General features: G+C 37.1%; 4 protein-coding genes and 2 long non-coding RNA genes across 7 annotated transcripts; 4 read left to right on the top strand and 2 right to left on the bottom strand.

Moving 5' to 3' along the window:
• The first annotated feature begins 23,407 nt into the window (after positions 1–23,407).
• Positions 23,408–24,515, top strand: LOC145004331 (uncharacterized). Its single transcript, XR_013662350.1, has 2 exons — positions 23,408–23,455; positions 24,198–24,515. It is a non-coding gene; the product is annotated as an uncharacterized LOC145004331 (long non-coding RNA).
• A 569-nt stretch (positions 24,516–25,084) lies between these two features.
• Positions 25,085–28,247, top strand: LOC145006142 (GTP-binding protein-like protein). The gene is made up of 11 exons (XM_078965239.1): positions 25,085–25,391; positions 25,760–25,948; positions 26,052–26,105; positions 26,309–26,419; positions 26,599–26,661; positions 26,734–26,988; positions 27,069–27,215; positions 27,585–27,612; positions 27,744–27,814; positions 27,910–27,969; positions 28,098–28,247. Exons 1-11 carry the CDS (start codon positions 25,185–25,187, stop codon positions 28,164–28,166), a joined length of 1,254 nt encoding a protein of 417 aa, XP_078821365.1. The 5' UTR covers positions 25,085–25,184; the 3' UTR covers positions 28,167–28,247.
• Positions 28,248–28,821: 574 nt separating this feature from the next.
• On the bottom strand, positions 28,822–30,174 carry LOC145007150 (uncharacterized). The gene is made up of 2 exons (XM_078966134.1): positions 29,435–30,174; positions 28,822–28,843 (listed from the first exon to the last, which is right to left on the bottom strand). The coding sequence occupies exons 1-2, from the start codon at positions 30,172–30,174 to the stop codon at positions 28,822–28,824; spliced, it is 762 nt and encodes a 253-aa protein (XP_078822260.1).
• Positions 30,174–33,302, bottom strand: LOC145007149 (uncharacterized). Its single transcript, XM_078966133.1, has 3 exons — positions 32,949–33,302; positions 32,590–32,830; positions 30,174–32,506 (listed from the first exon to the last, which is right to left on the bottom strand). Exons 1-3 carry the CDS (start codon positions 33,300–33,302, stop codon positions 30,174–30,176), a joined length of 2,928 nt encoding a protein of 975 aa, XP_078822259.1.
• Positions 33,303–35,292: 1,990 nt separating this feature from the next.
• LOC145003927 (uncharacterized) lies at positions 35,293–36,783 on the top strand. The gene is made up of 3 exons (XR_013662205.1): positions 35,293–35,338; positions 35,423–35,487; positions 36,683–36,783. It is a non-coding gene; the product is annotated as an uncharacterized LOC145003927 (long non-coding RNA).
• Positions 36,784–37,859: 1,076 nt separating this feature from the next.
• LOC145006267 (uncharacterized) lies at positions 37,860–38,838 on the top strand. Of its 2 annotated transcripts, XM_078965359.1 has the most exons (3): positions 37,860–38,129; positions 38,203–38,535; positions 38,646–38,838. In XM_078965359.1, exons 2-3 carry the CDS (start codon positions 38,216–38,218, stop codon positions 38,716–38,718), a joined length of 393 nt encoding a protein of 130 aa, XP_078821485.1. In that variant the 5' UTR covers positions 37,860–38,129; positions 38,203–38,215; the 3' UTR covers positions 38,719–38,838. The 2 variants fall into 2 exon arrangements, with proteins under 2 accessions (XP_078821485.1, XP_078821484.1); XM_078965358.1 differs by having other exon boundaries at positions 38,062–38,535.
• Positions 38,839–72,089: the final 33,251 nt, after the last annotated feature.

The raw sequence follows: 72,089 nt of genomic DNA, 5'->3' as shown, positions 1-72,089 counted from the left end.
CAAAGGAAGATATATACCCGAACCTTTGAATAAGCCAAACAACTTCAGTGAGCCGAGCACTAGTGGTACAAAAGATACTCCTCAGAAGGATGTTCACTCACCAACAGAAACCATTCCTTCGGCTTCTTCAGCTCAAAGTAATTCCACCGCAGTTCAAATGGAACCGATCAAGGGGTCAGCAAAAACAAAAGCAAATGTTCATCATCAACCATCTCAGATGCGGAACAGGAAGATAGAAAGGAACATCAGATACCGAAAGAACCTTTCGGAAAGGAAACAATTTTGGCGTTCCCAGAATGCATACTTCACTCATCAAGACAAGAATCTAAAGTATGAAGACATTCCTGAAGAAAAGCTTGAAAGTCCCAAAAACCGAAAGCCGAGGTTCGGTTCACAAAAGGACAACAACCGAAAGCAGAAGTTCGGTTCTGAAAAGGATATCAACCAGAACCAAAGGTTCTGTTCTGAAGACAAAAGAGTTCAAAACTCTAAGGTCGGTCCCTCCAATGATCAAAAACAAAAGGGTCACCTAAAGTCTCCTTCTAAGTCTGATTCTTTTCATTCTTCTAATTCTTCTTCATCCTCGGTTTCATATCAATCTCGTTCTAAATCTCATTCATCAACTGAGCAAAAGTGGAAGCAGAAAGTCGATAAATCCACATCAAAGACCGAATCTAACTATACTAATCTTAACAAAATAAAAGTGTACACCATTAAAAGGAAAGATAAAACAACTCTAGTAAAAAGAACTTATCTTGTTGATATCTCTATTATTGCTCCTGTTTTCATGCAAAGCTCACGTGGACCCAAGAAACTTTGGGTTCCTAAATCTCTCTAAATTTTGCAGATTATATGTGACGAGCAGTTCGACGAAGAATGGTACATTGATAGTGGCTGCTCACGTCACATGACAGGAAGGAAAGAAGAGCTTAGGGAGTACAGATCGCTTGCAAATGGTGGCAACGTCAAGTTCGGAAACAATTCTTTCGGCACCATAAAGGGATACGGAATGATAACCAATGGGGATTTCTCAATAAGGAAGGTGGCATATGTGGAAGGACTCCAACACAACCTCATTAGTGTATCTCAACTGGTTGGAGGCACAGGTCTCAAAGTCTCATTCGATGATGAAGGTTCAGAGATTATAGAGAAAAAGTCAAATAAAATAATTCTCAAGTCAGAGCGAAAGGGTGAAATGTTTCCCTTAAACATGAAACCCATCAAAGGAAATCCAGTTGTATGCTTATTGTCAAAAGTGCAATCCAATGAAAGCTGGTTGTGGCACCGAAGATTATCTCATCTTAACTTCAAAGATATCAATCGTCTTGTTACAGGAGGTCATGTAAGGGGACTTCCATTACTCAAGTTCGACAGGGATCATCTATGTGCTGCATGCGAAATGGGAAAGCAGAGTCGTCAAAGTCATCCATCTATTATCAATACAAAAGTTGTTGAACCACTCGAATTAATTCATATTGATTTGTGTGGTCCTTCATCTATCGAAAGCATCGGTGGTAGCAAGTATATTCTTGTTATCGTTGATGACTTTTCTCGATTTACATGGGTGTTCTTTCTAAAGCTCAAATCTGAAGCGACTCAAAAGCTGAAAACGTTTATTACGCAAATTGAAGTATAGCTCAAAAAGGTTGTCCGCAACATCCGAAGCGACAATGGTCTCGAATTCAAGAACAGGGAGTTTGAAGAGTTTCTTGCAGAGAAGGGAATTAGTCATAATTTCTCAGCTCCCTACACACCACAACAGAACGGAATAGTCGAAAGACAAAACCGATCCTTGTGTGAAGCTGCCCGAACTATGCTAAGTTTTGCTTCTTTACCTCTTTATTTTTGGGTTGATGCTATTTGCGCTGCTTGTTTTACACAGAACAGGTCATATCTCAACAAAAGGTTCGCACTCACCCCATATGAGATATTGAACAACAGGAAGCCAAATGTGAAATTTTTTCATGTGTTCGGCTCAAGGTGTTTCATCTTCAACTCCAAAGAACACCGCAACAAGTTTGATGTCAAAGCCGACGAAGGAATTTTCCTGGGTTACTCTCTCACATCCAAGGCATACAGGGTCCTAAATAAGCGTTCAAGAAAAATTGAAGAGACGTATTATGTGACCTTTGACGACAACTATGTCAAGAAGCTACAGGCTAAAGAAAATATCACTGGGGAAATCTTTCCTCCAAATGGCATGACTACAGTCTCGGTCCCTAATCTATTTGAGACATTTCTGGAGCTCTTTGACGAACCAGAGAATGCTTCACTCTCTGAAGCTGGTGCAGCAGATAACAAAGTTGATCATATGGAGCAGATTGTTGAAGATGCAGCAAGGAGAATGTATGGAGAAGAATCAATCAGTAACGACTCTCCTTCCAACGAAGCTCAAGTCGAGGGGGAGCCATGTACTCAAATCGAGGGGGAGCCAAATGCTCAAGTCCCGGGGGAGCCAAATTCCACAACTTCAACCGAAGAGGTCTCAACACCAGCAAGCTCAGGTCCACTAGAATCACACGAACCTCATATCTTCCAAAGTACACCAACTGAGGTAGAACATGACGATGTGACACTCGGTTATGATAGCCAATCTGAACTAGAAGAAATAATCAATGCCGACTTAGACCCAACCGTTGATCCAAATTACCCTCCTCTTATCAAATGGACCAGAGATCATCCTGTCTCTCAAGTAGTTGGGGATGTATCTGAAAAGGTTCTGACCCGATCACAACTGAAGGCAAAACAGACTTCCTTATTTTCAAAGGTAGAGTTTTGCATGTTCAATTCATTCGTATCAAAAGTTGAACCAAAGACAGTTAACACTGCTCTCGACCACTCTGATTGGGTTCAAGCAATGCAAGACGAGTTGAACGAATTTGAAAGAAACAAAGTCTGGCGCCTAATTCCAACTCCTCCAGATGCTTCGGTTGTTGGTCTCAAATGGGTCTTTAGGAACAAAATGGACAAGGAAGGTAATGTTATACGGAACAAGGCTCGTCTGGTGGTCAAGGGATATTGTCAAGAGGAAGGGATAGACTACGAAGAGACTTTCGCTCCAGTAGCTCGGCTAGAATCTGTTAGAATATTCCTAGCTTATGCTGCTCACAAGAACTTTGAAGTTTTCCAAATGGACGTCAAGTGTGCATTTCTCAATGGAGAACTTGAAGAGACGGTGTACGTAGAGCAACCTCCTGGATTCGTGAACGAAAAGCATCCAAATCATTGCTATATTCTGGATAAAGCTGTGTACGGCCTTAAACAAGCTCCGAGAGCCTGGTATGAAACGCTTACAAAATTTTTAAAGATGTCTAAATTCAAACAAGGTTCGGTTGACCCAACCTTCTTTCGCAAAAAGGAAGGTAACCACCTTATGATAGTTCAAATTTATGTCGATGATATCATCTTTGGCTCCACAAATCCAAGCTTAACGGCTGAATTCAGAAAGCTGATGGAGACTAAGTTTGAAATGAGCTCAATGGGTCCTATTAACTTTTTCCTTGGTTTAAACATAAGACAGGGACCCGAAGGCATCTTTATTAATCAGGAAGCTTACACGAAGACTCTCCTAGCAAAGTTCGGTATGATGGGAGACTCAAAAGTCAAAGTCCCAATGGCATTCGGCACTAAGCTTACCCCATCTCTAGACAAACCAGCTGTTGATATCACGCTCTATCGTCAAATGATTGGATCGTTAATGTATCTTACTGCTAGCAGACCTGATATCATGTTTTCTGTGTGTTATTGTGCTCGATTTCAGGCAAACCCCCGTGAACCTCACATGCTTGCAGTGAAGAACATCCTCCGATATCTCAAGCGAACCACCTCCTTAGGTCTTTGGTATCCATCCAACTCAGGCTTCTTCGTTCAAGCCTATTCTGATGCTGACCTTGGAGGATGTGGACTCGACCGAAAAAGCACAACCGGTGGATGTCAATTTCTTGACGGGAAGTTAGTTAGCTGGCAATCCAAGAAACAGACATGCGTGTCGCTATCTACAGCCGAAGCAGAATACATTGCAGCCGCATCATGCACATCACAAGTGATTTGGATCCAAAAATCAACTTCGAGACTATGGACTCAATATGAAGAAGATCCCACTATATTGTGACTCCGAAAGTGCAATTAGGATTTGTCATAACCCAGTGCAACACTCCAAAACCAAACACATAGCACTAAGGTATCACTTCATCAAAGATCATGTGGAAGATGGAAATGTCGAAGTTCACTTCGTAAGAACCACTGATCAGCTGGCTGACATCTTTACAAAAGCTCTTCCTGAAGCATCATTCAATCAGATATTGCAAGGCTTAGGCATGATGGTTGCAGAATCGGTCCCAAATCCTCATGTCTCTATTTAAAAAAATAAATAAATAAAAAAAAAAATTCAAGAACCGAACCTAACAGACCGCTCGGTCACTCTCTGTTCTGGTCAAATTCAAGAACCGAACCTAACAGACCGCTCGGTCACTCTCTGTTCTGGTCAAATTCAAGAACCGAACCTAACAGACCGCTCGGTCACTCTCTGTTCTGGTCAAATTCAAGAACCGAACCTAACAGACCGCTCGGTCACTCTCTGTTCTGGTAAAATTCAAGAACCGAACCTAACAGACCGCTCGGTCACTCTCTGTTCTGGTAAAATTCAAGAACCGAACCTAACAGACCGCTCTGTTACTCTCTGCTCTGGTACAATCAAGGAACCGAATCAACCAGACCGCTCGGTTACTCTCTGCTCTGGCAAAATCAAAGAACCGAACCTAGCAGAACGCTCTGTTGCTCTCTGCTCTAGTACAATCAAGGAACCGAATCCACCAGACCGCTCGGTTACTCTCTGCTCTGGCAAAATCAAAGAACCGAACCTAGCAGAACGCTCTGTTGCTCTCTGCTCTAGTAACATAAAGGAACCAAATCAACCAGATCGCTCGGTCTCTCTCTGTCTCTACAAGATAGGCACTCATTCAATCAAACCGCTCGGTTCTTCCTAATCTCTACTACTTTTCCTTGTCTAAATTTTGTCTTTCTGTTTTTTATTTCTTTTTCAGAAACTTCAAATTTAACAAAAATATTTTATCTTTCTGTTTTTATTCCTTTTTCAGAAAATTAAAAATTAACAAAAATATTTTGTCTTTCAGTATTTATTTATCTCTAAGTAAATTTCAAAATTTCAAAAATATTTTATATGTACTTCTTGCTCAAGTGAATACAAGTATGGCCTTATGGAACGTTCATCCAGGTATGTTTTTCTCTTATAAGACTAGTTAGACGTTCCTAGAAGCATGCTGCTGTATGTTGTCCCAAGCCTCTATGACCTCGAGCATGCCTTAATGATTCGATCAATACCTATCGTTTCTTCCCAATCAGGCCATTTTCTCATATTCGGTCTAGAGCTACCTTCTTTTACTCATCTGAAACATGAGTTGCTCTGCTTTGTCCCATTTATGTAGCAGAAGGTACTTTCGGTCTCTTAACCATCTCTTCAACTTCTTCACTTACATTCGCTCCCCAAAGTAACCCTTGATGCTCTCAGTCTTTACCACTGAGGCTTATGGTTGCACAACATCTGAGTTCATGATCTTAGATTCGATTACCACGTTCTGAGTGAAACCCAAAATCCAACACCTAAATAGAATTGACGGTGAGTAATTAACTCAAGCTTTTACTTGGAAATCTTCTTTATGAGTGATCTTTTATGAAACTGTCTCGTCCTAAGACATTTCTTCCCAAAGAGATCCAGTTTAATTTATTTTGAGATTTCTGTCTATATCATTCCCATCACAGAATACTTCCCACCTACCTGTTCAACAGATCACATCGGTCTCACAGGTAACTCTACCAACACTTAAGTTTTATGTCAAGACTTAATGTTTGGATTGCGTTCAGCCACCTCTTAGCCATCATCAGAAGACGCCTTTCATTGTTTCTCTAAAAACAACTGATCGTATTTCTCGGGAAACCACACAAACACTTCAGGTCTCTCTTGACTCTGAAGGAAGCGATTCTTGCCCGGAATCTTCTGCCTTCTGTCTTTTATTTAGACAACACGCACTACCAAACACATTAGATTTATTTCCTTGTCTTTCACACTCTTATGCACGGAATTATTTTCCCACATTCTAATTACTGTTTGGCACATGGTTCTAAGTCTCAACTGTAACCAAACAAGGGCACAAGGGATTTCAAACGGTACGAAAAAGATTTGGGCGCGTGCAAAGGATTCGTCTCAGCCCCACGTGTGCTGACGTCTTCATTGAATACACCATAACTTCTAATCGCGCTTTTTCAGGCGACGTTTTGGGTTCCTAATCATCACGATTTTCTCTCTCCTGAGAATGGTATAAATTAGACGTTATCGTGTTCTTTGGCAGTTACCTCTCAAAGCATTATCTCTCTGAAAAAGTTGCCCCTGTTCATCTTCTTCCAAAAACTCAACAATGGCGACTTCTTCTTCCACTCACGATCAGTCTGCTTCTTCTTCTTTTCTTGCAATCAAACCAAATCAGAACATGATCATAGAGTTGTCTCCATACGTCTATGACTCATATATGCTCTACGTGGTGGAATGCCTCACATATTCCCCATTGGTATTGGCATTAACGCAGGTGGAGGCAGTTCCTATGTCCCTACTATCTCAAGTCTACTCCACAGCAAGCTATGACAAACACAAAGACCGTATCTACTTCTCTATTCACGACAAGAAGACTTCCGTTTCCAAAGCACGGTTTTGCTCTCTTCTAGGGCTTGCCGTAGATGCTTCTGTTATTTCACCAGACTTCATCACAACCTCCCAAATCTTTAAGATGATGTACGAGATGGGGTATACAGATGTTCTAACATCTGTTGGCAAAGTCAAGAAATCATGTCTTCCATCTCAGTGGAATGGATTGCTTACCCTTTTAATTAAGGGTTTAGCGGAGCGATGTGGTGGTTCCGACACCACTAGCAAAGGATTTCTCACAATGCTGTATGGGCTTTACAACGGGATCAATCTGGACTATGGGTCGATTCTCTGGTCTCAAGTGGTTCAGAGTCTCAACTCTACCGCAAGGCACTCAGAAATTTCATGCGCCAGGTTTTGGACCCTCATCACCAGGAGAGCCATTGATTCTCTCGACATCCCTGTCATGAAGGATGTTCTTATGGCTTCAATTGCCACATACCACACCAAGAAAATCATTCTCTCAGATCCAAGTAAGTTCCTCCACTATGGACTAATCCCTGAGTCCATGTACAGATGTGTCACGCCCCACAGCAAGATTATGGCGGACTACAGCTCCAGAACCCCCCTGCCTCCTAGGGTTCTTTCCGAGGAACAACGTGCAGCTCTTGAGGCTCTGGATCAGCCTGCTAACCGGGGCAAAAGAGCGAGCAAAAAGGAGAAGGCTGAGATGAAGGAACCCGCACCCCAAAAGGAGAAAAAGAGAAGGTCCTCCAAACGCAAATCCGAGGCAGAGGCACCTTCTCAGCCGAGATCGAAAAAGGTCAAGAAGATGGCTAAAAGAGCCAAAGGATCTCCTTCTGAATCAAAACAGAATGCACCATCCGAAACAGAGGATGTTGATCCTCAACCCGAAACTGCACCCGTTTCGTCTCCACAAAACTCACCTACCCCACCAGACGTTAATCCTCCACCCGAAACTACACCCGTTTCGTCTCCACAAAACTCACCTACCCCACCTAAATCTCCCCAAATTACCAAATCTCCTTCTCCTCCTACTTCCCCAAAATTTTCAACCCCAACCCAATCACCCAAACAGAACATCTCAAGTTCTGTTCCAACATCAATTTCCCAAACCACAACCGAAACCACTATTCCTTTCATCATTTCTCAACCTTTATCTTCTATCTCCCAACCTATTATCACAGAATCTATCACCATAACCACAACCCAACCACTAGTAACGGTCAACGTATCTGATACGGGGGCTGCTTCTGTGGTTGAAACCCCGGTCATCAACCTTCAACCTTCTCCATCTTCCAACTCCGGTGCTACCCTAGGGGGTGATGATGATGAATTTGATTCCATCTATTACAGCCCTTACCGGATCCCTACCAACATCGATACAGATACCCCTGTGTCAAGTCAGCAACTTCAAGAGATTCACGCAAAACTCGACAGTCTGCTGGCTGACAGTAAAGCATATGGGGGTGCTGTGCTGAAGGCTTTCATCGAGTCAGCAATCCAGACTTACACCGAAGCCTTGGATCGCTCTACTGACGCTGTAGACAATTCAGCAGCCTCATGCTCCAAAGCTACTAAGGAAGTTTCTGAGGTTGTTCATACAACTCAGATCTTTCTTGATTCTCTCAAGGCTCATGCTGATTCAAATGCTTCCAAATTTCAAGCGTCAGTAGACTCGTTCGCAGCCACCCTTCAGGGAGAAACCAGGAAATTTGAGGCTCTGCGTGCTGACCTCAAAACTGAATCCACTTCAATTCTCAAATCTTTGGATTCACGTTTTGCCTCTTTAGCAGCCGAGAGCACCCTGAAGGAAGAAGTTATCAAGCACCAGGCAACTATTGACTTACAGAAAGTTCAACTGGCTCAGGCACAACAAGAAATCACTTTACTTCAAACTCAACGGGCAGTTCTTCAGAGTTGCACTGGTGACGTTAAAAATATGTTAACCGGTGTTCTTGACTCCCATGATCCCTTCCTAACCCTCACTATTCGTCAGCATCTCCAGGCGAAACTCCTTCCGGCGATCACTATCCTAAGTGAAATGAAGGGTGTCTCGGAGAAGCATGTTCTTCCGAGACAAGGGGGAGAGGAAGGTATGTCCAAACAAGAACCGAAGGGTAATGTAGCTTCGGGTTCTGGTAAACATGTCCTAGTTGAGAGCGAATCAGAATCAGATGAAACCATTACTGAAGCTCTTCAACGCAAGAAACGGGACAGAGAGCTTGATGAAACATTGAAGATAGCTCGTGAGGCAGAAGCCAGAGAAAGGAAAATCCGGGAGGATGAGGAGACAATTCAAGCTAAAAAGACTCTGTTCCCAGATTGGGACAGAGACACACTCATCACTCAAGCAATTGAGTTTCCTTCTATTTATTGGTTGGAACCGATTGCATCTTTTGAGTGTGAAAACTCCAAAGACTCGCAGTTCGACATGCCCATTACGCGTAAAGCCTTCACTTTTCACTGCTTTGATGTCACTGCAAACGTCCCTCATCCGAACCCGAAGGTTGACAGGGAGCTTATCGATTTCTATCTGAAATTCGGTCAACCTCAGTACTTGACTTGGAGTGCCCAGAAAATTATAAGAGTCAAGGTACTGAAACCAACCCAGGCTGGGAAATTTGTAAACGTCAATTTCAAAATCAACAGAGGAACTGCCAACACCGAACATCTTATTTATCTGGCAGATCTTCCCAGTCTGAACCCCCACGATTGGATCTTGCTATACAACATTCTTCTCTCCAACCAGAGAGAATATGAACCAATTCTTTCTCATCTTAAAAGAATGTTGGCTTCCTATGTCCATGAGCTAGCCACTATGGATCAGGAAATAGCAAAGGTGATGAATAAGAAACCGACTGTCAAGCCCACTTCCAAAACCGGAGATGTCCATAAAATGAAGTTGGGGCAGATTGATTCTTCCAATCTGAAAGTTATGTTCACAAGGGGGGATAAGCACAAATTTCTGTTTGCGTTGGTAGACAAGCATCTGTTCTCTACAGAGTGTCTGGAGCACATCATCAATATCATTCACCGATGCAAACAGAACTCAACAACAGATAAGAAGAACTTTACAGATATGCTTCGTTGGTATATTACCTTCAGGCATCATATTCTAGCTTTGATACTGAAAATTTTTCAAACAGTAAAGAAGCCATCTGCTTTGAAGACAGACTGAACATCTCGCCCCAAATTGACGCAAAGGGGGAGATTGTTGGGCTTAGAAGATTGCGTCTTTTGGGCTCGTTTGTTTTTATTTCTTTGTATTACGGTTTGGGCCTGTCCAACCCTATGTCTTTTATGCTTTGTATATAAGCTTATGCTTGCATGCATATTAGGTTAAGGTTTTGAGAGATCTGAGAATACGATATTTTCCAGACGACTAAAGGTTTATTTGATAATACTTGTAACCTTCCAATCCTCTACAGTTGATGTTCTTGATCGAGCTCTTCTGAGGATTTTGTTTTAATCATTCGACTCGTTTGATTCAATCTTGTTCTATTATTTTACTGTGTTTGAACCGTCATTGTTTATTTACTTGTTCAAGATCTAATCGATCTCTATAGATTAAAAGACTCTATAATCTCATCACTCTCCAATATACCGAAGAGGTTAAATGCCAATACAAGAATGCACATCATCTACACCAATCATCTTGAAAACGCTCATGAGAGATCTGAGAGAGACCATGAGACCAAGCTGCAAGCATTAGCTAAAACACGAGCCGAAGTCATAGAGATACAAGTATGCCAGAGAATGTACGAAAGACACCTTCTTGATAATGGAACGTCAATTGGCTGAACTAAGAGTTCACCAGAAGGATGATCGCCACCAGTAAGAAATGCTTTATTTCCCTTCCTTGTTTAAAGGAATCGTTTTCCTATGTATGTCCTATATAGCATTTGTTTTATGCAACTATCATGTACTGTAAGTACTGTTAGTTAGGCCTTTATGCGGCCAAAACCTTTCTACTCATGATATGATGTAAGACCTTCTTCAAGATGAAATTTTCCTAAACTTATTAAACATCAATGATATTGACAGTCGGCTAACTTCCGTGTCGATCTTTGTTCAAAAACCCTCATCACACCTTCGTTGGAGTCTATCCGAAACATGCTTTAGTCAAGTCATTGGACTATAGTAATTTAATTCCGGAGACATTCCCAAGTCTCTTTTAGTGGTAAGATCATGTTAATCACCAACCAACGATACCTCGGCTTGAACGACAAACGTCTTAAGACCATTCTACAAACATACTTCTACACTATACTAGGACTTCATCATAGGGATATAGGTCAAACTTTCGAGAACATACTCTTACTCTTTACCTAAAGCAATCGAAGTACATCTAGAGTCAACCAGAATCCCTCACAAAAATCTTTATCTTTCATGTTACAGAATCATGTCATCATCCGGAAACGATCAGCCGAACAACGAAACCCTTATCCTCCATATCGATGCCGCTTCATTACAAGTTGCAGTAGCAGCTGCGGTGACAACTTTCCTTACGCACATCAACTCAGGCAACACAAGCAAGATCGACAAAGGAGTCGAGAGTGCCGATGGTAGTACCAAACCGGGAAAACAACAAATGGAAACAATCATAGACTTGCGAAGCCGTAAGATCGAAAGGAAGAGACGATATCATCAAGCCCTAAAGGAGCGCAAGAGATCCCAAAGACTTGCCATGCCACAGCAACAAATGGCAACCCCTGCAGAACGCTTTAGGAAGCAATTTCCAAGGTGGTGTAATGAGGAAGGCACTCGTGTCCACATAACACTTGCTAAACACCTCACTCCCGCCACCAAGGCTAGTACTAGCCAGTCATGCCACCAATGCGGGGAAATAGGGCACATCAAGAAGGATTTCCCTATAACAAAGAACTCTAGCGCAGACGGTAGGATTCTCAGGATCACAGCTGCAGGAGAATGTACTCCGAACCCACGTTAATGTAATTTAGGCGTTTCGTTGTAACAGACTTATAAACCATCCAAAACTAGTGTAACCAAAGTCTTATCTTTTGCGGGATCCCATCGGTATAGGGATGCACGTGCTATATATACTTGCCTTTTGTAGTGTACCTTGTTCGCAATAATAGTCGTGTAGTAGTCTAAAGTACTGTAACTCTGTTGATGGTTGCACGATTGTGTTTTGTCTGTAAACGTTTTATATTCAAATCTAATGTCTTTAAGTTTCTTTATGATTCCAACATTATCTTACGACTTGATTCAATTTGATCCTCACAAAAACAGCTTCATACGTACATCCCTTTCTTCGAAATCGCCTTTCCAGCGAAGCCGTCATTCCAAAACACCGAAGTACCCATGTATAGAATACCTCATAGTTCTTTTCCTTTCCAAAGAAATCCCCGAAGTACCACTTGTACAGTACGTCAAGTTCAAATCCAAAGGTCCATATGGTTGATCTTCGCTGATGAATGTATACATAGGGGTGATATATAATCAAGGTTCTACAAGTTTGAAATTGACAATTCCACTTTAAACTTCTTTTTCCTCGATGGAATTGAGGTTAAAGAAGAATCATCTATTCGACTACCTTCTCAACCTTATTTATATACGACTCGTATACCCGAGATTGTGATCGTTGAACCATGTATGAATTCTAATATGAACTTCAGGACGAAGACTGCTCAAGACTACGAGTGATCGTGCTTCCGTAAGAATAAACTTAGAAATATCTATCCTTTTTCCTAATTCACGAGTAGTCATACTTTCTTTTAGATCTTCACGACAGCTAATCCACCCCAAGGTTTTGACATCATAATCAGTAGGAACTGATTTAGTCTACATCGAGCCAACATCAGGTGCTTTGATAAAGCAGTTCGTCCTAACCTCCCTAACAACGAAGCCTTAGTTATTTACAGCCACGAACCAAGTACGAACCCTCGCATCATTTCTTGTATGCAAGCTCAGAAATGCTTACAAAAGGAATATCATGCATTCCTTGCACACATCATTGAGACGTGTTGAGAAGTGAAGGACATTCATAAACATCCAAGAAGTACGCAGTTTTCCCTACACCTTTCCAGAAGGACTACCGAGAGTACAAACACAGCGTCAAGTTAAATTCATAATCGAATTAGTTCCAGGGGCTACCCAAGTAGCCAAATCACCTTATTGTCTAGCTCCAACCGAGATGCGAGAACTTCCTAGCGAGCTTAACAAACTCCTCAGAAGGGGATTCTTTAAGACAAGTTTCTCACTTGGAAGAGCACCGTAATTGTCTATAAACAAGAAAGAGCGTTCCAAACGCTAAAGTAAGCCTGATGCATCACACCAATATTACCCCTCCCAAATGGGGATAGAATATTTTTGTGGTGTAATGCGATACATCCAACCAAGGGCTTGGTTGTAAGCAAGAGGAAAAGTCATTGCCCATACCTCAAGACAACCTAAGACACAGGAAATTAACTATTCAACATGTGATCTTGAATCATGAGCAGCAGTAATTGCTCTAAAGATCTGGAGACATTACTTGTGGGGTACAAGGTGTAATACTCTCACAGACCACAGAAACACTCAAACACACATTCGACAAGAAAAAGATATCATACCAGTGAAGTCAAACGAAAGAAGCAAAGTCGTATCCCAATAGTGAAAGGTTCGCTGGAATGCCAGGCGAAGACAAATGTTTACTTAAGAACACGAGTAGCAAATAAAATTTATGTCCGTAGCATGATTATTAATACTGCTTAAACTCGAATTTCGGGACGAAATTCCCTCTAACAGGGGGATGATGTGACAACCCGACATTTTGAGACAATATAATGTAACACCTGTTAAACTTAGGCCAAAATATAACTTTCCTAAAATATTATTTTGGTTAAATAAAGTGGTAGGAATTGTATCAAGGTTTTCGTACATATAAAGAACACTAAAATCCGAGTTATAATGGAGAAGTTAGGACCAACCACAGATCCTCGGCAAAACCAAGCAACACCGATTAAGCGAAAAACGTGAAGTTTCAATACAATAACATTTAGCCTTAGGTATCTAAATGATAGTCGTAGATTTCATTAAACCATGATCATGCATAAAAAGAACGCCCAAAACGGACATCGTATGAAGAAGTTACAAATTTTCTAAGTTTTGTAATAGCGGTACACAGCTAAAAACTCGAAATAAAGATCGAGCGATTTTTAGCCGACACAAATTAAACGAGAGTTGAAGGTCTCGACAATAGTAGTTCGGTGGTAAAAAGACAAACGAAAACGAACGTCGGATAAAGAAGTTATCGTGTCCCGGCCTATTAATTAAAATATAATTAAAAATAAATTCAAAATTTGCTGACGGGGTCTAAATGAAAATTGTAGAGTATTTTCTCACCTTCGCGTGGATATAAAGAACGTCAAAAAAGGAGCCCGTATGCGAAAGTTACAGATTTTACAAGTTTGTGGCACACACACCGAAACGATTTACGCCCAGCGTACTCGGATGCTAGGCTCCGGATTGTCCACGTCGCTTTGACACTTCTTCCAAGGATGTGGTAAGTGCTGATGTCGCGTACGCCCAACGTACTCCGAAGTTACGCCCAACGTAACGAGTGCGCCCAGCGTACTCCGAAGTTACGCCCAGCGTACTCCGAATTTACGCCCACGTAATCCCTCTTCCAGCACCCTATAAATAGAATGTGAGGGTGCCGGCTGCCTTTGCTAAAAATCTTCATTTCTCTCATATTTTCACCTCGTTTTTCGTGTCGACAACATCCCGACTTCCCGGTTTCATATCTAAGCCCCGACGAAGTCCCGAAGCCCCGAGATTCCCGAGAATCTCGTCACTTTCCGGTCAAGGTGCCGCCCGGGAAAATCTCATTTTCTTCAAATCACGCACTTTCTTCGGTGAGTTCATACCCCTATAAACTACATTTTTAAATGTGTTATCAATACTTTTTATATACACTTTTAACGGGGGGAATACAAGTCAACACACGATTATTATCGTGTGTAACCCAAAGTTTCACTAAATACTCATTTTTACCAAGTAAATCATATGTGATTCATAACCACTACATGGAACCTTTCGTACGCAAAATATATCACGATATCATCTTGTCTGTTGAAATTAAATATGTTGTTATACATATACAAATCAAACACTTTATTTATACTTTGAGTATATGTGTTCATTTATGTCACCATAAAAGTTACACATTACATAACAAGTGAGCATCTCACTAGGGTTTACTATACAAACGAAACAAACTTTTGGAAAAATTATAATAGTTTACGACAAATATTTTTACATGTTAAAAACTCTTTATCAAACTGTGTTACATACTTTATGTTTCCTTTCAAACGCTGTTAGAATCGTATTTCAAACAAAGGTCATCTTATACTTAAAATTGTTCTTATCAAATAAACTACTTTCAAATCGATTTATAAACTGACATCAAGTCATCATTTCTTATTTATTAAACTTCTCAAAGGTTTTACAAAACTTATTTTAAATTTTTATTGTCAGAAGCACGCCTATATATGTGTAGTTATATATATATATATATATATATATATATATATATATATATATATATATATATATATATCATGTATACATATATAGACATAAAAGTTTTCCATCAGTTGGTTCAGTACCTTTGGGTAGCACATGCATATTTTGGTTATACACACACTATTAGTAACTATAATAGGTATAGTTAAGATATACTACTTACAATTCCAAGTACAAGGAATCACACAAGAGTTAGTTTATTTATGAGTCTATACTAATACATCACATACTATATGAAGAGATACGATTACATACAATTATAAGGCATACAAATTTCAAGACATACAATTACAAGAGATACGATTACATAAGATAGGGTACTAGATATTCATGAAATTTTACATACTACAAAATACCATATCAAAGAGATATGTTCATATACAAGAAACAAATGGACATTTTCATGCGTAAATCTGTTTTATACTAGGTTTTGTGAGACATTTCACGTACTTTCGAGTATGCATTATTAAGTCCTGTATTATATACCATAATCCCTTGTAGGGGGAGCGTGATACTTGTGTATAGATCTATACGGGATTGACAATCCCGCACCTAAACTGTTAGCTACAGTTAGACCGGCAGTTCTGGGGTGACAAATGTCATAACATTCCAACACCTGAAGAACGTTGTTACAGGCAGTCTGGGTCATTAGCATGGTTATAAAACTCACACGGAGTATTAAAAACACATTGATTTACGGGGTTATCATATACCTTAGCGATTATATATGTACACAAATCTACTATTTTAGACATGACAAACATCATGGTAATTCATTTTTGGGACTTTTAAACTACTACCCACTTATAAACAAATATTGGATTTCTGAAGCAAACATTCAAAACAATCGGATCTTGATAGAATGCTACATTTTATACTAGTAGAAAATATGGGATTTTCTAGGGTTTTCAAACGTTTACAATTACTTACAAACATGTTCGTTGGTACGAACTTTCCTTCAAACATTTACAGGTCTTTCTTTACAGCTTTACAAATCAAAGTCACATAAATACTTATGAATTCACCAGCATTATTGCTGATACTCGCTTTCAAAATAACTTGTATTCCCAGGACACGGATAGTCAAGTACGACTACCAGGTTCTGTGAAGACGGAGCGATCAAGACTCGTCTTTCATTTTTGAATATTCATTTTTGTAGAATTATACTATGAAAGAACTCAAATGTAATTAAAATTATACTATTAATGCAATGGATAATGTTGTTGCTTGTTTACTACTTTGCATTGTTGTGATACATTGCATGACGTCCTCCGCCCCAGAACGTTTCCGCCGTTCTCGGTTTTGGGGTGTGACAGTTGAGCCTGAATCTTTGGGCTTGTAAATTAGATACTATGAGTAGAGAAATATTATAATTTTGCCTTGGGACCTTGTGTTGGGCTTTCCATTTAGTTTTGAGAGTGGGCCTCGGGTGAGCCCATTTATTATTAGGCCTTGGTAGGCCCAATGTGTTTTAGGCTTTTAATGGGCTGGTTAGTGGTCTACCCTTAGACCTAATGAGTGAGAGTATGGACTTAGTTTATAAATGGGTTAATTGTGGTTTTGGCTCAGAGTTAGAGGCCGGTGCGTAGCAGCAACGTTATAGGGGATGCTCATCATCCGAGATGGGTCTTTTCACTATACTTTACCTAGAGTGGTACTTATGTGTGACCGGAGGGTCTTATGTGTTTACATTGAGTATTACCTTATCCTGCTTTATGTTGTATGCTATGTATTATGTCTTTGTGATTTATGCTATACGGAGCTTTACTGAACGGACCAGAGGGTCCAACGAACCGTGGGACTAGAGGGTCCCATTGAGACACATCGACTAGAGGGTTTTATTGAGTTATAGCCTCGAGTGGCTAATGTGTTGTGTGCGGTATTTTGGGGAACTCACTAAGCTTCGCGCTTACCATGTTATCTGTTATGTGTTTTTACTTTATTCGGTGGGTGGTCTTTTCCTACTTTATGTAAAGTCATGTTTTGTCTGTTAATTATTTATGTGTAAATATTACGCAACCCTTTCCTATATAAAGGATTGTAATCGATTGTAAAAATTATCAAATTTTCATATGAATAAAAAATTATGTTGTTATTTCCCTGGTGTCTCTCTAAACACTCTCTTTCCGATTCTCTTAGCCTATCCTTAAAGTTCCTAGTTCTTTCAAGCACTTCATATTATATCCCTTATATATATATATATATATATATATATATATATATATATATATATATATATATGTATATATATATACATATATATATACATATATATATATATATACATATATATATATACATATATATATATATACATACATATATATATATATATATATATATATATATATATATATATAAAGAAGCTGCTGCTGCACATACGACTCTGGTTGCTTCCCTTCTCGTAGCCTTCCTTGTAAGTTTACTCTTCTTGATTTTAATTTTAGTTCATATTGTTTTTATGGTTTAACGGTAAACCCGGAAAAAACCGCCATACCCCCTTATTGTAATTAAAGAAGCAGTTAAAAATATTAAGTCATTAGAATTACCATTAGTTACTGATTACATAATAATAGAAGTTGATGGATGCAAAGAAGGATAGGGAGCCGTTCTCCTTTGCAAATCCGATAAATATAGCCCAAAAGATACAGAAAAATATGCTCATATGCTAGTGGAAGCTTTAACAAGACAGGAATGAATTGGACTTCTATAGACTACAAAATACAAGCTTTAATAAATGCTTTAGAAAAATTTAAAATATTTTTACATAAAGAATTTACAGTTAGAACAGATTGTGAAGCTATAGTTCGTTTTATTAAAAATGATCAAAGTAGGAAAATAAATAGGACACGATGGATTAATTTACAAAATACAATACAAGGAAGTGGATATAAGATAAATTTTGAGCACATAAAAGGAGAAAATAATGGAATAGCTGATATGCTATCCCGAAATATTAACAAATTATTTTCTGCAGATGGATAGTCAAAACAAAGGAAAGAGCAAACTAATACAGCCTACACAGCAAAAAAAGAGTTCCCCTTCTATGAGTATTTCCTCAGAAGAAGATAGAAACACAACATCAACAGAAAAATTATTGGATTCGGCAATAAAAACAGAATATCTGCATAAACCCACACAACAGAACTCGATTCCTTATATGGAAGTAGCGAGTATTACACATAATAATAATAACCTTATGCAAGGATCTAGACCACAATCTCAAAACATTCAACATTTACATTATTGGACACGATCTTCAAAAAATACACAATATACACAGAACAGAAAAGCCGTTATAGCATTTGGTAACTGCACTTTACCAATTTGCTTCGATGAACGTAAAAGGTTTAGGCCCATGATCGGGGTAAACTTGACAGAAGACCAACAATGTTTGCTAGACAACTTATGGCATATTCAGACAGTTCCACAGGCTTCATCATTTAAAGTTCAAATTCTCAATGCTTTAAGTTTTTACTTTCATAAACAATCACCATTGACTCATGAAAAACAAATAAAAAAGTTTACACATTATGTTGTCATCAGGGGCATTAAAGTTGGGATTTTTAATAATTGGGCAACAGTCATAAAATATATACAGTGTCAAAATCCTCTTTATAAGGGATGTTATAGCTTTCAAGAAGCTATGAATATTGCTCGAGAACATTTTGGGTTAAACAGTTTTTTCATAGAACCTGAACAGGTGAAAACATTTTCAGAAATAGCAAAAACTAATCCAGAGCAAATGATCAAAGCTCAGGAGGAAATTATTGCAAAGTTACAACAACAACTTATCCAATCTGGAAAAGAAACACAGCATATACAAAGCCAGATTGAAAACAATATTTTGAGACAAAAAATAAAAATTCTTGAAGCAAAAAATATACAGCTTATACAAAGGAATGAGAAAAAAGATGAGAAATTAAAAACAACAATATACAGAAATTATGAATGCTTTAAAGATCGCATTTTAGATCTCCCTTGGAGAAAAACGCTGAGACCAGTACTTGATCAGTTCAAAGAATTTGAGCAAATGGTGTCTCAAATAATTTGTATAGAATTTCCAACAATTCTATATAAATTACAGCAGAAGATTGTACAGATTGCTTTTCAAGAAATCAATTATAAAGGAGTTATAGTAATCCAAAGATTGAATGATGAAGGAGAAGATACTCCCATACTCCTGTTACAGATAAACCTAAAGACTACAGATATACCAGAAGAACAGATAATTAATTTTTATCACAATGAAATGATAGATTACTTAGAATTCTGCCTCAATAGTAGCACAGAAAGTCTTCTTAATAAATTAGGAGAAAATTTTATTTTAACAGCCAAAAACATCGCCTCTCATAGCATCAGTCCAATTATTGGGTGCAAAATTTTTTCTTCTTTTCCAGCAGCAGATGAACATACATACAGACCTGCTAGAAAAAGGATCTTCATCACCCAAAGAACAGTACAACATGGCTATCTTAAAAAGTTATCATGCAAACACGAAATAGATTTTGGTACTCTACAAAATCTTTCGAACGAAGATATATGCACAGCTCAAAAAACACCTTTACTACCTGCAAGTTTTCGTTGGGAAAATTATAAACTCCTAGCAGAAGGACACTAATTACAGATTTGGTCTCATCAAAACTGGCATATGCTCTTGCCATTCAGCGGCGAAGGAGATACACTATTGAGACTAGAAGATATCATAAACAGTGAAGAACAGGTTGACACGGAACCAGGATCACCGGTTTCTATTGATAGTACTCATCGGGATTTATAGCAAATGATGTTTTTTCAACAAGGGATACAAAGTGATAAATTAGAACAAATTTAGGCGCCATTTGAGAAAAATGACAAGACATAACAAGTTCAAGGGCCATTTATGAAATTATAAGTTGTCGTATAGAATTATTATTTTCGATTTTTAGAAATGTGCTTTTACTTTATTCGGTGTGAGGTCTTTTCCTACTTTATGTAAAGTCATGTTTTGTCTGTTAATTATTTATGTGTAAATATTACGCAACCCTTTCCTATATAAAGGATGGTAATCGATTGTAAAAATTATCAAATTTTCATACGAATAAAAAATTTTGTTGTTATTTCCCTCGTGTCTCTCTAAACACTCTCTTTCCAATTCTCTTAGCCTATCTCTTAAAGTTCTTAGTTCTTTCAAGGACTTCATATTATATCCCTTATATATATATATATATATATATATATATATATATATATATATATACATATATATATATATATATATATATATATATATATATAAAGAAGCTGCTGCTGCACATACGACTCTGGTTGCTTCCCTTCTCGTAGCCTTCCTTGTAAGTTTACTCTTCTTGATTTTAATTTTTGTTCATATTGTTTTTATGGTTTAACAGTAAACCCGGAAAAAACCGTCATACCCCCTTATTGTAATTAAAGAAGCAGTTAAAAATATTAAGTCATTAGAATTACCATTAGTTACTGATTACATAATAATAAAAGTTGATGGATGCAAAGAAGGATGGGGATCCGTTGTCCTTTGCAAATCCGATAAATATAGCCCAAAAGATACAGAAAAACTATGCTCATATGCTAGTGGAAGCTTTAACAAGACAGGAATGAATTGGACTTCTATAGACTACGAAATACAAGCTTTAATAAATGCTTTAGAAAAATTTAAAATATTTTTACATAAAGAATTTACAGTTAGAACAGATTGTGAAGCTATAGTTCGTTTTATTAAAAATGATCAAAGTAAGAAAATAAATAGGACACGATGGATTAATTTACAAAATACAATACAAGGAAGTGGATATAAGATAAATTTTGAGCACATAAAAGGAGAAAATAATGGAATAGCTGATATGCTATCCCGAAATATTAACAAATTATTTTTTGCAGAAGGATAGTCGAAACAAAGGAAAGAGCAAACTAATACAGCCTACACAGCAAAAAAGGAGTTCCTCTTCTATGAGTATTTCCTCAGAAGAAGATAGAAACACAACATCAACAAAAAAATTATTGAATTCAGTAATAAAAACAGAATATCTGCATAAACCCACACAACAGAACTCGATTCCTTATATGGAAGTAGCGAGTATTACACATAATAATAATAACCTTATGCAAGGATCTAGACCACAATCTCAAAACATTCAACATTTACATTATTGGACACGATCTTCAAAAAATACACAATATACACAGAACAGAAAAGCCGTTATAGCATTTGGTAACTGCACTTTACCAATTTGCTTCGATTAACGTAAAAGGTTTAGGCCCATGATCGGGGTAAACTTGACAGAAGACCAACAATGTTTGCTAGACAACTTATGGCATATTCAGACAGTTCCACAGGCTTCATCATTTAAAGTTCAAATTCTCAATGCTTTAAGTTTTTACTTTCATAAACAATCACCATTGACTCATGAAAAACAAATAAAAAAGTTTACACATTATGTTGTCATCAGGGGCATTAAAGTTGGGATTTTTAATAATTGGGCAACAGTCATAAAATATATACAGTGTCAAAATCCCCTTTACAAGGGATGTTATAGCTTTCAAGAAGCTATGAATATTGCTCGAGAACATTTTGGGTTAAACAGTTTTTTCATAGAACCTGAACAGGTGAAAACATTTTCAGAAATAGCAAAAACTAGTCCAGAGCAAATGATCAAAGCTCAGGAGAAAATTATTGCAAAGTTACAACAACTTATCCAATCTTGAAAAGATACACAGCATATACAAAGCCAGATTGAAAACAATATTTTGAGACAAAAAATAAAAATTCTTGAAGCAAAAAATATATAGCTTATACAAAGAAATGAGAAAAAAGACGAGAAATTAAAAACAACAATATACAGAAATTATGAATGCTTTAAAGCTCGCATTTTAGATCTCCATTGGAGACAAACGTTGAGACCAGTACTTGATCAGTTCAAAGAATTGAGCAAATGGTGTCTCAAAAAATTTGTATAGAATTTCCAGCAATTCTATATAAATTACAGTAGAAGATTGTACAGATTGCTTTTCTAGAAATCAATTATAAAGGAGTTATAGTAATCCAAAGATTGAATGAGGAAGGAGAAGATACTCCCATACTCCTGTTACAGATAAACCTAAAGACTACAGATATGCCAGAAGAACAGATAATTAATTTTTATCACAATGAAATGATAGATTACGTAGAATTCTGCCTCAATAGCAGCACAGAAAGTCTTCTTAATAAATTAGGAGAAAATTTTATTTTAACAGCCGGAAACATCGCCTCTCACAGCATCAGTCCAATTATTGGGTGCAAAATTTTTTCTTCTTTTCCAGCAGCAGATGAACATACATACAGACCTGCTAGAAAAAGGATCTTCATCACCCAAAGAACAGTACAACATGGCTATCTTAAAAAGTTATCATGTAAACACGAAATAGATTTTGGTACTCTACAAAATCTTTCGAACGAAGATATATGCACAGCTCAAAAAACACCTTTACTACCTGCAAGTTTTCGTTGGGAAAATTATAAACTCCTAGCAGAAGGACACTAATTACAGATTTGGTCTCATCAAAACTAGCATATGCTCTTGCCATTCAGCGGCGAAGGAGATACACTATTGAGACTAGAAGATATCATAAACAGTGAAGAACAGGTTGACACGGAACCAGGATCACCGGTTTCTATTGATAGTACTCATCAGGATTTATAGCAAATGATGTTTTTTCAACAAGGGATACAAAGTGATAAGTTTGAACAAATTTAGGGGCCATTTGAGAAAAATGACAAGACATAACAAGCTCAAGGGCCATTTATGAAATTATAAGTTGTCGTAGAGAATTATTATTTCAGACTTTTAGAAATGTGCTTTTACTTTATTCGGTGTGAGGTCTTTTCCTACTTTATGTAAAGTCATGTTTTGTCTGTTAATTATTTATGTGTAAATATTACGCAACCCTTTCCTATATAAAGGATTGTAATCGATTGTAAAAATTATCGAATTTTCATACGAATAAAAAATTCTGTTGTTATTTCCCTCGTGTCTCTCTAAACACTCTCTTTCCGATTCTCTTAGCCTATCTCTTAAAGTTCTTAGTTCTTTCAAGCACTTCATATTATATCCCTTATATATATATATATATATATATATATATATATATATATATATATATATATATATATATATATATATATATATATATATATATAAAGAAGCTGCTGCTGCACATACGACTCTGGTTGCTTCCCTTCTCGTAGCCTTCCTTGTAAGTTTACTCTTCTTGATTTTAATTTTTGTTCATATTGTTTTTATGGTTTAACGGTAAACCCGGAAAAAACTGCCATACCCCCTTATTGTAATTAAAGAAGCAGTTAAAAATATTAAGTCATTAGAATTACCATTAGTTATTGATTACATAATAATAGAAGTTGATGGATGCAAAGAAGGATGGGGAGCCGTTCTCCTTTGCAAAACCGATAAATATAGCCCAAAAGATACAAAAAAAGTATGCTCATATGCTAGTGGAAGCTTTAAGAAGACAGGAATGAATTGGACTTCTATAGACTACGAAATACAAGATTTAATAAATGCTTTAGAAAAGTTTAAAATTTTTTTACATAAAGAATTTACAGTTAGAACAGATTGTGAAGCTATAGTTCATTTTATTAAAAATGATCAAAGTAAGAAAATAAATAGGACACGATGGATTAATTTACAAAATAATTATTAGATTTTACATATTCTGGATTGATATTAACCTGTGGGGTATCATATTTCATACTATAGTTACATGCAAAGTCTAGAAATTGAATACCTGTTGGTTCTAAATAATGTGTGATAGTTATTAGTCTGTGTTCGATTGTTCATGTCATTAATTTATATGATAACTGTTTATGATATGATTTTGGTGCTAGATGATAAGATATAACACTTTTAGTTGCTCCTGTATCTACTAATGCTGTTAAATCCAAAAATTTATTATTATCTAACCATAATCTACATTGTAGGTTTATCATGTTTGGTGATCCATCTGTTTATATTAATATATGTTCATTTGTTATTTGAGACATTTGGTTTGCATTCAACCCACGTCTATCAAATGTGAAGTGATCTGTGAATGATAGTTTATATGAAAACAAGTGAATGATGATTATCTATTTAAATTGTTATTCAAAGTTTACTTTTTACTCTCGATAGATATGTGTAATTTGATGGTTGTTACCGAGTAATGTATGGAGGTTGAGTGGTAATTAGGTTAAAGATTATAATCAAATATCTATATGTTCAAGAATCATTGTGTAATGATATTTTCTAATAACATGTCATCATATAGTGTCATGCCTAATAGCAAGTAGACATTTATTGATTGTGTATTAATATATATTACCAAATCTTGTGTTGGTCACACATAATAAGTTAGTTCTTACTATGACACCCACAACGATACATAAAAGGAACATAAAAACTTTAAAGTGGTCAACAAACAATAAAGAAAGACATAGTCGACTATTCTATTCCTAGAAATTAGCAAAAAATGTATTTTCTTTGTTTATAATAAATTTTTTATATGTTTATAAATGATTTATTAATAATAATATCCATTAATTCAATAGTAATTTTCAGTAAAGTTCCAATATTTTGATTATCGGATAATTTTCAGAAAAATTCTAATATTTTGAGCAAATTAACGAAAAATAACATAATACTGACTAAATCTTTGAAACCGAGCATAAATAGTTTTTTCAAAGTTTTAAGCGGTATTCTGTGTTTTTCCTGTAAACAAAAATTAATTAGAAACTTTTTTTATAAATTATACTAAAATTGTAGGATTATTCAAAAGATTTCCGATTAAAAATATAGTGCATTTAACGATAGAAATGTAAAGGTTCTCCTTGTTAGTAAAACCCTATTGCAGAGGCTTTTGCAACCTCCCCCTCATAATCATATTTCCCAGATAAATCCCACTTCCTCGCATTCGCATCAACTGTGCAGAAATGGCAAGGATAGCATGCCAACATATAGTTGCACTTCCATTGAAGTCCTCCTTCTTGACCAAGTCGTCTTCTATTTGTTTCTCAGAAACCTCTCTTTCCATTGGCTTCCGTCGGCGTTTCTCTTCAAGTTCCAAGATAAGCATGAGCTTGAAAGCTGGAATTGTCGGTCTCCCTAATGTTGGAAAATCTACTCTATTCAACGCCGTTGTAAGCCTCTTCATTCAATTCACATTTTCTGCTCTATCGAATCCAACCTTGGAATTCGAAATTGATAAAAACTCGTATTTACATATGCATTTCATATTTGAAATATGTCACTGGCGATTCTCTTTAGTGGATAATAGATAAATTTAGAGTTTACGACCGAAGGTGATTGAAGCTGTATCTTCCTAAACAAGTCCTCTGATTGAATGCATCACTTGTGTTCTGGGAACACTAGCAATGCCATATCATACTCTGTCAAGTCCTAAATGGGATATAACCTATAATTTTCTGACTTTAATTTGGCTAATTCAAATTCAGTTACATGATACTGGACAAGTTCATCATTGATTTCCGTGATCTACTTTGTATAGGTTGAGAATGGAAAAGCTCAGGCTGCTAATTTTCCATTTTGTACAATTGAACCAAATGTTGGAATTGTTGCTGTTCCTGATTCACGCCTCCAAGTCCTATCGAATCTCAGCAAGTCTCAAAAATCGGTTCCAGCATCTATAGAATTTGTAGATATTGCTGGGTTGGTGAAGGGAGCTAGTCAAGGAGAGGTTTATTGATCTACAACCCTCTTACTTTCTCTCTACAGATTCAGAATTTAAACTCCTTCCATTTATTTGTTAACACGTATCCTTTCTCAATCTTTGGCCACAGGGATTGGGTAATAAATTTTTGTCACACATACGTGAAGTGGACTCCATTCTTCAGGTTTGTTGCTCATCTGAATTATCTTTAGGTCTCTCTAGCAGACAATTTCTACCTTCCTTTTTCCACTTTCATGATCATTGATGAATCAATTACTTGCATACATAATCTCTTATGAGTTATGTGATTATGTCCCTCCCAACCTAAACCTGCAAGTATCATATTTCTTGTTCTGAATCTCTGATTTACTTGTGTCAACTGTCAAGGTTGTACGTTGTTTTGAGGACAATGACATTGTTCATGTAAGTGGGCAAGTTGATCCCAAGTCAGACATTGATGTCATCAACTTAGAGCTAGCATTCTCAGATTTAGACCAGGTATTCTTTTATCACAGGTACTCATCAAAAAATTGAGTTGAATTGCAACTTTGTAAATTGTAACACACATCAAGTTGTATGATGACATGACATGACATGATATGAGATGATATAGTTGTAGTATTGTATAATAAGGTGAACTGATGGAACTGAATTGAACTGATGGACAAGAAATGCAGATTGATAAAAGAATAGAGAAACTGAAAAAGAGCAAATCTAATAATTCACAAGTGAAAGCAAAGGTAAGACTGGTGATTAATTCTTGTTTCAAGTGTTGGATGAGTTTGAGTTGATTGATTATGTTTGGATTTCAGGAGGAGGCAGAAAAGTCAGCCCTGGAAAGAATACAGGAAGCCCTATTGGGTGGTAAACCAGCAAGATCAGTGGGGTTAACAGAGTTTGAAAAGGAGTCTATAAATCATCTTTGTTTACTTACAATGAAGCCTGTGATTTATGTGGCAAATGTTGCAGAATCTGATTTAGCTTCACCTGAGAATAATCCTCATGTCAAAAATGTCATGGAACTTGCTTCTGAGTTACAGTCTGGAATAGTCACTGTCTCTGCTCAGGTACTACTGAAACCTTGCTACATTTATCCAATAAAAGTAAAAAAAAAAATAGGTTTAAGTTTTTCAACTTTTAATTACAGGTGGAATCAGAGCTAACAGAACTCCCATCAGAAGAAAGAATAGAGTTTTTGACATCTCTTGGTGTAGATGAGAGTGGACTTGGAAATCTTATCAGGGCGACATATAACCTTCTTGGCTTACGTACATATTTCACCTCTGGAGAGAAGGTGTGAAAACTGAAATGTATTTTTTTTGAGTAAATTACTGAAATCGTCCCTATGGTTTGGTCAAAATTGCATGTTTAGTCCCTAACTTTTTTTTTTGCACTCAGATCGTCCCTGTGGTTTGATTTTGTGCGTTTTTCGTCCCTATGGTTTGGTCAAAATTGCACGTTTGGTCCATAACTTTATGTATGTAAATGACGAAAAACGCAACAAAATCAAACCGCAGGGACGATCCGAGTGCAAAAAAAAGTTAGGGACCAAACGTGCAATTTTGACCAAACCATAGGGATCATTTTAGTAATTTACTCATTTTTTTTTTTGTTTTTAAAAAGTTTGTGTGCATATTAAAGAAATTTTCAAATCTTTTTTCAGGAAACCAAAGCATGGACCATTCATTCAGGTTTGAGTTACTCTGAGTATAATATATGAAGTTTGTGTTTGATTATTATTATTATTATTATTATTATTATTATTATTATTATTATGGTAAAACTTAAAAGTGACTAATGGCATTAGCATTTGATGTGTTAGGAATGACTGCACCTCAGGCTGCAGGGGTTATCCACTCTGACTTTGAGAAAGGTTTCATCCGAGCAGAAACAGTGAGTGTGTTGGTGAATGAATGAATACCTTTCCAAATTAAAGGTGGAAAATTATATGTAAATAATAATAATAATAATTATTATTATTATGTTAGGTGGCGTATAATGATTTTGTTGCTGCTGGTTCATTGTCAGCTGCGAGAGAAAAAGGACTTGTAAGTTGATTCCCCAATTTAGATCTCTGTGACTTTGCAATTTATGTGTATTATTATCCATGTATGATAGTATTTGTTTTTATGGGTATTAGACCTAACCTAACAATGTTAACACATGGGATATGCAGTTGAGGTCGGAGGGAAAAGACTATATTGTACAAGAGGGTGATGTAATGTTGTTCCGCTTTAATGTCTGATGATGGATGTCAAGTCACACACAACTTGTTCAACATACAATTTTGTTCAAGTAATGCTAAGTTATGACACCATGTTTCATAGTTTTACAGTTTTACTTCCCCATACAAGTATTTAATACACTTCATTATCAAATTATTAAGTATAGAGAAGGAACACCATCAATCAGCATGATGTTGGAGTAAAAATATTCTTGATATAAAAAATTGTGCTACAAATACTCATAGTTGATGTTATCAACTATAACTGCCGTTAATCTAATTATGATGACTTGGGTATTGCCATTCAAATTTAATCAATTCTGACATTATTGCTCACGCTCATCGACTGCTTACTGCTCACTAAAATAATTGCACTTCTTCTTACAAAACTTTACTTTATTTTTTTTGACTTATTTATTAACCGGTAGAGATGAACGACCCATATGCAATTTAGGCATTCGTGAGACCTAGCTAGGTAGGAAGCTGCCACATGGCATTGTACATTCTTTTTTGTCATTGCTAATTTGTTCTAGTGGGATTCAAAAGATCTGTCTTTACTACTCCTTTTAGGAGGTACCCAAAGTAAATAAATAATGTATAGTTTTGTACTTGAAAGTGAACCTTCAAAATATTTTATTAATTACCAAGTTAAATTAAATTAAATGGTGATAAAATGTCAATAGATTTTGTACTCATTACTTAATGATATAATTTAAAACATAAATCAAAATTAATAATCGATAAGGTAACAATTCAATATAAAATCTTGCATGTATAATATCATCATACAAATCAACATAACCTGCAATATATATATATATATATATATATATATATATATATATATATATATATATATATATATATATACTAGCCGTCTACCTGCGCAAAGCGGCGGGGCACGTGAGTTCTTTCGGTGATATGTTTCCATTACAAAATTGTTATGTTAAAAAAAAGTACATGTTGAAGACGATATAATCAAACTATGGTGTTATTTGTTACATCATGCATCAAATAACCAATAAAAAGCAACCAGTCAAGACGACACAAAATATTAATCGTGCAATACTTCTTTATACACCACATTTGCTGTATAAACCCCATCACCTTTTGAATTTTCGTTAGGCTTTACTAATACTTTTGTATTGCAACGTGAAACCCCTCTGGACAATGCAACATAAAGTTGTCCATGCGAGAATACTGGTTCTGGAAGATAGATACCTACATATGGAATTGTTTGTCCCTAAGCTTTATTGATTGTCATTGCAAAGCACAATCGAATAGGAAACTGTTTCCTCTTTAGCTTGAATGGGAACATATCATCATCAGATGGACATAAAGGAATCTTAGGCAAAAATATCCTTGTTCCTGCATGTTGACCAACAGCTATTTCTGCATCAATAACATTTTGCTGAAAGCTTCTACATATCAATCGGGTGCCATTACACAACCCATTTGCTGGGTCAATATTCCGTAACAGTATTATCGGACATCCAACTTTTAATCGAAGGTAATGCGGAGGTAAACCACTAACACTGATCGAGTTTAAGAATTCCAACGGATAGAAGCCATTTTTATCATCTATGGCTTCATCGACACTATAGTAAATTCTCTCTTCTCCTTGAAATCGATCGATCATGTAATCGTTAATCGCATCGACACTATCATTTTTTGTAGATAATATTGCCCGCGATATGATATAATCTGATTCAGACCTATTAAATTCCAATGAGGGAAACACTGCATCAATCAAAGAATCTAATGATTTTTCTTTATCAGTGTATGGAATGACCATATCATCAGGGATGCGAATAAAACTTCCGTCCACTGTTTCTTCAACTCCATCACCAACCTGTAATAGAAAGTTTGAGAACCATGGATCAGTAAGTGCTCTAATATTTATTGTTAACCGCAACTTTATAATCGAAGACCAAAGAGGCGACATTCGTAGGCTAGAGTCTACAATTTGTGCTCGTGTCCCACGTCTTACGACTGGCAATACTTGTCTAAAATCGCCTCCCAGAACCATTATCTTTCCACCAAAAGGGAGTGCCACCCCGGTGATATCTTGCATTGTCCGATCAAACGCCTTACCACCTGTCGCTTTGCCATCGATGCCTCATCCCATATGATTATTTTTGCAAGCCGAAGTAGTTGAGCGGTACCGCTTTGTTTTTGGATTCTACAGAATGAGTTATTATCTGGAGTTAGAGGAAGTTTGAAACGCGAGTGAGTTGTTCTCCCCCCAGGCATGTTATTAGCCGCAACACCCGATGAAGCTGTGGCGAGTGCAATATGACCAAGTTTGCGTATATTAGCAAGTAAAGCTTTGTACAGATATGTTTTTCTTGTTCCGCCAGGACCATCTATGAAGAACACTCCTGTACAATCAGTACACACATGCCTCATGATCTCATCATATGCATATTTTTGTTCAGGATTGAGAAACTCTTTGGCACGCAAATGGTCATCTTCCACAATTATAGAGCATTCTTCTTGTACCTCTCGAAAAACTCCAGACTGAAAATTCAAATCGGTGTTTACAGTCGGGGGATCAAAGTTATCAAGCTTGTTACCCATAGATTGTAGGAATACGCTTATGTCTGTAAGGACCATATTTTGTACTCGATTGACATTATCGTATTGTCTACTATAATCTTCGGAGAGAGAATTGTAGTGGGAATTCCATATCTTGCGAACATCTCCAGGATCACAAAAAACTAATATCGTTGCAAACAACCTTCTGAGAGCATTTGGAAACTGAAACAAGGAGGCCTCTACAAGACACTGCGATAAACTATCATCTGTCTCTATTAACCCTCTTTCAAGAGCCGCTTTTCGAAATGTGGGATGTCTTACGTTATTGACTGTGTACAGATCTTCAAAACATGTAGGACCCCTAACATGACATAATAACACACGTAGATAGTATCGCTCACCTTCAGCAGGATTTGCAGAAACCAAACGACCAACTGCTCGTGATACTTTTCGAGGATTCCATAGACGCGATTCTTTATTCCATGTGAAGTGTTTGGGAAAATCTTTGTATAAATATTCTCTTGCATTAACGTTATCTTTATTCATCTTGAAAAATGCAGTCAACATTGATCTCTTATCTTTCTCCCTCTCAACAACTGATTTCATTGCATCATCATCAGTGAACCTAACCAACTGTTGGTTTGGAAGATGCAATTGCAAAGTGATCACATTAGGGTGGATTTGATTAAGAGAAAAGCTAAAAATTCGCCATACTGCTTCTGGAGCGGAGACGTATCGTGCATCCTGAAAACGTTTTATCTCATTGATAACAACAGGTTGTGCATCTGGATCAATATGGATAACTTGCTTGTCATGACCCTTGTAAATATACTTAAAGATGTATTTCACTGATGTTATACTCGAGCAAACCTCAACATTTAGATGGCAGTTGAACATCATCAACAACTTTGGGTTATATAGGACAACCCATCTATTATCCATCATAATACCTTGTTTATTCACAGCAATTTCATTATCTCTCCTTCGATAAACCGGATATGTGTCCTTTCCTTGTGTTGTGGCTTCGTTGAATTGTCGAGGGTATCTAAAACGACAGGTTGGTGGATCGCCTTGCATACAAGAACATTTTTTGTTTAATGTACCACAAGGACCATGTATCATGTGTGATTTGACCAGATCGTGTAGTATAGGATACTTTGTCGGGTTTGGAATTTCGGCACACACATACTTGTCATAATGGTCTGTATTGGTGAGCTTCCATTCAGGTTTCATTATTAAGAGAAAATGAGCATGTGGTAAACCACGTTTCTGGAACTCTATTACATAAACATATGCACTCACCACACCAAGGACGTGCCTCTTCAAGAGTTGTTCCTTAAGGTCATGTAACTTAGCACGAAAAACTCTTGCAACCAGATCTGGTCTATCTTGTGCTGTTTGAAAATGAAGTAACTCATTTTGGATTTCAGGCCAATTCGGATTGCACGTTATTGTAAGGAATATATCAGGTTTCCCTCCATCTTGAACTAAAGCCATAGCATCGAGAAATCGTCGTCGCATGTCACGAGGACCTCCGATGAAACTTGCTGGCAAAACAACACGTTGCCCAATCATACTTGCTTGTACCTCACCGGCATTGACACAATCCACAACACCTTGGTATAACTCCGCTCTTATTGTAGATTGGTTTTTTCTACAAAATTCCAAACGCGAAGTCTCAATCTTGATGTAGATATCTACCACAAATTGTTGTAATAATCTCCCTCCTAACATAATTACGTTCAAGTTTGATCGAATCTGCAACTTGTAACAGTAGTACTCCCGCATAGTTACAGTTTTCCTACCCGTTCTTATATCAGTCTCTACATAATGATTAAATTGAATAAATTATATCAATTTTTACATTTGTAAAATTTAACAATATTAAAATTGTGGCTATGCGTACCTTCTAGATCTTCATCGAAGATTTGGTCGTCATTAACCATCTCATTGAATGAAACCCCTTGCCTTAGTATGTTAGAATGCCATCCAGGCTCACCATTTGGAAAGAATAAAGGATAACACAATGGGTCATAACATCCCCAATAAGATTGAATTGTTTTTGGTTTGTCGGACCTTCCATATACTATAATACTTCTTTTATATGCGGTTATGTTGTCATTGCCTTCAATCCAAATACCAGCAACCTGTGAAATTATACAATAGAAAAAATATGATTAAAACTGGTACGTAATTTGCATAGTTATATTTAATACATGAAACATCTTTTTTCTCAAAAACATATGTACATAATTAATTTCAAACCTCGGATGTGGTTGGCCGGTTGTACACCCTTTGGTCTAGTTCTACTGATGCATTTAAAGTGACTCTGTAATTGTCGAGCGGTCCTAGATCAGCAAGGCTACGAAATATTGCAACGTATGGGTTTGTAGCAAGAACGCGAGTCAAAATTTCAACAATTGGTTTAGCAAGATTCTTCCATTCGAGTCTATTTGACATCTCAGCTTCAACATCGTAAAAATACAATTGTAAGAACTTAGGTTCATCCTTTTTCCTTGGAACTAACTGATCGATTCTATGGTATATCCCTCCATTCACACAAAAAGTGTATACCCCAGATGTCATATTGGCCATCGATTCATCCACTTCTACGCCCATTGGTGCAAATGAATAGTTGGTGTTGTATGCACGTATATTCTTTCTAAACAATTTGCCTAATTTTGTTTCTGAGGTGAAAAGATTGTGTCATTCGTCAGGAATAGATGAGTCTGCCAACTTTGTCTTTCCACTCATGCAACAAAAGCCAGCAGATTCAAATTGTAGTCGTTTTGCCCCACAATATCTACATATATCATTGAACTTCACCACACGATGTTTTTTACGGATACCGGCGAAAACAAAACTATATGGATCATCCGAGATGCTACCATTTTGTACTGATGGAGTGACATTGCCATGGATACAACCTTGTGGATCTGTAGACATTTTATTCGTTAGTTAAATGTAATATAAATAAAATTAAAATAATTACACATAATTATTAGCCAATATATATGATATTTTTCGGTAAAAATCAAATACTGACCTATTGATGTTGAAATTTGAGTTATCAATTCATCGCGTGGAGGTAGTATTACGTCAGGCTGACTTTGAATACCTACGTATAAACAAAAATTTCTCATTAAGAATGTAAATTATGAAAGATTATGGTTAAATGTAATGTTGTACTACTTAGATTGTAATATGATAACTTCAGACATAGTTACCTGGTTTTGTTATGGTTGGTTCCGTCTGACGTTGATAAGGGTTTCTATTATAAATCAACTTTTTTTGACCAAAATCCATTACACATGTAGGAGATGCATTGGTAATATCCACCAGATTCCTATTTACTGTTGGCACATTTGACAAAAATGTTGCGTTTTGACTATTTCCTTCCCCATTAGCTATTCGTCTCATTTTATTTTTCTCCTTTCGTCGTTCGTAACATGCCTTATTATATGCTTTTCGTTTTTCTGCAACATTTTTTTAAATGAAAAATGTATAACGATGATATACTAATAATGATTGTAAATATGTGACATACCTTTTGTATTTTCTGCATCAATTTGGATAACATTATTATGTTTATTTTCTTTACCGTCAAACCTCATTGCAAACTGTAAAACACACAAAAAAATGTATACTTTATTTTATACATAACAAATCAAAAAGTATGATTATTCAAATACGAAATTTATTACCATTTGTTTTTGTTATAATAGTTTAGATCAAAACCAGATTTTATTTATGTGTTTCTGGTAATGTGAATGGTCTATAAGGAGATGATGCTTGAGTTGCCGACATATATTGGTTTGATGATACTTCTTTTCTTAGGTGAAGCTAATTACTTTGAAACACGTTGCATCTAACTAAAAAAATACTATAAATAGTAGACTTTTTCATCATATAGTACTTGAATAAGAGATAATTTAAAGTTAAATACACATACCTGTTTGATTTTGATGAATCCGATAGAGCAGATGGTTTTTGTGAAGCCGATAGAATATATGTAGTTTATGCATGTACAAAGGAACACAAAGTGAGTGTGAATGGTGTATAATCGAGAAAGTAAAAATCGTAAATAGTAAACATACGCAGTAGCAGAATGTAGAACCGATGAAGCCTTCTTATATGTTAAATTATAATTATAGAATATGTTTGCAATTGGCGCCTATGGTTCATCTACTACGCAAATATCTCTCTCTCTCTCTCTCTCTCTCTATATATATATATATATATATATATATATATATATATATATATATATATATAGGTTAAAAGTTTGTTATGAAAGGATTAGATATAGTTCATACTTATGTGTATATTTATAATAAAATTTGAAAATTCGTAATCCATTTTGATTTACTTTTATCTTATTAGTTGAAAAGTATTCAAAATTATACCGGGAAACAAAATAAGATTTTTTGTTTTGAATTGGTTTTACATGTAATTCAATTTTAATTATTATTTTTGTAGATTCTTAAAAAAAAAAATAGGAATTGCATGAAAAAACGTATAAAATTCTCTTACTTTTTCCTTGTTTTTTAATACAGGTCTAATAATTTAATCAGAGTTGGAAGTGGATACAGTTTGATGAACGAAAACCAGTTATCACTGAAAAACGATGAAGTAGCATATAGCTTTAATTATGGGTATGAATTTTTTATTTTTATTTTAGTAACCTATTTGGTTTTTTAGCATTTATTTATTTTTTTAAAATTTTAGTATGAATATAGGTTAATCCAGTTGGAAGTGGATGCAGTTTCATGGGGATAAACACTTATTACTGAAAAACGATGAGGTAGTTGATCGAGAAAGGATAGAGGTGAATATCGATGGATGTGGATTCGCATATGAAATCAATTGTGTTCGCATCTATGAAATCAGTTCGCATATGACATCAATTGAGTTCGCATTTGGTTTTGTGGGTCAAAACAGTTCGCATAAGAAGTTCACGATTTGTTGTTTGAGGTTAATTGATTTTGATTTCGCAAGCTTGGAGTCGGAGATCTGGATTGTGTTCGCATCTATAGAATGCGAGGAGAATTTAATGGTGATATTCAGTTCGCATTTGGTGACACAAGTACGTGGTTGATGATTTTTGGTTGGTTCGCATTTGAAATCAGTGGGTTTCGCATTTGGGTTCGTATCTGGGTTTCTCAAACAACTGAAATGCGAATATGAGACAACTGATTAATTTCTCAGTTAATGAGATGAAATGCGAATGAACTCAAAGACGGATGGATGCAAGATGTGAAGAATTTGAATGAAAATGCGAAGTTTTTAATGTATAAATGCGAATTGCGGAAGAAAGCTAAGAGTTTCGCATTTGGCCCCTGATCTTTTCAAGAAATAATATAAGTGGTCCAACTTCGCAAAATGGGGTCATAAAAAGACAAAAGTGCAGAATTTTCATTTCGCATCCCTGTAGTCTTCGCAAAATGGAAAATTTTACCCAGTTCCACCTTATAAACCCTGCTATAAATCCCACTGCCATGAGGTATTTCCCTTATATATATATATATATATATATATATATATATATATATATATATATATATATATATATATATATATATATATATATATAGTAGTAAGTCAAAAAGAAAATAAAAACACCACATTCACGAATGAAAAGTTAACAAATTAACAAAACCAATAATAAAACTTAAAACTGATAAAAGATATAATGTGGTAAAACCATATGTGTTAAAAGTTCCACAACTGAATTGAAAACACGGGAATTAAAAAAGTTTTCAAGAAAATCTTTTTCTAATACTCTCATCAATATCTAGCTCTAATCCTATCAGCTTCATACATTTGTGGTTCAACATCAAAGTTGGTTAAAACAGTAGAAACCAATAAATTACCTGCAAAAACATGAAACATGTGGCATAAAATTTAATAATATGTATTTACAATTTGGAATATGTTGATATTAATATAAATTATATACTGATCATATTTTTTAACTGACCCAAATTGTTGTGGACCAGCTTCATGCAAGAAACATAGAGTATGGATTTGTTGTATGTTGCAACAATAACCTTAATCATAAGGTTTGCTGGTACGTTATACAACAATAACTTTGTTACGTTCCCCCTATTAAAAGGTAATGCTGTTTAAACTCTTATAATGAATGATAATAAATTTAATAAAAAAACTATGTTGTTTTAAGTGTTTTTTGAATACATATATACTTACGTCTCATCTTGGAGAATTAACTCAAATGATCGCAGCTGTCTGATTCGATTGCCCCATACTATTCTTCCAACCACATCTAAAAAACATATTTTCTTGTTAAATTTATAGTAGATGATATAAAAATGATTAAAAAAAAGATATAAATATACCAACAAGCCTTCTTTTATTTGTATGATCTTGTGCAACAGTTGTGACAGTAGACACGATTGGATAAAGTGGATATCCACTGGCAAAATCGCTTGCTAACCGAGTAAAAGTTGTGGCATGGTTTATCATTATCGCCTTATCACTGGTGCAGATTTTGTACTGTTGGTACATTGGATTGTCCAAATAGTATTCATCAACTTGGAAATGTTGCACAGAGAATACATTTCCTTTCAGATTCATGTTTCGATATCCGGGCACTAAGTGGCGAGGTATGATTGCTAATATTTTTTCTCTCTGGTGTAAATAACAAAATGGTAATGGTATTATTTACAAAATTAAACTTTTAATAGAAGTTGAATATTTTAATTGGAAAAAAACCTTACCTGGCGATCTATCATCCACAAGAGCATCCTGTTGTTTTCCATGTCCTCCCAAACATACAATACTCTAACACTTGTAATGTTCCACCATTCATATATTTGCCCCAAAGCAGAAAATTCATTAATAGTAGTATGATAAATATCCATTTCAACTGAAAAACACTTCAGTTAATAATTGCTATACTTGATGGTTTTTCTAATACATATTGCTTGTACTATGAAATAAAGTAAAAGTTCAATACCTGTTTGATTCTGATATAGCATATAGAACAGATGGTTTTATGAATCAATGGAACAAATGGTTTGATGGTAAAGTATGGAAGCGAGATTCGTAATCTTAAATATGTATATATGTACAGATTACAAAACATGTTTGTTATTAATGGATGAGATAGATTTAATGTATATCATCAGTTTTTTTTTTAAATGACAATTTAAAAAATCCTAATCAGTTTGGATAGAATTTGAAGTGCTTATCTGATAAGCACTATGATAATTTCGAAGTTAGTGTTATCTTTTTCTAATTAATAATGATATAAACTGTAAAGATAATTTCGAAATTAATATGTTGACTAACATTGATCCTTAAAATTTGGGATATGAATGGTTTTGAGCGGGAAAATATTGACACCTGGTTAACCCTCTACAATAAATACCTATGTTTGCTTCTCTGAAATTCGATAATGACTTGATTCTTCCACCTGGGAAGAAGGTATGTTCACATATTTTTTGTTTTCTCTTTTGATTTAATTGTTACGTTGTAACTAATACTACTTTTGACATAGAAAAACGGCCATAATGTCGAACTCAAGTAGCATTGTAAATAAGCAGGAATGTGATCAAATCATCCTTCAACTTTGTATGCATGAGAAACATGAGAAAGAAAAGAAAAGGGAATGGGCATTGCTAAATTGGAATTGGGATGAGGTTATTGATATTCTAAGTTCTGAAGATGAAAAGCTGGATGATGAAGCTGTGGAAAAGTCTGACACATTAGATTCAACAAAACCAAAAACTTTTTCACCACCACTGAAGAGACCCCGTGTCAAAGTTCAAAGCCGAAACAGATGTTATAGGCTTCGTGATGAAGAAGATGGTGAATTTCCTGTTGATGTCGGGTAAGATCATTTGTACTTTGTTTTACAAACGATCATGAAAAACTGTTTTTTTTTATATATTTCAAGGATCAAGAAACTTATGAATGCCTTAAATTTTATTTTTTTGTCAGGAGTGGTTTGATTACTGTTGCAGCTGAAAACCAGCCATCTCAGGATGATGAAGATGCAGTTGTTAACACCTAAGTTTTTTTAGTAGATTTATTTGATGTTGGAATTTTTATGGTTGTCTTTTTTTTGGATTGTTTCAAATAAGTAACATGTTTTTATGGTGTTGTTTTTCCTTTGCTATTACATTATTATTTTCTGGGGTATAAATGCATGCCTTGTTTTTATGCCTTTTAAAAGGCAACCAATGTCACACATATGACATTTAATCAGAAAATCGATCATTCTTCAAATATGACATTTAATCAGAAAATCAATCTAAAAATGAGACATTTGGTGTTTATCGATTTTTTAGGGTCGACGGGTTGTATGAAAAGCGAAGGCTGAGTAATTGAAAATTAGAGGATCGATGGTTGCTACTAATTGCTTGTAACTGGTATTGGTTTCATATCGATGGATGTGGATTCACATATGAAATCAATTGTGTTCGCATCTATGAAATCAGTTCGCATATGACATCAATTGAGTTCGCATTTGGTTTTGTGGGTCAAAACAGTTCGCATAAGAAGTTCACGATTTGTTTGAGGTTAATTGATTTTGATTTCGCAAGCTTGGAGTCAGAGATCTGGATTGTGTTCGCATCTATAGAATGCGAGGAGAATTTAATGGTGATATTCAGTTCGCATTTGGTGACACAAGTACGTGGTTGATGATTTTTGGTTGGTTCGCATTTGAAATCAGTGGGTTTCGCATTTGGGTTCGTATCTGGGTTTCTCAAACAACTGAAATGCGAATATGAGATAACTGATTAATTTCTCAGTTAATGCGATGAAATGCGAATGAACTCAAAGACGGATGGATGCAAGATGCGAAGAATTTGAATGAAAATGCGAAGTTTTTAATGTATAAATGCGAATTGGGGAAGAAAGCTAAGAGTTTCGCATTTGGCCCCTGATCTTTTCAAGAAATAATATAAGTGGTCCAACTTCGCAAAATGGGGTCATAAAAAGACAAAAGTGCAGAATTTTCATTTCGCATCCCTGTAGTCTTCGCAAAATGGAAAATTTTACTCAGTTTCGCATTTGGGGTAAATTTTTTTGAGAAATTGGAATATTTTCAAACTTTTTTTCTTAAAAAAAACACATTGTCTTCGTCTAAGAGAGAGAGAAAAACGATTAGGGTTTATAAGGGAAATACTTCATGGCAGTGGGATTTATAGCAGGGTTTATAAGGTGGAGAGAACAAACACACGTCTGCTATGAGATATTTTAATCAGCTGCAAATGCAACATTTAAAGGATATTTGTTGAAGCGTATTAGGATGAAAAGGTTTTAAATTTTGAATGACCATGAAATTAGGATTTTGCTAAGAAATATAAGGAGTCAAAACAAATTTAAAATTTAATATTATTTTATTAATGGTTGTTTGTAATATTAGCTTAATCGTTTGTACGTCTTAAAAAAATAATAATATTATATTCATTCTATTTTTAGAAATAGTATGATTTCTTTTATAAGATAGTAAAGATATATATATATATATATATATATATATATATATATATATATATATATATATATATATATATATATATATTGAAAAATGAAACATAAGTATCCATCTTGATTTTTATTGACTTTTTTCGAACGAGGTACGATCCGGTGAATCCGAAACAATTAATTAAGAATAAAAAACTATTTTTATGGAACAAACATATCATGTCTCACTAAAGCCCTTATATATGTACTATTGGAGTGTTGGTTACCCTTCCGTGTTGTTTGGTGTTTTCTGAGAATTAAACTAAATCATGTACCCATCCATGTTGTTTGGTGTTTTCTGAGAATTAAACTAAATCATGTTGATGTATTTTAATAAGGGTAAATTACTGAAATCATCTCTATAGTTTGGTCAAAATTGCACATTTGGTCCATAACTTTTTTTTTGCATTCGGATCGTCCTTGTGGTTTGATTTTGTTGCATTTTTCGTCCTTATGGTTTGGTTAAAATTGCATGTTTGGTCCCTAATTCTATGTATGTAAGGGACGAAAAACGCAAAAAAAATAAACCACAGGGACGATCCGAGTGCAAAAATAAATTAAGGACCAAACGTTAATTTTGACCAAACCATAAGGACGATTTCAGTAATTTACTCTTTTAATAATTAATTTATTTTAAGAAGGGACTTGACCACTTCAATTTTTTCTTCACGAGCGTTCTTGTGGTACTTTTCCAACAAAGTCGTTCATCTCGAATGGCCAGTAGTCCTCATAGAATCTCTGTAATCCAGGAGTCATTATGATGACTATAATATAAGCAACTTTTGTTGCATCATCATAGTGTTTTCTGTAGGAGGCTAGTTGTTTAGGAGTAACAGTGTTTTCATCGACTTCACTGAGCTTTTCCTCAAGGACATATTCTTTGCCCTCGAAGTGAAGAGTCATTCTGAAGTTGCACATCCAATCAATGTAGTTGGAGCCTTCAAAGGTCACTTTCGAGACGATGAAGAGTAGGGAGAAATCTAAGTGGTAGGTAGATGACGATGGAGCAGAAGCATCAACAGGAGTAGACCTCTATAGAGAAAAAGTTTTAATTTGATGACAATTATCCTTAATATTTTAACCCATAATAAATGATTAAGGCTATGATCCAAAATAACAATTCACAACTAAGAAGAGGGATGTCATAATCTTATTGCGAATTTATGAAGGTTGGTAAAAGCATTTTACAAATTCCGAACTATCAAACTCCTAGATCTTTTGAAATTCACCGAGTCCATCAATGGCATGTATAATCTCAGATTATGTTCTTCTTTTTGTGAATAGGATACTGAGGATCACAAACAAGATGTGAATAACCATACAAATATGCTTGGCACTCTCTATGTTATTTATCATCTCATTTTTAATGTACCGGTTAACAACATGCACTCCATTATTCAATGATAATTTTCGAGATGCCCATTATTACTCTTTATAGTCGCTATTAGTGTGTCACTTAGCCACACACGCTCCACTAACTACTATAAAGTATAATGTGCAATTTTATAGATTAGCATACTTATCACATTTTCCTAAAGTAACTAAGAGTGAAATTTTATAAAAGAGTTTAGTTACTTTTTATGTCATTATACTTATTAATGAAGTTAATGTCATATCAGATTTGTTTTGCTAACAACCCTCCACCAAACAAGGAAGTGGTGGATAAGAGTGGACACCCATTCAGCTGCCATTTTATATGCAATTTCCTTATACCCCCCTTATAGTTCGGCTTCGTGAATGAGGCATAGTAGCAATCCGAGTGACATACATATAGTAATTAACTTTTAATATATTCTATATATAAGGTGTATTTTAAAAAACTTTCAAAATACTAGGTTTAAATTAAATTTCGAAATTAAGAGTTAAAATAAACCAATTATGTATTTAATCTTAATCTTTTAAGTAATCAAATAATTAAATGTAATTAAAACATAAGGATAATTCACAAATTCAAGATAAGGATATCTAATTTCTAAGATAATTACGCAGTTGTAACACCCTGTTTATAAAATAAATAAATAAAACTAATGGATGAATAGTAGCCCTAAAGTCCATAATATTTTATCGAGGTGTTGGTTTCGGGGAGTCGAATGACATGATTTAGAGTTTCAGGTGTTAAAGTATAAATTCAAGACTTATTTTGTAAAGATTTTTAGAAGACAGGGGGTGTTTAGTATCATGTGGACCTAAATTGAAAAGGTTTTATAGAGGAGGGGCCATTTGGTAACATAAGGTGGCTGTGTGTGTGTTTAGCTTGTGTTGCTGCCACTCTCTACCGCCGCCTACCGCCACAAGGTGGTTGTGTGTGTTTAGCTTAGCTTAGCTTAGTGTGTGTGTGTGTGTGTTATTTGAGATGTTGCATTATATGATGTAATCGGTAAAGGAATAATGGAAAGAAAACTCAAAAACCGCCACCGTAGGGTGGTGGCTGTCGCCTCCTGCCGCCACCAGCTGTCGTGTTGGGTGGCAGTGTGCTTTAGCTTGTGATTAGTTTGCTTTTGTGATGTTTGGACTTAATCGGACTAGAACCCTAACCACCATCGTGCGGTGGTGGCCGCCGCCGTGAGCCGCTGTTGACCACCACTACCCGAGGTGGTAGTGGGTGGTGCCCAACTTGTGAAACCCTAGTGGGCCTAATGAAACCCTAATGGGCCTAAGTACTTATCTTTTAGGCCTAATTGGGTTGTGAGGGGTTAGAAACCCTAATTAGGGTTTAGAAAACCCTAATTTTGGATATATAGGCCTTGGACTTATCGGGACCCACATTTGGGCCATTGGAATGGAATTGTGAATTACACCCAATCGCACCATATGATTTATCTAGTAGAGTGATGGACTTAATTGATTAAGTCCTTAATCGGTTAAGTGAGAAACACTTAACCTTAATTGTCATTTTATGTGAAACCCTAATCTTACTTGGGCCTTAAGTTGGGCCTTTCTATTGGGCTTTGGTGATTGGGCTAATAATGGGCCATCCAAGAACAATCATATGGACTAAGAATTTATGGATGGGCTTTAGGGTACGGCCCATGTGAAGGTTTGGGCCCAATTTGGAAAATTGGGCCATAATTAGACCTTTATGATTATGAGATATTGGGCCATTAGAAAGGCAAACTGTTTGGACTGGACTAAGTGGTTGGGCCTCAGGGTAAGACCATGTAGAATTTCAGGCCTAATTTGGAAAATTGGACCATATATTGGGCTTTGACTCATAGTTGACTTTTAGGCCTTTGGATTGGGCCTTGGGCTTGAATCAAGCTAAGATAGGAATTTACACCAAGCATGGACTTATGGGTATATGTGTTGGAACCCAATTATTAATTGGATGTTATTTTGATGTTGACAGATTCTGTAATATGTCATCCAACAGCTAGGGTTTTGTCAACAGGACTTCAGCAGTGTGAGGTGAGTTTTCCTCCAGTAGGAATGGGTCAAAGACACCAATGCCGACACGTTTATGTATGTTAGTATATGCCGGGCTTAGGCCCAATGTTGGGGTTAACCCAATATAACTTACATGTACCAGAATTTGGTCCGATGCCGGGGCAACCCCGTGAAAGGTTTAGCTTATGTGTGATGTGTTATGTGTTCCGGACTTCGATCCAATGTCGGGGAAAGCTCAAGGAAGGTTTAGCTTATATGTTATGTGTAATGTGTTCCGAACTTCGGTCCGATAACAGGGCAAGCCCGAGGAAGCTTTATATGGTTATGTGTTATATGCTTGTTTCTATGTCATATGTATACCAGAATTCGGTTTGATGTTGGACCTTGCTCTAATGTAGGGCGGGGCCCGATGTAGTGGGCATGGCCCAGTATGTGTTATTATCTGTTATTGTATGGTATGTGGTAGTTTGGGGAGACTCACTAAGTTCGTGCTTACAGTTTTCAGTTTTGGTTTCAGGTACTTTCGGTAGCAAAGGGAAGAGCTCGGGATGATTGCAGTGCACACACCACTTGTCTAGCCTGGGATGTTTATACTCCGATATATTTTGATAGATGTTATGATATTTGAAGGTACACTATTTATGATTTCTATATGATGTTTAATGACTATGGTTTTCTTAATGATTTAAAACGTTTTTGGACTTTATTTTTGGGATGTTTCAAGTTGGTATCAGAACCTTGGTTTGTGGGATTCGGAAACACTTTCGGGTGTGACTGGACTCAAACTAAGGAATTGGTATAGAAATTTTCAAAAGAAAATCATTTTTATAAAAGGATTTTAAGAAAAGAAAAGACTTTTAGAAAAAACAAAAAGAATTTTGAAAAAGAGAAAAGGGTGTGTTGCATGTAATCAACCGAGCTCAAGTAAGTACTCCCAAATTACCTATACAAGTTTATGTATGATATGATTATCAGTTTTATGAGAACTGCATGCTAGATTAGGACTAACGATCTAGGAAGGATGCCTTATGTGCCTGTTATTTATGTATCAGCTTTATAAGAACTGCATACTAGTACAGATTAGTCAGTATGATGACTTGAGTAGTATATGCTTGATTATGTGTACTCAATGCTCAAATGCCGGTTGCTTTGTGGTTTTAGGAGTTCTAGCCATATTTTACTAACTAGTAAACGAATATGTTAAGTTACATATTGCAAGGACTAAATAATTTCAGAAGGTTAGGATTAGCCTTATTTTGCAGCTCTCATTTGAGTCTAACCGTTGCAGGGTAGAACCTCTTATTCGAAGAATTATCGAGTCTGAGTAATATATAATGGTATTTGCGAGCTAGTTAGGGGAAGATAGCAGGGACTTCTTATGCAGCTGATGGCGGAGTGTGGGATGGTGATTACCCTAGGACAGGCCTAGGATGAGAGTAGCACGTGAAGTATTAGCTGTAGAAGGGACTTGGTAGAGTCAAGGTAGTTCTTAAGGAAGGTACGGGTAGATGTGGAAGGTAGTATGGGCCTGTACTCGAATCAAGGAAGGCTGAGATAAGACCAGGGAACTTGTAGTGTGTAAGATCCATTGAGTTTTGATGAGTATTATGATGGTTGTCGTGGTATATTTCCGAGTATAGTGACACTATGTGGTAGACCAGAAGGCAGTTCTGGTGTTGACGAGGGATGAGGCTCAGACTCTAGAGTCGGGCAGCTCGATGATCAGATAAGGGAGTGCATTCCATCTGAGGTTACGCATAGTACCACTTACCAGACTCCTGTGATCTTCAGTATGATCAATGAGGGCATTGTAGAGATTTGTGATGAGAGGCTGAGTGTATTTTGCACTAAGATAACAGCCATGATAGGGACACGTACGTTGATGAGGGAGTTCAGAGTTTGTGAAGCTCTAGATTATCATGGGGCTAAGGACCCCATTGCTAGCAGCAGATGGTTGGCAAATGTCGCCAACACTTTTCGTACCATTTGTTTCCCGAGAGGGATAAGATCTGACTTACTTCCTTTCTCCTGAAGTACAGAGCACGCGATTAACAAGAAGAGGTTGGTAGTGAGTTGAGTGATGAAGCGATTGATGCTATGTCATGGGATGACTTTCGACCAGATTTCGGGCGGAGTTGCCCGGCAAGTAAGGCACAACATTGGCGCATGAGTTGTTGGATCTCCAGCAGACGACTGAGACTTTGGCAGGGATCGCTACCAAGTCTCGAGAGAGAGGTTACTTGGTACCGCAGTGTGCAACAGATGAGGAAACAAAAAGTTAAGGTATCAGGACATACTCAGAATGATATCAGAGAGATCGTGAGTAACTCAGGGTGTGAGACCCTCAATGAGATGACTTCTAGAGCAAAAGAACGAGATATTGACTTGGAGCACATTGAGAAAGGGAACCAGATTAGTTGCTTATATTGAAGGGTCTCGGGAGGAGACCCAAGATTTTAGATCAGCTTTTGAGAGGCCTGTAGAGCCAGATTTGGTACAACAATTGCGGGATTGGGAGAGTACAACGTCATCTTGGTTTATTCCAAGAATGAGGAGCAGCACGAGGATCACCTGAGGGAGGTGCTAGAGACTCTGAGGAGGGAAAGACTTTTGCAAGGTTCTCCAAATGTGAGTTCTGGTTGTGCGAGGTGTAATTCCTTAGGCACCTTGTCTACCAGAAGGGTATACTAGTAAATCCGGCCAAGATATAGGTTGTGATGCAGTAGGAGATTCCGAGGTCTCCAACTGAGATTTGGAGTTTCCTAGGTCTAGCGGGTTATTACCGGAGATTTATTCGGGACTTCTCCAAGATTGCAGTTCCTTTGACTCGACTGACCAAGAAGTCAGTGGCCTTTTGCTGGGGACCTGAGCAGTAGGCAGCCTTCGAGACTCTCAGACATCGGTTGTGCGGGGCATTGATTCTCACCTTCCCAGAGGGTGTAGATGATTTCGTGGTTTAGTGTGACGCTTCGATCATAGGCATAGGTGTGGTACTGATGCAGCGGGGTTACGTGATAGCATGCCTTAGGGAATCAGGTTGGGGATTCCAATTAGGACATGAATTCAGTTGAGTGTTAGGTCAAGCGCGTGTTTGACCCAGTATGGAAAGTGTTGTAAGTCTGCAGGTATAGCCGTACCATTCATTAGCAGCCAGATATTGTTAGAATGTAGTAAGTCTGCAGGTGTAGCTGTGGCCTTCACTAGCAGCCAAATAGTGTTAGAGTGTTTTAAGTTTGTGGGTGTAGCCGTAGCCTTCACTAGCAGCCATATAGTGTTAGAGTGCTGTAAGTCTGCAGGTTTAGCCATAGTCTTCACTAGCAGCCAGATAGTATGAGAAAGTATTGTAAGTCTGCAGGTGTAGCCGTAGCATTCACAAGGATGGCAGATAGTGCTGGAGTGTTGTAAGTCTGCGAGTGTAGCCGTAGCATTCACCAGGTTAGTAGATAGCATGAATGTGTAGTTAGAACGCAGAAGGAACAATGGTACCCACCAGTTCGGGTGCAGCAGTGAGGGCGTGACAAATCCACATATTGGTTTACAGTTTTTCCTAGATGAATTAGACATGTTTGAGCCAATGATAAGACCATAGGAACATCACTACAATTATGAGATCAAGGAAGCAATGGACTACTTAAGGTCATTTGTGATATAAGGCTACCTTTGGTCATGTAGAAATCACTTTTAGCCTTGGAATTGACGACATTAGGACTCGACGTATAGACTCGATATAACAACCTATTATTTTGGATCCATATAATAGTATAAATCAATTTGCTGTTCTTTTTAAAATAATAAAGAGAAAGTTTTTGTATACTATATGCATTTACATAATCGACCTTAAAAAATGAAGTATTAAATAATCTTGATTGGAATAAATTGGTAGAGATTGTAAAAAGGTTTCCAAAAATATAAAGAACACTAAAATCCGAGTTATAACGAAGAAGTTATGACCAATCGAAGATCTGCGACAAAACCGGCAAAACACTGTTCAACATAAAAAGTGAGTTTTCAATAAAATGCTTTTTAGCCTTAACAATCTAAATGAAAGTTGTAGAATACGTTAAACCAAGAACTTTCATAAAAAGAACATCAAAATCTGATTTCGTATGAGGAAGTTATGATTTTTCTAAAATTCAGTATAACAACATACAACTAAAAACTCGAAATAAAGATCGAGTGATTTTATCCGACAAAACTTAAACGGGAATTGAAGGTCTCATCAATAGTAGTATAACAGTAAAAATACAGACGAAACCAGACGTCGGATGAAGAAGTTATGAATTTTTAATGGATTTTCCAATCCCAGTCTGTTAAAAATAATAATATTAAAATAAATTCAAAATTGGCCAACAAAGTCTAAACGAAAGTCGTAGAGTAAAATCTCACCTATGCGTGCATATAAAGAACATTGAAAATGGAGCTCGTATGCGAAAGTTATGAATTTCGGAAGTTTTGGGCACAAAAACCGAAAAATCATGAAAACTGGGAAATTTCGCATGGCTAGGAACCGGCCACGTCACCTCGCATGCGAGTCTACCTCGTGTCCGCTGCTGATTTGACCGAAGGCAAGACCCAACCCGGTCTCGATGCGTGTTGCATCCGTGGAGGCGTCCGAGATGCGATCTGTGTGCAGCTTCCGAGACCGACGCCTGGTCTCCCCCTCGCATCCGAAGCTGGCACCTACCCCCCACCCCCTCGCCACCTGTCCGACGCATGTCTTCTCCTCTTCACTTTAGACCGAACCCTCGCCCCAATATAAAGGGTGCGAGATTCTCCGGTTCCTTCACCGTTTTAACTCCATTTTCTCACCTTTCTCACATTTTTCACTCCTTTAAACATCCTTACAACCCCCCCTCCCCGAAGACCTGATATCATATCTAACACCCGAAGAAAACCCAAAGCCGCGTTTTTCATCAAAAAACTCTTAGTTACATCAAGAAGACTCCTTTCTAAGAAACGAAACGTTGCCCAAATCACCACCTATCATGTGAGTTCATATCCCCTGTGTTTTCATAGATTTTATTGTTTTAAGAGGGGGGGGGGGTGTGGGAGGGGGATACAAGTCTAACACAAAGATTTTGTGTTACAAACAAATGATTTCAAATTATGATAAAATGACATCAAGTCATAAAAAGTATTTCCAAATGATAAACTCTTTAATAAACTTATATTTTTCCCCAACATATATATATATATATATACACACACACACACACACACACATATATATATATATATATAAGATTTAAAAGACTTAGGACTGATAACTCACTTTATTTCCTTTTCCTTGTTTGGATGTGGATTTAGGGTATCGGTTATTTGTCCGACTGTCGTTTCAATTTCAGTTATATATATATATATATATATATATATATATATATATATATATATATATATATATATATATATATAAGGTTATTTCATTCAGTTTCAAATACCCTTTGTAACATGTCGAGCAAGGGGTTACATTCATGAACAATTAGTATCAATACAAAAAGTACATATAAATTATAACATGTATTACTTTATGATTCAAGAACACTAACTGACGAGTCAAGTATACTAGAGTACACTATTTTACAAGAACATGGGTTTATACTATTGTACAAGAACAAGAGATTGATTCAAAACTAAACAAGTGGATACAACTTTCAAGTACATTTAGAGTATACTAAACAAGGAAGATACTATGAATCATTTATTTCAGAATGATTGGATTTTTATTATACACGTAAAGTTTATATGCATTTTATGAGATAATATGTTCAGGTTGTTTATTCATTTAAACAACATAGTTAAAGTCCTGATATTATAACCAGATTCTCCATCCGGGGATCGAAACAAGTGTGTATAGATCTATATTGGGATTGACAACCCCACACTTGGGCTGCTAGCTACAATCAGACATACATGCCTATGAGTGACAATTGTTATCAACAGTTTAAACGCCTTCAAAGTGTTTGTTTCAGGCCATCTAGTCATAGTATGGTTATAATAACTCATTAAAAAGATATTAACAATATGTTAGTGTATAATTAACTAAACATAAGTACATTTTCAAAGTACTAGTTTACAGAGATACAGTTTACAGTATTACATTACAATTTACAGTAACAACTGGTGGAGCCAGGCACATTCATTAGTTTTACAAAAAGGATACAAACACTGAATAATGGTTTTACAAACATAACGCTTTTATGAGATTAAAACTACTTTCCATATACAACATAAAATTTAGGATTTTCTGGAACACTTTACATATTCAAGGAGAAGAAAAAAAAACTTTTAAAGATAAATACTTGTGCACTCACTCAACTTTATGTTGATACTCTCTTTTCAAATTACTTGTATTCTCAGGGAAACAATAAACAGGTACTCCCTAAGCTTTTGAGAAGATAGAGCCGTTTTGAGTCATATCTTTTGTATTTTGTTGTAACTATTTTGGTGTCACTATACAGAGATTGAACACATGTAAATATTTGTTTTAATACAATCGTTGTTTGTACTTTGATTACAATGATGCATGTGTTGTGATACTACAAATGAATTCCTCCACCCCCAGACGTTTCCGCCGTCTGGTTTGGGGGTGTGACAGATTGGTATCAGAGCATTGTTTATAGTGAACTTAGTATATCAATCCATAAAAGATATACAAACTATAAATACATTGGGACTGAGAGATCTAACTACAAGTATGCTTTTAAAAATTTAAATATTTTTACAAGAAGTATACTAACACTCATATATACAAGAACAATATCATAGTCATAACAACTCAAAAGTATTTGGATGTTGGACATTGCAGTCAAACCTGGCAGTTATGTAATCATATCTGGGATTAATGTAGCTTGATCAACTATATTGATTTGAGATACGACCAATATGTGTTTGGGAGTGAAGGTAGTGTGGCAACAAGTTTAAAACTTACCAACTATATATATATATATATATATATATATATATATATACACACACACACACACATAAGAACTCTAGAGCAGAACACAAATTTAAAATACTATAGGAGTATTTTGTAAAACTACATCATTACTATGAATCTCATCTTTAATTCATCTTATAGACTAAATGGCAAGATACCCTCCATCTGAAGATCCCTATTTTCCTAAACAGGGGAATTATGGTTGGATAGAAGATGATCTTGAAGAGGATCTTGAGGAGGATAATGAATAAGAAAATTCAGATGGCATAGACTTGGCACCAGAGGTATATAATCCACCGCAAGGAGTACAATGCCCAGTAGCCAGACAACATTTTCAAGGTCCAACCCCAGCATGGGGTGAATAATTACACATGTGGAGCCAAATACAAGGACAATAACCTCCATTTGGAATGAACAGAGATTTTTATAACATCAGTAATGGAGGATCGACTGACACGACCCTCCCTGTTATAGTGCACCGTATTTCTTGTCAGGTTGATCAATCCCGAATATCGATCAACCGAATCCTAGAAGTCACTGCTGCCTCCTAAGAAAACGCTGTGAATCTTCATCGTCTAAACAGAGATCACGATGAAACCAGACACCACACAGACATGCTCCATGTATAAATGATTGCTGCTCAAATTGAAATGAGGGCACTTCAAGAGCGTCAAAATACACTGGAGAGGTGTTTAAGGAAATCAGAATCCCATGTGACAGGCCCAGTACTAGGAGTCGTACTCACAGAAAGTAGTGTTTACACTACTTCTATTTTCTATTTTAATGTAAATTAAGATATCGAATTTATATACTACTTTTTACTATATGTACAAAACTGTATATCAATAAAACAATAAGCATTTTACTTCAATAAGAGTTATTACAATAGAGTTATTACAATTTTCAAAAACATCTTATTTCATAAATTTTGGTTATAGTCTAAGTCTACGGATATGTTCTAGTGTTTTTCTTCATATTTTTCAGTAAGACCGCGAAAATTTCATTTTGGTAGGTCGGTTTGATGTCAGTGTTTTCCCAGTATTGTGGTATATTGTAGACTTGCTTTAAGGTCAAGTTTTCCAAACTATATGTATTTAATATACCAATAAAATCGACATGAATTTTCATACTCTTTGAAAAATAACCACTCAAATTCATATTATCTTGTTGCAAGTTGTACTTGTAATAGACTTTTATTACCAATTCTTTACAAAATTCATATTGAACTAAGTGTTTTAGTTCATACATATCATATTCCTGATCACTCTTGATATCTTACCATCTTTTTCATATTTTAACTTTTATAGTGAAAGATGCATCCATGGAGAAATCCACGACGTGTTAATGTTAATGAAGAACCAACACCACCTCCGCCACCACTTCCTCAACTTGACGCTGCAACGTTTCAGGCGGTGGTCACTACAGCTGTTGCAACTGCTATGTCACATATAAACACCATTGGCACAAGTGGATCAAGGAATGGCACATACCTATCCAATCAGAGTGAAAATCAAGGCATCATCAGGAGTGTAACTACAAGGAATTTTCAAACGCCATACCTAGGACCTTTAATGGGACTAAGGAAGTAATGACCTTAAGACAATGGATTGAGAAAACAAAGACAGTCTTCGAAATCTTCTCCTGTTTGGAAAGTATAAAGGTTCAATTTGCTGCTTGTACCTTTGCTGATAGAGCCCTAACATGGTGGAATAGCCATGTTAAGTCACTAAATCTGGTAGTAGCTAAATTGCTAAGTTGGGAGAACTTGAAGTCGATGCTGATGTGGGAGTACTGCTCGTGGGGAGAAATTCAGAAGCTCGAATAAGAGCTTTGGTGTCTTACTATGGTTGGTTCATACATAACAACCTATACTAATAGGTTCAACGAATTAGCGATTCTATGTTCGGATATGGTTGCTCTGGAGAGCAAAAAGATTGAAAGATATATTTGGGGGCTGTCACCTCAGATTTAGGGAAGTGTTATTGCTTCCAGACCTGTTACTTTTGACAGTGCTAAAGAGCTGGCATAGTCACTTATTGACCATGGAGCTCGTTAAAACTCTGTGATTACCGCTCCAGAACAACCTAAGGGAAAAAACAACAATAACAACAACAACAACAAAAAGATAAACCGGAATAAAAGGAAGGGCCAATCTTCTCAGGAATCCTTGAAAAGCAACAGTTAGTGGCAGTCCATGCTGCTACTGTACCTGCTGCTGTTCCTACTAACCCCACTCAAACTAAGCCTTATGCTGTTAGTATCCCTAAATGCAAAAAGTGTAATTTCCACCACAACGGAAATTAATGGGAAATGCAGTGTCGAAACGGCAACAGAAAAGGGCATACTGCTCGATTCTATAAATCACCACCCCAACCGATTAGCCAAGTACATGCCGCTGGAGTAGGTCAAGCATGTTATGAATGTGGGGAAGTTGGGCATTTTAAAAGAAATTGTCCGAAAGCTGGAAATGTTAGGGGAGTTGGAAGAATTCTGGCAATTGGTCACGAGGAGGCTGTAGTAGATCCTATGGTGGTCACAGGTAAATTTCTTCTAAACAATACTTATGCATGCATTCTATTTGATTGTGGTGCTGAGAAGAGCTTCGTGAGCCATAATTTCAAACACCTACTAAAACAAAACTCCCAACCACTAAATGAAACCTTCACATTAGAAATGGCCAATGGGAAATCCAAATACACTAACGATATATACATAGGATGTACCCTTACCTTGAATAACTTTTCCTTCCGAATAGACCTTATACTGGTCTCTATCAAAAGTTTCGACGTCATCATTGGTATGGACTGGTTATGTTCTAACCATGCTGACATCCTATGTTATGAAAGAGTTGCACGCCTAAACTTGCCAAACTATGAAACTCTTATCAATTATCGTGACAAATCTGGATCGAACCTCCAAATCATTTCTTGTATCAAGGCACAAAATCCCATGTGATAGGGCCCATAAACCCATCTTTTATGTAATAAAATAATTATATGTAATTAGAACATAAGGATAATTCACAAATTCAAGATAAGGATATCTAATTACTAACATAATTACCCAGTTGTAACACCCCATTTATTAAATAAATATATAAATAAATAAATAAAACTAATGGATGAATAGTAGCCTTAAATTCCATAATATTTTATCGAGGTGCTGGTTTCAGGGAGTCGAATGACATGATTTAGAGTTTCGGGTGTTAAAGTGTAAATTCAAGACTTATTCTGTAAAGTTTTTTAGAAGACAGTGGGTTTTTGGTATTATGTGGACCTAAATTGTAAAGGTTTTATAGAGGACAGACCATTTGGTAACATAAGGACTTCATTTGGAAATAACTTGTCGAGGGAGGGACTGTTAGGTGAATTTTGGATTGGATTTGAAAGGGATTTCCGAGGTCAGGGTAGAAAGGTAGATTGTGGTCTTGGTTTGAAAGAAAAAGAGAAAGGGAGGACTGACTTTGGCATTATGGCAAAACGTTTGATGGAATGTCGGGTATATACAACCTAAGGAACCCTAACCCTAGGGACGTTGGTTCCAGCCGCCATCCTTACACTCTCGTCTTCTAATACTGCACCTTCACCTCTGTTGAGGCCATCAACCACCGGATGCCACCACAGCCTCGCTGCTGGATTTCTTGAACCACTAAGACCGAACCTTGAAGCTGTAACGGGGTCCGCTACCGCCTCAAACCATGGTTGTCGGCGGGAGTGCCCACTATTGTATCCTCCTTGCCGCCGACGACAATATTACCGCCTCCTGCCTCGTCATATTCACTCACTCCTCCTCCCTCTTTTGTTCGTTCATTGTGTCATATCCGGTGGGAGTTTCCTACCCTCGCTGCTACTGTTAGTCGTTGTTGCTACCCATTTTCATTGACGACAAGCTACCACAGAATACTATGTGCCGTTGCTGCCGTTCGTTGAATGCCACTAGGTGGGTGGCTGCTTCCGGATCTAAGGCGATGCTTACGTGTCGTTGTTACCTTGTTGTCACTGGGAATGGGCTCTTGAAGACCACCTTTCGTTGTATGCATCTGCCTACCACCATCAACTGCCACAGTGCTACCATTTTGCTGCTTTTGTTGTTGCCACTCTATACCACCACCTACTGCTACAAGGTGGATGTGTCTGTGTTTATCTTAGTGTGTGTGTGTGTTATTTGAGATGTTGCATTATATGATGTAATCGGTAAAAGAATAATGGAAAAAAAAATCAAAAACCACCGTCGTAGGGTGGTGGCTGCCGCCTCTTACTGCCACCAGCCGCCGTGTTTCGTGGCAGTGTGCTTTAACTTGTGATTAGTTTGCTTTTGTAAGGTTTGGACTTAATTAGACTAGAACCCTAACCACCACTGTGAGCCGCCGTTGAACACCAATACCCGAGGTGGTAGTGGGTGGTGCCCAACTTGTGAAACCTTAGTGGGCCTAATGAAACCCTAATAGGCCTAAGGACTTAGCTTTTCGGCCTAATTGGGTTGTGAGGGGTTAGAAACCCTAGTGAGGGTTTAGAAAACCCTAATTTTGGATATATGGGCCTTAGACTTATCGGGACCCACATTTAGGCCATTGGAATGGAATTGTAAATTACACCCAATCGCACCATATGATTAATCTAGTAGACTGATGGACTTAATGGATTAAGTCCTTAATGGGTTAAGTGAGAAACACTTAACCCTAATTGTCATTTTATTTGAAACCCTAATCTTACTTGGGCCTTAAGTTAGGCCTTTCTATTGGGCTTTGGTGATTGGGCTAATAATAGGCCATCTAAGAACAATAATATGGACTAAGAATTTATGGATGCGCTTTAAGGTAAGGCCCATGTGAGGGTTTGGGACCAATTTGGAAAATTAGGCCATAGATGGGCCATAATTAGGCCTTTATGATTATGAGATATTGGGCCATTAGAAATGCCAAATGTTTAGACTGGACTAAATGGTTGGGCCTTAGGGTAAGACCATGTAGAAGTTTGGGCCTAATTTGGAAAATTGGGCCATATGTTGGGCTTTGAATCGTAGTTGACTTTTTGGCTTTTGGATTTGGCCTTAGGCTTTAATCAAGCTAAGATAAGGGTATATGTGTTGGAACCCAATAATTAATTGGGTGTTATTTTTATGTCGATAGATTCGGGAATCTATCATCCAACAGCTAGGGTTTTTTAGTAGGACTTCAGCAGTGTGAGATGAGTTTTCCTCTAGTATGAACATGTCGAAGGCACCAATGCTGACCCATTTATGTATGTTAGTAAATGTTGGGATTAGGCCCGATGTAGCTTACATGTACCGGACTACGGTCCGATATCGGGGCATGCCTGAGGAATGTTTGTATGCTTGATGTCTCGCAATTCTTGCATATACTTGTTTATGTGTTCCGGACTTCGGTCCGATGCTGGGGCAAGCCCGAGGAAGGTTTAGTTTTAGTGTGATGTGTTATGTGTTCTGGACTTCGGTCTGTTGCCGGGGCAAGCCCGAGGAAGGTTTAGCTTATATGTTATGTGTTATGTGTTCTGAACTTCGGTCCGATGCCGGGGAAAACCCGATGAAGCTTTATATGTTTATGTTTATGTTTATGTGTTGTATGCTTGTTGCTATGTCATATGTATACCGGACTTCGATTTGATGTCGGGCGGGGCCTGATGCTGGATTCGTCCGATACCGGATTCGTCCGATACTGGGAGGGGCCCGATGCAGTGGACAAGGCCCAATATGTGCTATTATGTGTTAGTGTATGGTATGTGGTAGTTTGGGGAGACTGACTAAGCTTCGTGCTTATAGTTTTCAGTTTTGATTTCAAGTATTTTCGATAGCAAAGGGAATAGCTCGGGATGATTGTAGTGCACACACCATTTGTCTAGCATGGGATATTTATACTCTGATAATTTTTGACAGATGTTATGATATTTTGAGTTACACTATTTATGATTTCTATATGATGTTTAATGACTATGGTTTTCTTAATGATTTAAAACGGAATTTTTGGACTGTATTTTTGGGATGTTTCAAGTTTTATATAAAATTAAAAAACATAATCTAAAGTAATTATCGTAATAAATTTATGAATTAAGCCAAAAATGTTTTAAGCCCACATTATTGCCACATTGTAACGCCTGTGTTTCTGGGCTTATCATTAATGTTGATATAATAGTCTAGGTTAACCTTTTTATCTCGTTTTGAAATAATAGAAGTGTATTATTTCTGTATTATGTGTTTTATGCTTAACTGTGTGACTTAATTGAATTAAGTATGAAAATAATGACAAAATGAAATGTTAGATAAAGCTGATATTTATGGATAATGTTGTAGTAGTTGAAACGAGGTTTCCGAATATATAAAGAATGTCGAAATGCGAGTTATAACGAAGAAGTTATGACCTGTCGAAGTTTCGCGACAAAACCGACACGACACTGAATGACGTAAAATGCGAAATTAAGATAGAACGATATTTAGCCATAGTAATCTAAACGAATGTTGTAGAGTTCATTAAACCGAGAGCGTGCATAAAAAGAATGCCTAAATCTGACTTCATATGAGGAAGTTATGATTTTTCGAAGTTTTGACTTAGCAGTAGACAACCCGAATACTCGATTTGAGATCGAGCGGTTTTTAGACGAAACAATCTAAACGAGAATCGAAAATCTCGTTAATGGTAGTGCAACGGTAAAAAGATAGACAAAACTAGACGTTGGATGAAGAAGTTATGAATTTATAACCGAGTTTTCCTGTCCCGACCTACTAAAAATAATATAATAAAAATAAAGTCAAAATTAGCCAATAGAGTCTGAACGATGTAGAGCATAATATCACCTATGCGTGGATATAAAGAATGTAAAAAACGGAGCTCGTATGCGAAAATTATGAATTTGTGAAGTTTGGGGCGTGAACCCCAAGACTGTGTCAGAGCTCACGAGGTGAATATTAGAAACTCACGAGGTGAGCCAGTTCATGAGGTGAATATTAGAAACTCACGAGGTGAACTCAGAAAATTCACCCTATAAATAGAAATCGAGGGTCAGCCGAGTTTGGTTGCTCATCTCTTACTCTCCCACTCCCGACACCCTCTCTAAGCCCTATTTTAACCCCCTGAAGCCACGATATCAACCCGAGACCCGAAGTGAGTCCCAAAGCCCGAAGATCCCGAGAAGAAAAGAGTTTCCGAGCCGAAGCTCTGCCCGTGAGAAGCCCGGTGTGTGAAGTGATCCCGGTTTCACCGAAGAATACTACTCTTAGAGCCGTAGTGCTGTCCGATCATCTTCTGATCAAGTGAGTGTATATTCCTTTTCTTCTAACACATATATATAAAGTATCTCCGAGTGAATACGTGCTATGTGTATATAGATATTATTATCTGTTACTTGGAATGAATCTGTATATTTGGAATGAGTATTAAATGAATATCTTATCAGTTTTTAAGTTGCATATGTATATTGTTATCTACAAAGTGTTGGGTAGAACTTGGGTAGATAGTTGATGTGTGATAAACTGATGTGAGGTCTCGATGTTGTTGTTGTTGACCTAATCATCTAGCGGAGTATGGATGACGACCACAGACTCTTTCTAGACAGTCTTGTGGAACGCTAGCAAGTTCATAACCTGTAGGTGTTGTGAACGATGTGTTCACCGGTGTACTCTATCCCCCTCATGGTTGCCTTTAGGACATCTATTGCTGAGGAAACCCCTTACAGTAATGTATGTCCCGATGAAAATCCTAGATTAGGTCCCTTGTAATAGATGTTGTTTTAGGGACGTAAGGTGAGGATAACGAGAATGGGTAATTAGGTTATTGTGATTGGTGAAATTAAATATAATTATGTATTGTGGGTTGAAAACCTTATATGCTCACCAAGCTCCCAAGCCTTATCCACTCAGTCTTATTTGTGTTACAGGAAGTGGCGCGAGGGCATAAGATGGATGAATCAGCAAGTTGTTTTGTTTATGAGCATGTATATGTATATAACTGTTGTATGGCTTGTAATATGTCATTTATGCTTTTTGGTATGTAACGAAACATGACATCCTGAATATTGTTAATTAATGAAAATGCATCTCTTGATGAAATGCTTTGATAAACTTTATTTTATCATATTTTGTTTTGGGAACAAATTCCGCAACTCTTTTAAATCAAAAGGATTTACTCTGAAATTATTTTAAAAACATAAATGAAACCGGTCTTTTCTGGCTGAGATTTTGGGGATGTCACACACATCATGGCCAATAATGACCACCACGCCACAGAGACGTGGCAACACCACGTCGTGGTAGCCCAATCATTGTGTCACGGGGAGGAAAAAACCATAAAAACCCAATCTTAAAACTTAATTGTGCATAACATTAACCCGTACATGAATTAGGTATTACATTGAGCATCAGTGGATCACCCTCTTACAATCAAAATGCTATCCACTGAAGTTACCTTTATGAATTGATGGTGAACAATATGTTCTTTATTAAAACTATATCAATGGATTTCTCACTAACATGAGTTATCTTAACCACTAATGGGATCTACCAAGGATATTGATTGACGACATTTATTTTAGAATGAAAATTAGTATCATTGACCTTATATATTTCTACCATAGATATGGTATGATACACAATTGCACTTGGGATTCTCATACACATCTATTTCTACCATATATTGAGACATGACACCAAAAAACCTATCCACTGACTATACATTGAATGAATTAATGGAGAACTTATGTTCTAGACTATAATTGGTGTCAACGATCTTCCTATTAAATATTGTTTTCACCCAAACCCTGATGTAACATACACATTAATAACCTTGTATAATTATCGTGTTTTGTAAGCTTGATAGCTTAAAAGTGAATATTATTAAATATTATATGATTTTAAGTTTTGAGTTCTAACAAGATAGTTTTATGAGATTTGAAGTAAAACTACGTTTAGAATTATTCGGAAAATATTGGAAGTGATGGGAAGTCTTATGAGATTACGATCATAAGTCAACTATCGAAATTAATGAAAATATAACATTTAAAGTTGGAAATAAGTAAAACTAATGTTATAGAAAGCTATAAATTATCTCGTTAGAAATGTTTAAGCGAAAACTCACCAAATCTGAGTTATAACGAAAAAGTTATGACTTATCAAAGTTTCACGATAGAACCGACATGACACCATATGATGTAAAAAGTGAGTTTACGATAAACTACTTTTTAGATTTAGTGATCTAAATGAAAGTCATAGTATTCGTTAAATCGAGAACTTTCATAAAAAGAACGTCCAAATATGACTCCATATGAGGAGGTTATGATTTTTATAAGATTCGGCATAACAATGTACAACTCGTAATTCGAATTATAGTTCGAGAAATTTTTAGCTGACATAATCTAAATGAGAATCGAAGATCTCGTCAATACTAGTTCAATGGTAAAATGACAGACAAAAACGGACGTCGCATGAAGAAGAAGTTATGAATTTTTAATGGACTTTTCCTGTCCCGGCCTTTTAAAAAGATAGTATTAAAAATGATTTCAAAATTAGCCGACGAAGTCTGAACGAAAGTTGTAGGGTATAACTTCACCTACGTGTGGATATAAAGAACGTCAAAAGCGGAGCCCGTATGCGAAAGATATGGATTTTTGAAATTTGGGGAACAAACCTTGAGATCTGACCAAGCTCACGATGTGAGCAAGAAAGTCTCATGATGTAAGGTAGTCCATCGACACCTCTCAAGCCTAGAACCCATACAGAAAGCCTACGAGTTGATCAGGACTGGGATCACAACGTGAGCTTATAAGGATCACGACGTGAGAGTCAAATTTTCGACCTATTAACAGAGGACCAACCCTCTTGTTTCCATTTACACAAAAACGCAAGCCTCTCTCCCGTATTGCTGATTTTGAGCCATTTTTCTGAGCCGACGATTGTTAACTGCTGATAGTGTTTAGTCAGATTTACTGGTAAAAACGTGTTGGGTTTTGAGCATTCTAACACTTCCTAAGTCTACATGCAACCCTAATAACCTTGGATCTATGTTTGTCTAATTATCATGCAAAGTTGAATTCCAAGGCTATATTCCTATCTAGCATACATGGGGAACAATTTTTAACTTGAATGATAGATAGAATAACTTACCTTGTTGTTGCTTGTGTTCCTTGAAACCTTGTGAGCCTAGCACCCCAAGTGTGATGCCTCAAATGCTTCACACGACACCAAATGCTCTTGGAAAGACTTTTGAGAGAATACACACTTCTTGAAATCGGCCTAGCCCTCCTGTTTCATATGTGTAGCCGATTTTGGTGGAGAATAGGATTCTTATATAGTGTTGACACATCTAGGGTTACACCATGTAAACCCTAATGTGTCATGACTCTTCATTTCCATGACCCATGGGTTTGTAACTCCCATGGAGCATCCATGAAGCATCCTATGGGTGGAACCAACTTGATAATCCATGGAGCCTCTTAGCCCACTATACAAGATATGGATGATTTACATAATCAACCCATATATTTAATTAGTTATCTTTTGATCACTTAATTAATTCTAAATTAATTCTTGATCAAACTAATCAAATAATATTATTAATATATTAGAACTTATAATATATAAATAATCTCCAAACGTTATTTCTCTCATTTAGGCTATCCAATTGCATGGTGCCATGCAACCCAAATGGACCATGCCGGGTCGGGTCAAGTACATACTAGAAATAGTTATGGACTTAGACACCTTATCCAACAGTCTCCCACTTGGATAAGTCTAATAACTATTACTGCAAGTATGACTTCAGGAACCGATCGGCAATCGTAGCTCTTTTCAAGGTTTCTCGGAACTGAGAAGATGATGGTGCGCCATTTAAGATAAGTGATCATATAATCCTCTGTTCTAGGTATCAGCCGGACAAATACATGGAACAATGTCTTTCTTATTGTCCAACAGTTTGTTTCCCGATTTCCGATTTGTTTGACAAAGAACTTAATTGAACACATCAACTTAGTTCTGACCGGGCCCGGTACATAGGTCAAAACACAATCATCGAGGAGCCCAGATATCAGCTTCTAATCCTAGAAGGAACAGATAAACTTCGACTCATATGCTTGTTCTACCACTCATTGAATTATACACAAAGGCATGTTTTATAACATCGAGTTACCAATGCGTTGTCATACAATCAATTCATAACCAACTTGTAAGTAACAAATCATATCTCTAGGTTTGAAGACTTATATGATATTACCATCTCACGATCACTCGGGATAGAATTCCATGAAGTGATTCCAGTGAGCGTGGGTTGAGTCCAATACTCAGAACTTATGAGCACTCATGATTGTTGTAGCCTTGTCCAACACCTTAGACCTCTTCAACCAATCATGACAGTCTTGATTCATACCTACTTCCGACATATGACCGACTGTGGAGGTTTGAATAATATGTTATTCCATAACATTATTCTGGAAGTTAAAACATGCAAAAGAAATATAGTAAACGATTGACAAGAGATAGTAACACTTTACTCATAAATAAAACACCTTTTATTCATCATCTAATGTCAATTACACTTTACAAATTTTGAGGTTATCTAAATACTAAATATAATATCATCCTTCAGCCCTATGCTCCAAGCATGCTGGAGATGCTTAACCCAAGTCAGTCCCTTCGTGAGGGGATCTGCTGGGTTCTCATCCAATGAAACCCTCTTTGCCAAGAGAAGTCCTTCTTCTATTCGATGTCTAATAAAATGGTATTTTCTGTCGATGTGTCTGGATCTCCCGTGATTCCTTGTTTCCTTGGCTAAGGCAACAACGCTTTCACTATCACAGAAAATTTCCATTGGCTCTTTAATAGCTGGTACAACTCCAAGGTCTCCGATGAAGTTCTTTAGCCATATAGCCTCCTTTGCCGCCTCGCTCGCTGCAATATATTCTGATTCGCAAGTTGAATCAGCCACTGTCTCTTGCTTGGAACTCTTCCAAGAAATTGCTCCTCCGTTTAGGGTAAAGACCCAGCCCGACTGAGAGCGGAAATTATCCCTATTAGTCTGGAAGCTAGCATCACTATACACTACAACTCTCAAGTCATCACTCCCACCGAGGGTAAGGACCCAGTCCTTAGTCCTTCGTAGGTACTTGAGGATATTCTTTACCGTAGTCCAGTATGCCTTGCCAGGGTTCCCCTGATACCTGCTAACCATGCTCAGGGAAAAGGCTACATCAGGTCAAGTACACGTCATAGCATACATGATCGATCCTACAGCTGAAGCATAAGGTATTCGACTGATTTATGCTATCTCAGCCTCAGTGCTAGGGCTTTGTGTCTTACTCAATCTGGCGTTACTCTGGATGGGTAACTCTCCTTTCTTGGAGTCCTGCATGCTGAATCTCTTCAGCACCTTATCCAAGTAAGTACTCTGACTAAGTCCAATTAGTCTTTTACTCCGATCTCTCAAGATCCTTATCCCTAGAATATAGGCAGCTTCACCAAGGTCCTTCATAGCGAAACACTTCCCAAACCAGGACTTTACTTCCTGCAGGGTTGGGATGTTATTTCCTATGAGTAGTATGTCATCCACATACAATACCAAAAAGCTAACTATACTCCCACTAGCCTTGACATAAACACAAGATTCATCTTCACTCCTAGAAAAGCCAAATTCCTTGACCTTTTCATCAAAGCAAAGATTTCATCTGCGAGGTGCTTGCTTTAATCCATAAATGGATTTCTCAAGCTTACACACCCTATTAGGGTACTCGTTGCTGACAAAACCTTCTGGCTGACTCATGTAAACATCTTCAGCCAACTTTCCATTAAGAAAAGCAGTTTTGACATCCATTTGCCAAATTTCATAGTCATGAAATGCAGCTATGGCTAACATAACCCTAATAGACTTAATCTTGGCTACTGGAGAAAAAGTCTCATCATAATCCACTACAGGCATTTGAGAGAAGCCCTTTGCGACCAGTCGAGCCTTATAAGTGTGTACATTACCATCCATGTCAGTCTTCTTCATGAAGATCCATTTTCACCCTATTGTCTTACGACCTGGTACATTCTCAACCAAGTTCCAAACTTGATTGTCATAGATGGATTGTATCTCGCTATCCATAGCCTCTTTCCATTTAGTAGACTCGGGGCCTGCCATGGCTTCCTCGTAGCTGTTAGGGTCATCTTGACCTACTAGTGTCCCATCACTAATAAGTGTCTCACCTTCTGTAGTAATATGGAAACCATATTAATGCTCAGGTGCACTCCTAACTCTCGTGGAACGCCTCAGAAGTACAGATTCATCAATTGGCTCAACAGGAGTTTCCTCCTCAAGTTGATGGCTAGTGTTTGAAGTTCCTTCACCACTTGACTCTTGAATTTCTTCAAGATCAATTTGCCTCCCACTGTCTCCTTGGCTTATAAACTCTCTTTCTCGAAATACTCCTCTTCTTGCTACAAAGACCACATTATCACTAGGTCTGTAGAAGAGGTAACCAAAGGATTGTTGTGGGTAGCCGATGAAAATACACCTCTCTCTTTGAGGTTCGAGCTTATCATGAGTCTCGCGTCTCACGAAAGCCTCACAACCCCAAATCTTGATGTGGTCTAGTTTGGGTACTTTACCAGTCCACATATCGTGAGGAGTTTTGGCAACTTTTTTTGTAGGGACTAGATTAAGGATATGGACGGCAGTCTCTAAGGCATACCCCCATAATGAGATTGGTAGCGAAGCTCGACTCATCATGGAACGAACCATGTCTAACAAGGTTCGATTATGCCTCTCAGCCACACCATTCAGCTGTGGTGTCCTGGGAGGTGTCAATTGTGAGACAATCCCACATTCCCTTAGATAGTCGAGGAACTCTAAACTAAGATACTCACCTCCTCGATTGGATCGAAGCATCTTAATGTTCCTGCCCAATTGATTCTCGAATTCTTGTTTAAATTCCTTAAACCTTTCGAAAGTCTCTGACGTATGCTTGATTAAGTAGACATATCCATATCTACTGTAATCATCAGTAAAAGTCAAATAATAATGATTAGCATCCCTTGTGGCATGTTTGAATGGTCCACACACATCCGTGTGTACAAGGTCTAGCAAATCTTCACCCCTCTCACACGAGCCTGTGAAGGGTGACTTTGTTATTTTTCCAAGTAAGCATGATTCGTAACTATCATCTGACTTTAGGTCAAACGACTCCAAGACTCCATCCTTCTGGAGTTGGCCTATGCGTTTCTTGCTTATATGTCCAAGACGACAATGCCATAATGATGCTTTATCCAAGTTATTATTATTAAGAGAATCAATACACAAAACATTATTTCCTAAGTTATCTACAAAAGATACAACTTCATACACACCATCACAAGGTAATGCTTTAAAATAAAGAACATTATTAAAGAAAGCATTAATCGAACCAACTTCATTATCAAATGAAAAGGTGAAACCTTGTTTATACAATGCATGAAAGGAAATAATATTTCTTGTCGTTTCTGGTGAATAACAACATTTATTCAAATCTAAATTTAACCCACTACTTAGCGATAAAGTATAAACTCCAATCTTGGTGACAGGTGTAACTTTCCTATTTCCGATGATTAAGTTTATTCTTCGTTGCTCCACATTCTCACTTCTTCTTAGTCCCTGCAAGTCACAACAAATGTGAATACCACAACCAGTATCAAGGACCCAAGATTTAGAATGGGGTGAGTTATTAGAAATGATAGTGTAAATACCTGCATGGTTGGGTTTAACTTTCCCATCCTTCACATCTTGCTGGTATTTTGGGCAGTTCCGCTTCCAATGTGATTTTTCATGGAAATAGAAGCATTCAGCCTCTTTTGGGTCAGAAGAAGGAGTGACGAAAGCTTTCTTGGTTCCACTTGAAGAAGAGCCATCAAGGGTCCTAACCTTGGTACTCTTCGATGAACTCTTTCTCTTCTTCCCTCGACTTTTCCCGATTGCCAAAACCGGAGTGGAGTTTGGAGTAGGAGTGTTAACAACCGACTTCCCCTTAAGACTTGATTCAACGGTCTTGACAAGTCCCTAAAGTTTGCTGAGTGTGACCTCTTCCTTATTCATGTGATATGTTATGCGGAATTGATCATAGCACGATGGTAAGGAGCGCAAAATCATATCTATTGCAAGCTACTCAGGGAAATTCACATTAAGCTTCAGCAATCGATCCACATACCTTTGCATTTGCTGCATGTGGCTCATGATGGCATCCCCATTCTTCATCATGGTTGTTATCATGGAGCAGATGATTTCATACCTCTCTTTTCGTGCACTTTGATGGTATCTTTCCATCAAATCTTGGTGCATTTCATAAGGGTAGAAATCCTCATAGGACTTTTGGAGTTCCGCTGTCATCATGGCCATCATGATGCATGCCACTTTCGTAGCATCCCTTTCATGTGCCTGAAAGTCAGCGATCCCCTGAGGAGTTGCAGTGGTCTCATCAATCTCCTCCAGCTCCTTGTCAAGGACATATTCTTTGTCCTCGTAGCGGGTAATCATCCTAATGTTTCTGATCCACTCATTGAAGTTGGATCCATCAAAATTGACTTTCCCACACAAGTTCATAAGGGTAAAGGAGCCATTAGGATTAGAGCCAGAAGCAGCATTGTTTGAAGACATCTGAAGGGAGAGGACAAGATTAGTTTAGATATTAAGAGAGTCCTTAATAAAACACCCAAATGTAATATTAAGGCTAGGATCCAATCACAATATATTATAACTTAGAAGAGGTATGCCGTAATCCAAGCTATAACATATTTGAAAGGTAGGTGAATGGCGATTCACCAATTTCCACCACAAAAACCGAAATATTAAATATTAGGTTTTTTATTGGTTCTTAGAAATTCCTAGATTCTTTGAGATTCAATGAACTTTTCAAAGGCATGTTTGAATCTCGAGTGTGCCCTCCAAGTTTTGTGACTGGGATACCGAGGATCACAAAACGAGGTGTGAAGTAACCATGCAAATCACTTGGTACCCTTAAAGTTTATCACTCAATCGATGTGCCGGTAAACCACACACGCTCCACCGATACTATAATAAACCTTAAGTCACCCTTTACCTACCTTGTTAAGTCCAAGTTAGTGTGCCGGTTAACCACACACGCTCCACCAACGACTTAAACAGAGTGTAAAGTGTAATTTCATGGATTAGCACCTTATTCACATTTTTCCTAAAGTAACTAAGATTGGGAATTTAATAAAACATTTAGTTACTTTATAATATTCATCATAATTTTAATGAGAATTTATAAGTCCTTGTCTTACCCATTCGGCTAACGACCCTCCACCAGTCAAGCGAGCGGTGGGTGAGAGTGGATACCCATTAAGTTGCCATTTTATAGGCAACAACCTTATACCCACCTTATAGACCGACTTCGTGAATGAGCGTACTAGCGGTAAGACGACTTTGTTCTTATATATATATATATATATATATATATATATATATATATATATATATATATATATATATATATATATATATAATTATGAAATTATAATAATATAAGTATAAGGGTTGAATTTTAACTTTTAAAATTCTAAGGGTTGGAACTAAAGTTTTAATATGACTTTACTTGTTCCAAAACTTGAGGGCAAGTTTTGTAAACTTTCAAAACTTTTCATTTCTTGTAACTTATGAGTTTAATAGAGTAATAAAAATGAAGACTCTTCATTTTTCTAACTCTTGTGTTCTTTTAATGGTTTTAATTCAAGTGTGACTCTTGGTTTTCCATAACTTGAGGACAAGTTATGGACTCCATTAAAACACATTATGATCAAGAATTAATCTACCACATAGGTTACAAATAATTCCTATGATCATCTAAACATCATAAGAACAAGAACATGAATATGAACACTTTCATAAATCAAAATTTCACTTAAAACTTTGTAATTTTGATAACTAGTTGTTGTAAATGAATTAGCAAAGACATTACACCATCTAAAACAAGTTTTCAAGTACCAAAACGTTTACAGTAATGTTTCTAATCCATTTCCAGCAACTAAAGTCAAAAATCTGCACCCTGTCGACCCTACTCGCCGAGTGCATAAACCTACTCGACGAGTGGTTGAAGATACAAGTGAACTCGACGAGTCCCCCCATGGACTCGACGAGTCCAGCAATCAGACAACAAGTTTTTCGACTTTTTTTCAACTTTTTAGCACACATAACAAACACACAACCCTAGGCTCTGATACTACTATTGGGTTTTGAGCATTTTAACACTTCCTAAGTGTACATGCAACCCTAATAACCTTGGATCTATGTTTGTCTAATTATCATGCAAAGTTGAATTCCAAGGATATATTCCTATCTAGCATACATGGGGAACAATTTTTAACTTGAATGATAGATAGAATAACATACCTTGTTGTTGCTTATGTTCCTTGAAACCTTGTGAGCCTAGCACCCCAAGTGTGATGCCTCAAATGCTTCACACTAGGGCTGTAAACGAACTGAACGTTCGGTGAACCGTTCGTGAGCTGTCCAACGGGAAGTTCATTTAGTTAAATGAACGAACATGAAAAATGGTCTCGTTCGTTCATTTATGTTCGTGAACGTTTGTTTACGATGTTCATTTACGTTCATTTATGTTCTGTAACGTCCCAAAATTTAAGACCAAAAATTTGTTTAATAAATCATTACTTAAAGTAAAGTCATCATTCCAAAACATAATATGAGTATAAGTTTTCAAAACACATGTTCGTTATCAGAGTAAACATTCCCAGGCTGTCTAATCTATGGTGTGTGCCATGCGATCACCCCGAGCTCTTTCCTCCGCTACCGGAAGTACCTGAAACCAAAACTGAAAACCGTAAGCACGAAGCTTAGTGAGTTCCCCACCTTACCACATACCATTGCATAACCACATACTGCACATAATGGGCCACGCCCCCTATCTTGGGCCTCGCCCGCTACAATGGCCCCGCCGCTCCAGGCCCTGCCTGGCTTCGAGTCCCGCTCGGATACAGATCTGTTTCACTTAGGCCTCGCCTGTCACAGGGCCTCTCCCGTCAACAAATAATAACACATACACATTTCACAACACATAACTGATACATGCAACTAGTTCTGTCCTAAGGCCTCACCTATCCTGGGCCTCGCCCATGCTCCTAATGGTAGTGAGGTACGGGCCTAGCCCACTCTCACTCCTGTTCTAGTCCGGGCCTCGCCCTTAATATGCTACTAGTGAGATATGGAACCCCATCCACACTCTGCTATTGGTGAGATACGGGACCTCGCCGACACTCACCTCCCTACCAGGCACATACATGTATCACACAGACAACAAGTATAAACTATCATATATAAACAGTTCCTTGGGCACCCACCCACTATTACTGGACCTCGTCTTGCAAACAATACTAGCATACTGTGCCTAGGGCTAACCCCTGGGTCTTCTACTCCTAACTACATGGGCCGACATTGTGGCCTTAGACCTATTCACACAAAGGGAAACTCACCTGCACTGGCTGAACTTGCTGATGCTCTCACTAGATGCTGCCAGACAACTCATGGAACTCCTGCTCCTCTTGCTCCCCGAACTACCAATATCAATGCAACACTAAGTCTAACTGACCCCCGAAAGACAACCAAGTCCACCCTGGTCCAAAGTCAAAGTCCTGGTCAAAGTCTACCTTCCAGGTCAACCCTACTCGCCGAGTCACCCTACTGACTCGCCGAGTTCAAAATGATCAGATTCCTTCAATTCCTGACTCGACTCACCGAGTTAGTCCATGACTCGCCGAGTCTACCGATTTCTAAGTCCAGACCTGTCCAACTCACTGAGCCTCCACCCGACTCACTGATTCGAGTCACAACTCGAAGGGTTTGGGGTTTCGCGACCTGACTTGCCGAGTCCGAGAATAGACTCGCCGAATACAAGGCAATCTTCATACGACTCGACGAGTTGTTCATCTCACTCGTCGAGTTTCTCCACAACTTCATGCTACTCGCCGAGTCCACTCAAAGGACTCGCCGAGTCCCTTCAGATCTCCTTACATGCAGAGGATTTTAGAGTCATGCATGGACTCCAAACTGTAGATCTACCCTTCCCAAGCCTATTCTACACGTAAAGTTGCAAACTTTACGTGTAGAGAAGGAGATCTAGGCAAAATATGCCATAAACTAGGGTGTAAGGCCAAAGGGCTTCAAAACCGACTTAATGGCTGATACTTTATGCTTCTCCAGGACCTAAAACACTTGGATCTGAAGTAGCAACTCCAGATCCGACTTCTAACCCAAAATAATAACATTATGGCAAAAGAGCCCCAACAACCACACATAGATCTAGGTGCAAAAAGGGTTCAGGAACTATTTTATTACCTCCAAGTGCTCAGAATGAACTCACAAACCCAGATCTATAGCTCCTTCTTGCTCCTCCAAGTTCCTTCTTCCTTTTCCAAGCTTTAATGCACCTTCCAAGGCTCAACTAGGAGATGTGACGGCTAGGGTTTGATATCCAGGGTTAAATAGGCAGTAAGGAACCCTGGGAAGAAGATTAAGACATTTATATAGGCTCCAAGTCTCGAATTTAGGGTTTTCCACGCACAGACCAGACTCGCCGAGTCACCTTGACCGACTCGCCGAGTCGGTCGCTTACGCCTCGACCCGGATCCCGCTCGGACTCACCGAGTCGGCCCTTAAATTAGGGCTTTTCTTTCCTTTCTTGGCCTTTGAAACCTTGGGTGTTACATGTTCGTTCGTTTAAGTTTATTTATATTCATGTATATTCAATTACTTTTTACTGTATTACTATATTATATGTTCGTTTATGTTCATATATGTTTAATTGTGTTTTTTTTTATCTTTGTTCGTTTATGTTCGTTTAGCATGTTCACGAACATAAATGAACGAACATGAACAAAGTAATTTGTTAAACGAACGAGCATGAACAAGAAAATCTCGTTCGTTTATCCGTTCGTGTTCGTTTGTTGTTCGGCTAACTTAAACGAACGAACATGAACAAGACCTTGTTCGTGTTCGTTTGGTTCATTTACAGCCCTATCTTCACACAACACCAAATGCTCTTGGAAATACTTTTGAGAGAATACACACTTCTTGAAATTGGCCTAGCCCTCTTGTTTCATATGTGTAGCCGATTTTGGTGGAGAATAGGATTCTTATATAGTGTTGACACATCTAGGGTTACACCATGTAAACCCTAATGTGTCATGACTCTTCATTTCCATGACCCATGGGTTTGTAACTCCCATGGAGCATCCATGAAGCATCCTATGGGTGGAACCAACTTGATAATCCATGGAGCCTCTTAGCCCACTATACAAGATATGGATGATTTACATAATCAACCCATATATTTAATTAGTTATCTTTTGATCACTTAATTAATTCTAAATTAATTCTTGATCAAACTAATCAAATAATATTATTAATATATTAGAACTTATAATATATAAATAATCTCCAAACGTTATTTGTCTCATTTAGTCTATCCAATTGCATGGTGCCATGCAACCCAAATGGACCATGCCGGGTCGGGTCAAGTACATACCAGAAATAGTTATGGACTTAGACACCTTATCCAACAAAATGTACTTAAGGGGTAATTTCATCGCAACATTTGGTTATTTCACAGTGAGTTCAATATAGGGACAATTGTATGCTATGTGTTATATGTGCAATGTGCTTTCCTGTGTTATTCTGGTATTAGTTTTATACCGTTGATCATGTAGAGCATGTCTCGTATCACTCTGGTATTGTCTTTGAGCCTTTGGCCATATAGAGCATTTCTTGTATTATTCTGGTATTGGATTTATGCTGTAACGCCCGGGTTTCAGGGCTAAGCATTTTTGTCAATGTAATAGTCTAGGTCAACTCTTGTAACTCTTTTTGGAAGTAATAAAGATGAAATAGTTGAGTATTATGTGAATTATGTGTGTTTATGTGTTTATTATTTAATTATAAATGTATAATTAATAAAGAATAAAAATGAGCTTCAAAATTAAAGTGTGAGATAATCCCGATATCTCTACATAAAGTTGTAGAATATGTCTCAAGGTTTCCGTGCATATAAAGAATGCCGAAATCCGAGCTATAACGAAGAAGTTATGGCCCGCCGAAGTTTTACGGCAAAACCGACACGGCACCGGGAGACGTAAATAGTGAATTTACGATAGAAGACTTTTTAGCCTTAGCAATCTAAACAAAAGTCGTAGAATATGTTAAACTAAGAACATCGATAAAAAGAACGCCCAAATCTGACTTCGTAAGAAGAAGTTATGATTTTTCTAAGATTCGGCTTAGCAGTGCACGACCCGAAACTCGAATTTTAGTTCGAGCAGTTTTTGGCTTACGCGACCTAAATGAGAGTTGAAGATCTCATTAATAGGAACTTAACGGTAAAAAGACAGACGAAAACGGAGTCCGTATGAAGGAGTTATGAACTCTTCGCGGTCATTTAACAGTCTAAACGCCTCCTACTGTTAAATTTGAGATCGGTCGATATTTAGCCGACAGAGTCTAAACGAAAGTTGTGGATCTTGATTTTACCTACGCGTGGGTATAAAGAACGTCGAAAACGGAGCTCGTATGCGAAAGTTATGATTTTTCTAAGTTTGAGGGCTGATACGTAATAAGGGGT

Source organism: Lactuca saligna, chromosome 7 (genome assembly GCF_052625555.1).
Source record: "Lactuca saligna cultivar CGN05327 chromosome 7, ASM5262555v1, whole genome shotgun sequence".
Taxonomy (NCBI): Eukaryota; Viridiplantae; Streptophyta; class Magnoliopsida; order Asterales; family Asteraceae; genus Lactuca; species Lactuca saligna.
The sequence above is the reverse complement of the archived record's forward strand: the minus strand, read 5'-3'. Positions and strand labels throughout refer to the sequence as shown.

What these genes read in the sequence shown, in the direction of transcription:
- LOC145006142 (XM_078965239.1), top strand. Translation starts at nt 25,185, where the DNA reads ATGGCAAGGATAGCATGCCAACATATAGTTGCACTTCCATTGAAGTCC. An exon ending in CATTCTCAGATTTAGACCAG is followed by an intron (nt 26,420 to 26,598) that starts GTATTCTTTTAT and finishes CAAGAAATGCAG; the next exon opens with ATTGATAAAAGAATAGAGAA. An exon ending in CTGCGAGAGAAAAAGGACTT is followed by an intron (nt 27,970 to 28,097) that starts GTAAGTTGATTC and finishes TGGGATATGCAG; the next exon opens with TTGAGGTCGGAGGGAAAAGA.
- LOC145007150 (XM_078966134.1), bottom strand. Translation starts at nt 30,174, where the DNA reads ATGGTTCTGGGAGGCGATTTTAGACAAGTATTGCCAGTCGTAAGACGT. An exon ending in TTCAAGCTAAAGAGGAAACA is followed by an intron (nt 28,844 to 29,434) that starts GTTTCCTATTCG and finishes TATATCATTAAG; the next exon opens with TAATGAGTACAAAATCTATT.
- LOC145007149 (XM_078966133.1), bottom strand. Translation starts at nt 33,302, where the DNA reads ATGGGCGTAGAAGTGGATGAATCGATGGCCAATATGACATCTGGGGTA. An exon ending in ACCGGCCAACCACATCCGAG is followed by an intron (nt 32,831 to 32,948) that starts GTTTGAAATTAA and finishes ATAATTTCACAG; the next exon opens with GTTGCTGGTATTTGGATTGA. An exon ending in CTTCGATGAAGATCTAGAAG is followed by an intron (nt 32,507 to 32,589) that starts GTACGCATAGCC and finishes ATCATTATGTAG; the next exon opens with AGACTGATATAAGAACGGGT.
- LOC145006267 (XM_078965359.1), top strand. Translation starts at nt 38,216, where the DNA reads ATGTCGAACTCAAGTAGCATTGTAAATAAGCAGGAATGTGATCAAATC. An exon ending in GAATTTCCTGTTGATGTCGG is followed by an intron (nt 38,536 to 38,645) that starts GTAAGATCATTT and finishes TTTTTTTGTCAG; the next exon opens with GAGTGGTTTGATTACTGTTG.